The sequence below is a fragment of the Myotis myotis genome, unplaced genomic scaffold (assembly GCF_014108235.1).
Source record: "Myotis myotis isolate mMyoMyo1 unplaced genomic scaffold, mMyoMyo1.p scaffold_m19_p_1, whole genome shotgun sequence".
Taxonomy (NCBI): Eukaryota; Metazoa; Chordata; class Mammalia; order Chiroptera; family Vespertilionidae; genus Myotis; species Myotis myotis.
Window position 1 is genome coordinate 143,905 of NW_023416313.1, and position 65,304 is coordinate 209,208.

General features: G+C 62.0%; 2 protein-coding genes across 4 annotated transcripts; one reads left to right on the top strand and one right to left on the bottom strand.

Annotated features, from left to right (window-relative positions):
* The first annotated feature begins 223 nt into the window (after positions 1-223).
* On the top strand, positions 224-32,575 carry PCGF3 (polycomb group ring finger 3). 3 transcript variants are annotated; one of them, XM_036326199.1, is made up of 12 exons: positions 224-422; positions 9,748-9,786; positions 10,021-10,165; positions 11,554-11,671; positions 12,752-12,848; positions 13,801-13,856; positions 14,966-15,076; positions 19,426-19,514; positions 21,691-21,828; positions 23,736-23,891; positions 28,901-28,981; positions 29,494-32,575. In XM_036326199.1, the coding sequence occupies exons 4-12, from the start codon at positions 11,563-11,565 to the stop codon at positions 29,539-29,541; spliced, it is 885 nt and encodes a 294-aa protein (XP_036182092.1). In that variant the 5' UTR covers positions 224-422; positions 9,748-9,786; positions 10,021-10,165; positions 11,554-11,562; the 3' UTR covers positions 29,542-32,575. The 3 variants fall into 3 exon arrangements, with proteins under 3 accessions (XP_036182092.1, XP_036182081.1, XP_036182102.1); XM_036326188.1 differs by lacking the exons at positions 224-422; positions 9,748-9,786; positions 10,021-10,165 and adding an exon at positions 11,174-11,307; XM_036326209.1 differs by lacking the exons at positions 224-422; positions 9,748-9,786; positions 10,021-10,165; positions 23,736-23,891 and adding an exon at positions 11,187-11,307.
* Positions 32,576-38,493: 5,918 nt separating this feature from the next.
* On the bottom strand, positions 38,494-57,912 carry CPLX1 (complexin 1). The gene is made up of 4 exons (XM_036326224.1): positions 57,774-57,912; positions 56,466-56,572; positions 43,636-43,811; positions 38,494-40,028 (listed from the first exon to the last, which is right to left on the bottom strand). Exons 2-4 carry the CDS (start codon positions 56,494-56,496, stop codon positions 39,831-39,833), a joined length of 405 nt encoding a protein of 134 aa, XP_036182117.1. The 5' UTR covers positions 56,497-56,572; positions 57,774-57,912; the 3' UTR covers positions 38,494-39,830.
* Between the last annotated feature and the right edge of the window lie 7,392 nt (positions 57,913-65,304).

A 65,304-nucleotide genomic window follows, 5' to 3' on the forward strand; every position in this document is an offset into this window, starting at 1 on the left:
GCCCAGGGAGTCCTCCGCAGAGCCCCGCCCCGATGCTCCCTCCGGCCACGCCCCCCTCTGGCCCCCGCCCACACTCTGACCACGTCCCCGCCCACGCCCGGCCCCTAGCACCCTCCCCTCTCCTGGAGCCACCGAGCCCCGGCAGAACGCGCCTGCGCCCTTTGGCCACGCCCCTCCCGCCCCCGCTCGGCCCCGCCCCCTCCCGGCTGCCGGGTGGGAGCTGGGCCGCGCAACGCGCATGCTCCAAGCGCGGCGCCCCTGACTCGGCGCTCGGCTCCGCTCGGGCATTTCCGCCTCTTTGTTTTAAACTCCGGTCGGGTTTTTTTCTCCGGCTCTTGGGGGGGACCCGGAGGGAGCGGCGCCCCCTCCCCTCCCGGCGCTGCCCCCGCGTGCGCCCCGCTCGTCCGCAGCCGAGACGGCAGGTCAGTGAGTCCGCGCCCCGCCCGGCCTGGCCCGCGGCGGCGCCCGCCGCTCAGGCCGCGGCCTCGGCCGTGTCCGGGCCCGGGAGGCTCCGAACCCCGGTCCGGCCCGCAGGCCCCCGGAGACCGGACCCCAGGACCCGCCGCCGGGGAGGGCACCGCGGGACCAGCGAACGCTGGGCTCGGGACAGTCGCCGAGAGCGTCCCCCGCGCGATGGGCATCGAGGAGGGTCCGCGACCAGCTCGGGCCACGGGAGTGCGGGACCTGGGACCGGGCAGACCCTGGGACGCGGCCGGACCAGGGTGGGCGGACCCTGGGAGGGGTCGCCTGGGAGGTCTCCACCTCGACCGGCCGTGGGAAGGTCAGGACTCGGGGTACACCCACTCGGAGGTCTGGGACCCCAGATCCAAAAGGCCGGGTCCCGGGACAGTCCTGTGAACCTGGGACCCGAGACAGCCCCTCCCCGAGGCCGGACCCCCGGACGGTCCCAGCAGGCAGGGCTTGAGCCACGTGACAGGCTCTGGGGGTGAACGGGGCCCCACAGGCCCTGAGGAGGTGGGGGTGCCGGGGCAGGACCATGAAGGCCAGACTCTGGGGCGGCCGGGACCCTGATAACAGCTGGGCCTGGAGACAGGCCTCGGCGCGGCCAGGACCCCCGACAAGGGGTGAGAAGTGCCCAGGCCCCACTATTGGGCCATCCGGGCTGCTGGGACCCAAGCCAGGCCCCCAGGAGTTGGGGCCCTGAGACAACACCCAGGGGTGCCCCGAGTCTCCCCAGCCCACTCAACTGGACCCCCGTGCTACGAAGGCCCTGGAGCATCAGGGACCCTGGTTACCTGGGCCCCACAGGTGCACACCCCTCCCTGAGGCCCCGACGTGTGAGCACTGGGCGGCCTGCCGACCTCTGACCTTCAGCGGGTGCCGCCTGGCGGGGCCTCGGAGGCAGGGTTGGGGCCCATCCCCCTGGCACTGGGGATTCAAGAGGGGCTCCTGGTCCGTGCTGGCTCCCAGGCCATCACTGTGCCCACTCCCCAGACCCAGAAAGCTGCCAGCCCCTATTCTCCCAGCCCCTGCGCCTGGGCTGCTGGCCTTGCCTTGGCCCCGTGGTCAGTGCCTGGCACTTTCAACTACTCCTGCCCTCTTCTCCCTCTGGTGGTGTCACCAGACTCACCCCATTCTCCTGGTCGTGGGGATGCACCCGCCCCCATCCTGAGTCTGGAGGTGTTTCCTGTGTCTAGGAGGTTCCGGAGCAGTTTGGGCCTCCGACATGTGTGTATAAGAGCGGGGGAGGGCAGTGGGCAGGAAAGTTGGAGCAGGCCGGGGTGCATGTCGGGTGACTCGGGCACCTTCCCCACTTCAGGAAGGAGACATGTACAGGACCTGGGAGGGGGCCTTTGCCTCCCAAAACCTGTAACTCAGGCCGTCATCTAGAACTTGCCTCTCTGCTCCCTGAATTCGCAAGCGGTGATGAAAAAGCAGGGTGCGCCGAATGCTGCTCCTTGCCTGGGAAGGGCTCCAGAATGTGTCCAGGAGGATCCGGGGGGGCGGCGGGGGCGGGCGGGCGGGGAGCTTAAGAGAAGGGAAGGCCCCGCAGGCAGGGGCCTCGCCCAGCCCCGTGCCCAGCGCTGGCCGCCTGGCGCGAGGTCAGCAGGCGGCACTGGACTGAGGAGTGCGGGAAGGAGCAGCGAGAGCAGGAATACTTGTAGGAAGATTGGTTGCCTTGGGCGGGAGGTGAGATATAAACCTGACCCGCCCGCCTGGGCTCCCAGGAGAGGTACTGGAACTAGTCCGTTCAGTGTTTCATCTCGTGCCCAGTGTCACTTGGTTACTCAGGAGAAAGCGCGTTAGGTGGTCACTTCGGTTTCCTAGGGCCAGGAGGTCCGGGTGAGAAGCCTCTATTTCCAGCTAGAACCACACGCCTTCCTCAGTGCTGACTCTGATTTCTTTTAAACATACACTTCGCTTCATTTGCTCTGCGACGTTTTGGAAAAGGCTGCGATATTTTGTTGGGTTAGGCTCTTTACTTCCCCACTTTTGGATTTTTTCTTCTTTAATTTAAATTCTTTTTTTTTTAAAATATATTTTATTGATTTTTTACAGAGAGAAAGGGAGAGAGATAGAGAGTTAGAAACATCGATGAGAGAGAAACATCGATCAGCTGCCTCCTGCACATCTCCTACTGGGGATGTGCCCGCAACCCAGGTACATGCCCTTGACCGGAATCGAACCTGGGACCTCTCAGTCCGCAGGCCGACGCTCTATCCACTGAGCCAAACCGGTTTCGGCTTTAATTTAAATTCTTTATTGTTTAAAGTATTGCATATGTCTCCTTTTTCCCCATTGACCTTTCCCTGACTGCCCCCACCACCACCACCACACACACACACTTTTGGGTTTTTAAAGGTGTGATCGTGCCGGTGGCTGTATTATTTATATATTGCATCCAGCAAATTACCCTGAAACTTGGTGCCTTGGGAGAGCAGCAGCTACCATCTCGGGTTCTGTGGGCCAGGGGTCTGGGTGCCACTCAGCTGGGTCCCCAGCCCCGCCTCAGGCTGCAGCCAGGGTGCTGGTGGGGAGCTCCACGGGGGGCGGGGGGGGGGTCTGCTTCCAGGCTCACTCATGAGAGGCCAGCTCCCTTCCACGTGGGGCTCCTTTCACGTGGGGCTCCCCATCCGGCAGCTCAGAGGGAGCCAGCTACAGAGCAAGAGGGAGCTAGAAGGAGGCCAGTCTCCATGACCTAATCTTGGCAGTGACATCCATCCCTTTTGCCATATTCTGTCTGTTAGAGGCACAGGGCCCAGCCCACACTTGAGGGGAGGAACTCCACAGGGTGTGAGGACGAGGAGGGGCTGGGGTCACGGGGGACTGGGGGGTGGCTGGGGTCACGGGGGATGAGGAGGGGCTGGGGTCATGAGGGACTAGGAGGGGCTGGGGTCATGGGGGACTAGGGGGGCTGGGGTCACGGAGGACTAGGAGGGGCTGGGGTCACGGGGGACTAGGAGGGGCTGGGATCACGGGGGACTAGGGGGGCTGGGATCATGGGGGACTGCGGGGGCTAGGGTCACGGGGACTAGGGGGGCTGGGGTCACGGGGGACTAGGAGGGGCTGGGATCATGGGAGGCTAGGGGGTGCTGGGGTCCCTGGGGGACTAGGGGGGGCTGGGGTCATGGGGGACTGGGGAGGCTGGGATCATGGGGGACTAGGGGTTCTGGGATCATGGGGGACTGGGGAGGCTGGGGTCAAGGGGACTAGGGGGGCTGGGGTCACGGGGGACTAGGGGGGCTAGGGTCACGGGGACTAGGGGGGGCTGGGGTCACGGGGGACTAGGAGGGGCTGGGATCATGGGGGGCTAGGGGGTGCTGGGGTCCCTGGTGGACTAGGGGGGGCTGGGGTCATGGGGCACTGGGGAGGCTGGGATCATGGGGGACTAGGGGTTCTGGGATCATGGGGGACTGGGGAGGCTGGGGTCACGGGGACTAGGGGGGCTGGGGTGACGGGGGACTAAGGGGGGCTGGGGTCAGGGGGAGGAGGTGGAGCCTGCACTGGCCGGGTGTCAGCTAACACAGGGCCTGCACCTGAGAAGCACCCCAGGGAGATGGGCAGAGCTGCATGCAGAGGGTGTGCTAGGTGTGGTGTCTTCAGGACCGGACGCTGGTGTGATACGTGAGCTGCCGCGGAGGGAGGTGAACTCCAGGTGGGGAAGGAAGGTCTTTAGGGGCTTCCCTGGAGCAGAGCACAAGGCCGGCAGATTGAATCCTGGGCGTGTCAGTGGTTGGGGTCATCGATCGCGTCAGGACAGCGGTACTCGCTGTTTCCAGGTCGTTTCATTCCTGCCAGTGGTTTTGCTCCAACAGCTGTAAACTGGCCTTTGTGAGGAGTTTCTGTGGGATGTGAGATCCCGAAACGCCTTGGGGGTTTGACCCTTGTAGGAAGCAGTGGTTCCAGAGCCCTGTGCAGGCCCAGCTCAGCCGCAGGGCTCCCAGCGCCGGCTGGCCAGGCACAGGCCCATAGGGCCTCCGGAAGACCTGTCTGAGCCCCTCAGGGAGGCATCTGGGGAGGGGATGATCCGTTGGGACTGTGTGATTTCGGTCATAGAGCAAGGTTTGTTGTTGGGCTATACCTTTATTCTTCAATCTACTGAATGGCTGGGTTGGCTATTTCATTTGGAGCTTTGTGTGGCTAATGGTCGGAATAGGATTTGAAGTTGAAAATGCAGCTTCTTTTGCAGCTGAAGTACCTCCTCTCTGTGGTTTGCTGTGGGTGTTGGGGACCGGCCCTCCGGTTGCTGTGCTTCAGAAGATGGAGCCGGTCTCCTTCGGTCCAACAGCTGATAGATCGTTCGCCATGGAGTCTGCCTTTCCTGCCGGCGTGCGCTGCTCCCCACGGAGCTGACGGGGGGCCAGGTGGCAGCGCGGAGAAGGCGTCTCGCGTGGCGAGGGCTACCGCCTTAGACGCATGTTCAGGGCTGTCCGCTGAGTGAAGCGCAGCTTTCCCTGATGGGAACGAAAACTCACCAGTAAACGGGCTCTAAAAGCCGAGGGGGAGGCTGGCGGGATTGGAGGAGGGCGGGCGTCTGGTGTATAAGGTGAATCCAGGGCTGGAGGGTAAGTGGGGTTTTTTGCAAACCTATCAATATTTGTTGGACTTTGCTACATTGACAGCAGATTCCAGATGTTTACAAGAAGTGCGTGAGCAGCAGGCAGCTGCCCGAGGCCTCCCTGAGCCGCTCTGGCGGGTGTGCGGGTCCTGCCAGCTGCTCCGGGGGATTCTCAGCAGGACCTGCCCGTCCCGGTGGAGCTGTTCACTGCTCCTTGGTGACTTCCTTCCCTGCCCCGATCTGACGGCGTCCTGACTCCTGAGCCCGCGGGCTGGCCCCGGCCGCCCACCCGGCCCACGGGAGACCCTGCACAGCCGGTGCCACGTGAGGGCAAGAGGCCCAGCCTCCCTCTTCTCGGATGGCAAATCATGTACCTTACTTTTCTTTCTTCCTTTTTCTCTTTCTTTCTTTTAAATACATGTTTATTGATTTCAGAGAGAAAGAGAGGAGAGAGGGATAGAAACATCAGCGATGAGAGAGACTAATCGATCGGCTGCCTCCTGCACACCCCGCTTTAGGGATAGGCCTGCAGCCGCACGTCCCTGACATATTCGAACCGTGACCTCCTGGTTTAAGGTCGATGCGCAACCACTGAGCCACGCCAGCTGGGCTCATCTTACTCTTCTACCCGTGTTTTATTTGGGGGAACACAGTGGAGAAAAACTGCAAGGGTTATACAGGGAGCACCTCCCCTCCCCCCCCGCCCCCGTCCCCTGCCCCCCGCCAGGTCCAGTCATTGGTTGTCTTGCCACATTCGCTTCATGTCTTTCTCATACTCATTTATTGTTGGATCGTGAGAGGGGCTGCGGCTGACCGTGCATTCGCGAGGGGATTCAGGCAGCAGGGCCAGGAATGGGGTCTCCTCAGATCTGCGGGGCCGCCCTCACACGCGGGGCTAGGGGCACTTTTTCTCGAGTCAGCTAATAGCCTGCTCACCTCCAAATCTCCCGGTGTCTCGAGAGCGTCTTTGGCGGCGATTCTCTCTTCCCGGACACCGGCAGGCTCCCAGCGTGGCCCGGGCCGTGCCCCTTCCTGTCTTTCCGTGTCAGGCTCCCACTGCCCCCGTGTCATCGCTGGCAGACCGCCTGTCGGGTCTCTGGTCTTCACTGGGGTGCTGTCCCGCTGCGCTCTGCACTGGGGAGTGCGGGAGAGGCAGGTGCTTCGTGCTGTGCTGTCGGGTCATGCCGTCCGCGTGGGTATCACTTGGGTTGCACTGCTGCCACACCTGTCAGCCCCCGATTTCCAGGGCCTTGGGGCGGGAGGAGCCTGCCGGGGAGCAAAGGCTGTCAGGACAGCCCTGGAGTCCCGCATAGGAGCCCAGAGCCGGGCCTTTGTCTGGCGACCGACTTACACTGTGTCTCGCTAGAGGCTGAACCCCTGGCCCTCAGCGCAGGAGCGTCAGGGGCCACCCCATCTTTTTCAGGGGCACACCCCAGTCCCACCCGGCGGCTTCGATGCTTTCAGCTGCCTCTGTTCCCGCTGAGTGGGTAGAAAGCGTTTGAAGTTGTTCATGGGAACATGACTTTTGCTGTCGGAAAGTAACTGCCTTTCCTTGCACAGAGATGGGCCTGGCGGGAGGCAGTTACTTTTCCCGGGCTTTTCATCCAGGCGCCTGGCGAGGCCACAGCGATCAGATGGGACGTCTCAGTCCGCCCGGCTGGCCTAAGGCAGTGTCCCAGGCTTCCCGGGTCTGAGGTCCGAGATCCTGGTTCTGGGCGAGGACCCCTCTCACTGTGCTCACTGATCCCGACACGGGACCCCGCCGTGCATCTCAGCCTAATCGCCCCACATTGGGCCGGTGCAGTGCGTACGAGGGTTAGCAGCCTGTCTCTCGTCTCTCTGCCTGGGAGGCTCATCGCCAAGGGGACGTTTTGCAGAGCTGGTGGCCACTGTTTTCCGTGCTTGGGAAACTGGCTCTTCCTTTTGCTAGGAGCTGCCCTGCTTCTAGAAACTGTTGTCTTCGTTTTCTGTGGCTGCGTAACGAATTGCCACACACCGGGTGGCGTAAAACGGCCCCCACTCACTCGCCACAGGTCTGGGCAGCACAGTGGGGCCGGCTCGGGCCACAGAGGTGGAAACGGCGCGTCAGCCGGGGGTGGCTCTGGTCTCGGGCCCTGTCCCTCTCCCTGCGCACTGGCTGGAGCGGGCGCCCTCAGCTCCCAGGGCCCAGTCCTGTGCCCAGGCCGTGGCAGCTGACATGGCGCTGCTCTCTGCCCAGCCAGCAGGGCCCCTCCCTCTGACGGCCCTCTCACCAGCCAGAGAACTCTGCTCCCCAAGGCCTGCCACGGGATCAGGCCACCGGACTCTGCTTTTTTTTTTTTTTTTTTTAATGTATTTTTATTGATTTAGGAGAGGGAGATAGAAACATCATTGATCAGTTACCTCCTGCACGCCCCCTACTGGGGATCAAGCGCACAACCCAGGCACGTGCCCTGACTGGGATTTGAACCGTGACCTCCTGGTTCATAGGTCAGTGCCCAACCATTGAGCCACGCCAGCCAGGCCACTTTTTATTTTTGTTTCTGTTAATCCTCACCTGAGGATATTTTTCCATTGATTTTTAGCGAGAGTGGAAGGGACGTGGGGGAGAGAAACATTCATGTGAGAGAGACACGTTGATTGGTTGCCTCTTGCATGTGCCCCAACCCCGGCCAAGGATCAAGCCTGCCACCAAGGTGCATGCCCTCAACCGGAATTAAGCTGTGACCCTTCAGTCCATGGGCAAGTGATGTACCTACTGAGCCGCACCAGCCAGGGCTATTCTTAATTCTCTACGTTTTTTAAAAACTCAGGAATGGAGCCCTGGCCAGTGGTTCACTGGTTAGAGCACCAGCCAGTGCACCCACTTCGATTCAAGAGTGTGTACCTGGCCCCCGTTGGGGTCCCTACAGAAGGCAACCAATCAGTGTGTCTCCCTCCCATCGATGTCTCCCTCTCTCTCTCTCTCTCTCTCTGTCTCCCTCTCTCCGCCCCCCTTCTCAAAATATCGGGGAGAGATCCTTCAGTGAGGATTAACAACAACAATTGGGATGAATTTCGTCAGGTGATTTTTGTGTGCATTGGGAGAGCTTATCATTTTTCTCCGTTTGGTCACAAATTACATGTGTTTCTTATATTCACTCCTGTACTGGGATCAGCCCGGCTCGTCGGGCAGGACCTGCTGTCCCGAAGGGGCGCGGTGCTCCTCGGCTCTGTCCGCCGCGGGCTCGGTCTGCGATCCCGCCAGCCTGGCCGGTGTGTGCGCTACGGCAGCCCCCGAAGACGTGGTGGGAATTGCCGTCCTTACTGCTGCCCCCGGGAGTTGCCTGAGACGGGGGTCGGGAGAGCCGCTTCCAAGTAGCTACCGAGCTCTCTGGGTTTCTGTGTTTACAGCCTCGACCAGGAATGTATCGGTTTTATACAAATTTGCAACTTTACTGGCACAGACTTGTCCATACTATTCGGCTGTTGCTCACGTGTCACGGTTTTCAGTGAAGCCTCTCGGGCACCCCGCCCCGCCCACTCTGACTCACCTGCCGGCCACCTTCCGACCTTACCTGCCCACTGCGGTTACCGTCACTGCCTCTTCCCCGTGAAGGTGCGGCCCCAGGCACCTGTTCTTATCTGCCGCTGGCAGAGGCCGGCACTGTGACAGCGTAGGGAGCCACAGCCACGCCACCCGTGCTGGGCAGGGGGATGTGGCCGGCACAGCCTTGTGCAAGGGCCCCCAGGCCTGCATCTCCCTCCTGTCTCCCTCCCCTCTGCCTTTTTTTGTGAAACTTAATTGAGCTTCAAAGAGTAGTTAATAAAAGATGCGGTTATGGGAAAGCTTGGCGTGCAGATGATGGAGGCGGGATGTAATGTGAACAGCAGGCTGGCGTTTCTCTGGCCCGTTTCTCTGGCCCGTGGCTCCGCGGCTGGGTTTGTCCTGTTGTTAAGCCCCACGCGCTCAGTGGCGTTAGGGCTGTGACTTCTGTACCTGGTCCTCCCAGAGCCTCGGGCCACTGGCCCAGCGCTGCCTTTTCTTACCCCGCCCCACCTGGCTCCTGGCTGGCGAGGCCCTCGGCCCACTGAGCCTCCCGGGGCCTCTCCCTGGTCCCAAATACACGCTGTGCTGTGGGTGTCTCTAGTCCATCTCCCACAGAGCCCACATCCTCGTCCCTACTGTGCCCCAAACCCAGCCCGGAGCTGCGGGAGGGGCCCCTGGTGCATGTCCCTGGGCGGGTGGCCCCGAGAGACACCCTGCTCATCACACACAAGTTAAATAGCAGCCAGCCATAGTCCGTCCCTCCCGGAGGCCCAGCCTGCCACCAGGTGCCCCTGCAATGCTTCTCCTCCCCCGGAGCTTTCACACCCCCTCCTCCTGCCTCCTGGGGCCCTGCCCCGCGGCCCCCACAGTCCCCCCCCCCCCTCCCCAGCCGCACCTGGTCTCAGTGACACCACAGCCACAGAGACCTCTGTGTCCCTCTAGTCGACCCTGGCCCTTCACTGTCATTAATTCTTGCTTTCCTTTTGGTTCTAAGCAAGGAAGGGAACCGAGGTGTGGGGGCCATTGCAGTGTGGGGGGCACAGTGTGTGGGCCATTGCACAGTGTGGGGGCACATTGGGGGACAGTGTGGGGCACATTGGGGGGTATTGCACAGTGTGGGGGGGCACAGTGGGGGGCAGTGTGTGGGCCATTGCACAGTGGGGGGCACAGTGGGGGGTCAGGCCGGCAGCACCCTGACACCTGCTCTCTGTCTCCACAGGCCCCAGCATGTAGCGGAGGGTCCCGGCCGCCCATCCAGGTGAGAGCAGCGCACGCGGAGGGGCTGTGGGGACCTGGAGCCACAGAAAGGCGGCGCCTTGGGGCTCCTGAGACAGCTGAGAGCTCCGGGCGGCCGACTGTGCATGGAACCACGTGTTCCCCGGCGAGTGCGGTGGGCTCGTCCGCTGTTGGCTACGGACTCGGAACAGCCCAGCAGAACTCGGTGCAGGAGTGCGTCACCCGGGCGTGACTGAGCCGGGCTGTTTCTGTGCAGAAAATGGAAAAGGAGCAGAGGACGGAAGGAAGGCGCGGCGGTGAAGACGCGGAGTGCGGAGCGCGGCAGCCGGGGCGTCTCAGCGGCACAGCCGAGGCCTGAGCGCCCATGCAGAGGGAGCGGCGGACCCAGGCGTCTAGAGGAGGTAATCGTGGGGCGCTCACAGGGATGACGTCATGGGTGGCGCTCACAGGGATGATGGCGTCATGGGTCGGCGCTCACAGGGATGATGGCGTCATGGGGCAGCGCTCACGGGGATGGCTTCATGGGGTGGCGCTCACAGGGATGGCTTCATGGGGTGGCGCTCACGGGGGTGACGTCATGGGGTGGCGCTCACGGGGTGACGTCATGGGGCGGCGCTCACAGGGATGGCGTCATGGGGTGGCGCTCACGGGGTGACGGGGCGGCGCTCACAGGGGTGATGACGTCATGGGGCAGCGCTCACAGGGATGGCGTCATGGGGTGGCGCTCACGGGGGTGATGACGTCATGGGGCGGCGCTCACAGGGATGACGTCATGGGGCGGCACTCACAGGGGTGACGTCATGGGGCGGCGCTCAGGGGTGGCGCTCACAGGGATGACGTCATGGGGCGGCGCTCACAGGGATGGCGTCATGGGGCAGCGCTCACGGGGGTGACGTCATGGGGCGGCGCTCACAGGGGTGATGATGTCATGGGGTGGCGCTCACAGGGATGGCGTCATGGGGCAGCGCTCACAGGGGTGATGTCATGGGGCGGTGCTCACAGGGATGGCGTCATGGGGCAGCGCTCACGGGGGTGACGTCATGGGGCAGCACTCACAGGGGTGATGATGTCATGGGGCGGCGCTCCAGGACTGAGGGTTGCTCCCCACTGAGGCTTCCTGCCTCTGCACTGGACAGCACCTTTGAGAGGCACCGCGAGGTGGGCGCATGGAGTGGGCACAAAACTGCAGCCTCGAGCTGCTGCCCCTGGTCCAGGTGGACAGGCCCCTCCGGTGTCGGTGCCCAGTGCACAGGGTGCTCAGGGCCACCTCTGCCCACTGGTGGTGACAGGAGTCAGGACAGGCGGTCCTGTCTCAGATGCGGAGGTCAGTGGGCACAGGGCCTCCTCTCCAGCCGGGTGGGCGGCCCTTAGGCGGCGCTGCATCCAGGCCCCTGTCCCTCTGGCCTTTTAGGACCTGGTGGTGTAGAAAGTGACCTCCCTCCCTCGGGCTCTCAGCGGGAGTCCCGTCGCGGGCACTGTGTCCCAGGCGATGTCGGAGGCACACCCGCCATCCTCCTGGTCCCCCTGGGCCGCCTGGCACTCAGTAGGTGATGTCTGTGGGGCTCCCCGCCCTGTGCCCCCCTCTCCTTGGTGGCTGCTCGGTGGGGCAGGACTGTGCCTTTAGGCGGGAAGGGGGCCTGGCCCTGGCACAGGTGTGGTGCAGCCTCCGCCCTCTGCACGCCGAGGCTCCTGGAGGGACGTCCTCTGACTTCCTTTCTCTGGACCCTGAGCCTTGATGACATGCACTGGAACGTTTCAGATATTCATTAACGTGTCTTTTCTCTTGCAGAAGCCAAAGATGTTGACCAGAAAGATTAAACTCTGGGACATAAACGCCCACATCACATGCCGTCTGTGCAGCGGGTACCTCATCGACGCGACCACCGTGACCGAGTGTCTGCACACGTGTATGTGAGAGTGTTCTAGAGCCTGGCCTCTGACAGTGTGTGCATGTACACTGTCTGACCACGTGCACACGTGTGCGTGAAAATGTCTAGAACGTGGCCTCTGACGGTTACTAGTCAGCTGTTCTTTGATACTTTGGCTTTTTTTTTAACCAAAAGTTTTAGCTCAAGTACAAGGCAGGACACAGAAGCAGGAATAAAAACGATCTTGAGGATACATCAGAAAAAATGCTTTCAAAATAAAAATACTGTGGTGTTTCCATAGCGACACCATTTCAGGACGCTCCGTCTGGGAAATGCTGTGATTTGATTGAACAGACAACTGTCACGGGGGCTTTACTCCTGACGGGCAGAAGCGCTTGTTTTCTTAAACGTTTACACGGAGGGATCGCTGGCCCCGCCTGATGCGGTCGAATGGAGGGCTCTTGGCTGTTTTTAAGCACAGCCTCACTGGCTAGCAGACGGCATGGTTCCCTGGAGATGCAGTTTCAGGGCATGGCAGGCAGGATCTCAAACCACAACGAACCCTGTAATACCTGCACATATACTTTCTCTAACTTTTTAAATTGACTTCAGAGTGAGGAAGAGGGAGAGAGACATCGTGTGAGACAGAAACATCAATTGCTTGCCTCCCATATGCTCCCTGACCAGCACATGCCCTTGGCCAGGAATCGAACCTGCAGCCTCTTGGTGCACGGACGACGCGCCAACTGAGCCACCCAGCCAGGCCTGTAACTTTTTCATCCTGTGTTTTTCACTTGAGAAAGTAAAATATTTTCCAATCTTAAGAGTTTTTCATTTAAAGTGAGCTGTATTTGTAGATAATGGGGGTATAATTTATGTTGTTTTTACTGGATTTCTGATGCACAAAAGCAGTCCTGTGAACTCTCAGGCCAGCATAGCACTAGACCGCTAGCCCGAGTGAGACCGAGCGCGAGTGAGACCGAGCCCAGCGCTTTCCCCGCTCTGGCCTCTGCTGCTCCTCCCCTCCTCACGAGGCAGCAGGGGTGCGGCTGACAGCGCCGGGTTTGGGGGGGGGGAGCGGGGCCCGGGCGGCCCGGGTAACTCTGCCTCTGCCCGCAGTCTGCCGGAGCTGCCTGGTCAAGTACCTGGAGGAGAACAACACCTGTCCCACCTGCAGGATCGTCATCCACCAGAGCCACCCGCTGCAGTACATCGGGTGAGCGCCCCGGTGGGCCAGCTGGGGTCACGGGACTTCAGGGCTGCTGTCCACGGGACTGAGAAGTCCAGCAGGCATGAACTCGGGCCGCGGGGGGACTTGCCCAGAGGGAACTCGGGCCACGGGACGCCTTTCTGAGGGGAACTCGGGCCATAGGAGGCCTTGCCTAGAGGGAACTCGGGCCATGGGAGGGGACTCGGGCCACGGGAGGCCTTGCCTAGAGGGAACTCGGGCCACAGGAGGGGACTCGGGCCACGGGAGACCTTGCCTAGAGGGAACTTGGGCCACGGGAGGGAACTTGGGCCACGGGAGGCCTTGCTGGGAGGGAACTCAGGCCACGGGAGGGCTTGCCGGGAGGGAACTCAGGCCACGGGAGGGAACTCGGGCCACGGGAGGCCTTGCCTAGAGGGAACTCAGGCCACGGGAGGGAACTCGGGCCACGGGAGGGCTTGCCGGGAGGGAACTCAGGCCACGGGAGGGAACTCGGGCCACGGGAGGCCTTGCCTAGAGGGAACTCAGGCCACGGGAGGGAACTCGGGCCACGGGAGGGCTTGCCGGGGGGGGAACTCAGGCCACGGGAGGGAACTCAGGCCACAGGAGGCCTTGCCTAGAGGGAACTCGGGCCACGGGAGGGAACTCGGGCCACCGGAGGCCTTGCCTAGAGAGAACTCGGGCCACGGGAGGGAACTCGGGCCACGGGAGGCCTTGCCTAGAGGGAACTCAGGCCACGGGAGGCCTTGCCTAGAGGGAACTCGGGCCACGGGAGGGGACTCGGGCCACGGGAGGCCTTGCCTAGAGGGAACTCGGGCCACGGGAGGGGACTCGGGCCACGGGAGGCCTTGCCTAGAGGGAACTCAGGCCACGGGAGGGAACTCGGGCCACGGGAGGCCTTGCAGAGAAGTGTGAGAGGCGAGGCGATCCTGTTGGCTAACCCGTGCTGCTCTCCCTACAGGCATGACAGGACCATGCAGGACATCGTGTACAAGCTGGTGCCAGGCCTACAGGAAGGTGCGTGTGGGTGCCCCCTCCCGTCCCCGGGTGCCTCTCCCCACAGTGGGCGGGGCAGGGCGGGGATGGACATGAGGCCCCTCCTGGCAGAACCGCCATCTGTCCCTGCTCTGAACTCACTGGCATCTCCCGCTGGTCTCCTCCATCGTCTGTCCCTTGTCTGCACCCTCAGCCCGGAAGCCCTGGTGTGGGCGTCGTGCGGCCAGCGCTGTCTGGGCTGTGGGGGCACAGCTGGCATGGGTGCCAGTCAGTGTAACTGTACTTACAGAATTAAAAAGAAACGCCCTGTACTACACCCATCCTGAAAGTGGGAGTGGCTGTTCTTTCAAAAGTTCTGCGTAGCCCTGGCCGGTTTGGCTCAATGGATAGAGCCTCAGCCTGTGGACTGAAGGGTCCCGGGTTCGATTCCGGTCAAGGGCACAGGCCTGGGTTGTGGGCTCGATCCCGAGTGGGGGGGGTGTGTAGGAGGCAGCTGATCCATGATTCTCACTTATCATTGATGTTTCTATCTCTCCCTTTTTCTTCCTCTCTGAAATCAATAAAAATAAGTTAAAAAAAAAAGTTCTGCGCAGTGCTCAAGACTGAGACTGTCCCCACCTTTGTCGGGGTGGGGACGAGCTCCGTTCCACACGGGCAGCAGGCGGGCGCTACCTGCTGGCGAGACTTGGGTGCCCTCCACGGTGAGGCTGGTAGGGAGTCCGGAGAGGGTTATAGTTTAAGATTCAGCTCCTGCCTTAGGTCGGTAGACAGCGTCTGGGCTTTAACCTGTAACTCGGGTGTTAAAGCCCTTTCTGTCCCGCATGCAGCCGTGTAGGCGGGACTGAAACGCCTGACGCGTGTAGGCGGGAGCAGCGTTAGTCCTGGAACCGGCAAAGTCACTAGAGAGGGTTTTAGACGTGCAGCCGTGGGTGGGATCAGTCACACCTGGGACCCGTGTCCGTCCTTGCTGGGCCACTCGGGGGCCCTGGGAACCCCAGCTCAAGGTTGTTCTCCTTCATGCAGCTTCCAACTTTGTAGTCATCTGTGCTCTTTGTGTGATATTTGTGAATAGAACATTTGTATAACTCGTGGCCTGCTCAAGATTAAAGGTTGTTACTGATCTTTCATAGCGGAAATGAGAAAACAGAGGGAATTCTACCACAAACTGGGCATGGAGGTGCCTGGAGACATCAAGGGGGAGACTGGTTCTGCGAAGCAGCACTCGGACCCCCATCGGAATGGTAAGCGACGGATCGCTGACAGGCTGTTCCTGAGAGCTCCCGTCCCTGTCCCTGTCCTCATCCCCCGTCCCCCGTCCCCTATCTCCTGTCCTCTGTCCTCATCCCCTGCCCCTGTCCCCTATACCCTGTCCTCATCCCCTGCCCCCTGTCCCCTGTCCCCTATACCCTGTCCTCATTCCCTGCCCCCTGTCCCCTATACCCTGTCCTCATTCCCTGCCCCCTGTCCCCTGTCCCCTATACCCTGTCCTCATTCCCTGCCCCCTGTCCCCTGTCCCCTATACCCGTCCTCATTCCCTGCCCCCTGTCCCCTGTCCCCTATATCCTGTCCTCATTCCCTGCCCCCTGTCCCCTGTCCCCTATATCCTGTCCTCATCCCCTGCCCCCTGTCCCCTATATCCTGTCCTCATTCCCTGTCCCCTGTCCCCTATACCCTGTCCTCATCCCCTGCCCCCTGTCCCCTATACCCTGTCCTCATCCCCTGCCCCCTGTCCCCTATATCCTGTCCTCATCCCCTGCCCCCTGTCCCCTGTCCCCTATACCCTGTCCTCATCCCCTGCCCCCTGTCCCCTGTCGCCTATACCCTGTCCTCATCCCCTGCCCCTGTCCCCTGTCCCCTGTCCCCTATATCCTGTCCTCATCCCCTGCCCCCTGTCCCCTATACCCTGTCCTCATCCCCTGCCCCCTGTCCCCTATACCCTGTCCTCATCCCCTGCCCCCTGTCCCCTGTCCCCTATACCCTGTCCTCATCCCCTGCCCCTGTCCCCTGTCCCCTATATCCTGTCCTCATCCCCTGCCCCTGTCCCCTATACCCTGTCCTCATTCCCTGCCCCCTGCCCCCTGTCCCCTATATCCTGTCCTCATTCCCTGCCCCCTGTCCCCTATATCCTGTCCTCATCCCCTGCCCCCTGTCCCCTATATCCTGTCCTCATCCCCTGCCCCCTGTCCCCTGTCCCCTATACCCTGTCCTCATCCCCTGCCCCCTGTCCCCTGTCGCCTATACCCTGTCCTCATCCCCTGCCCCCTGTCCCCTGCCCCCTGTCCCCTATACCCTGTCCTCATCCCCTGCCCCCTGTCCCCTATATCCTGTCCTCATCCCCTGCCCCCTGTCCCCTGTCCCCTATACCCTGTCCTCATCCCCTGCCCCCTGTCCCCTGTCCCCTATACCCTGTCCTCATCCCCTGCCCCCTGTCCCCTGTCCCCTGTCCCCTATATCCTGTCCTCATTCCCTGCCCCCTGTCCCCTATACCCTGTCCTCATCCCCTGCCCCCTGTCCCCTATATCCTGTCCTCATCCCTGCCCCCTGTCCCCTGTCCCCTATACCCTGTCCTCATCCCCTGCCCCCTGTCCTCTGTCCCCTATACCCTGTCCTCATCCCCTGCCCCCTGTCCCCTGTCCCCTGTCCCCTATATCCTGTCCTCATTCCCTGCCCCCTGTCCCCTATACCCTGTCCTCATCCCCTGCCCCCTGTCCCCTATACCCTGTCCTCATCCCCTGCCCCCTGTCCCCTGTCCCCTATACCCTGTCCTCATCCCCTGCCCCTGTCCCCTGTCCCCTATACCCTGTCCTCATCCCCTGCCCCCTGTCCCCTGTCCCCTATACCCTGTCCTCATCCCCTGCCCCCTGTCCCCTGTCCCCTATACCCTGTCCTCATCCCCTGCCCCCTGTCTCCTGTCCCCTATATCCTGTCCTCATCCCTGCCCCCTGTCCCCTATACCCTGTCCTTATCCCCTGCCCCCTACCCCCTGTCCCCTATATCCTGTCCTCATCCCCTGCCCCCTGTCCCCTGTCCCCTATACCCTGTCCTCATCCCCTGCCCCCTGTCCCCTGTCCCCTATACCCTGTCCTCATCCCCTGCCCCCTGTCCCCTGTCCCCTATATCCTGTCCTCATCCCCTGTCCCCTTCCCCTATACCCTGTCCTCATCCCCTGCCCCCTGCCCCCTGTCCCCTATACCCTGTCCTCATCCCCTGCCCCCTGTCCCCTGTCCCCTATATCCTGTTCTCATTCCCTGCCCCCTGTCCCCTATACCCTGTCCTCATCCCCTGCCCCCTGTCCCCTGTCCCCTATACCCTGTCCTCATCCCCTGCCCCCTGTCCCCTGTCCCCTATATCCTGTCCTCATCCCCTGCCCCCTGTCCCCTATACCCTGTCCTCATCCCCTGCCCCCTGCCCCCTGTCCCCTATATCCTGTCCTCATCCCCTGCCCCCTGTCCCCTGTCCCCTATACCCTGTCCTCATCCCCTGCCCCTTGTCCCCTGTCCCCTATACCCTGTCCTCATCCCCTGCCCCCTGTCCCCTGTCCCCTATATCCTGTCCTCATCCCCTGCCCCCTGTCCCCTATACCCTGTCCTCATCCCCTGCCCCCTGTCCCCTGTCCCCTATACCCTGTCCTCATCCCCTGCCCCCTGTCCCCTGTCCCCTATATCCTGTCCTCATTCCCTGCCCCCTGTCCCCTATATCCTGTCCTCATTCCCTGCCCCCTGTCCCCTATACCCTGCCCTCATTCCCTGCCCCCTGTCCCCTATACCCTGTCCTCATTCCCTGCCCCCTGTCCCCTATACCCTGTCCTCATCCCCTGCCCCCTGTCCCCTGTCCCCTATACCCTGTCCTCATCCCCTGCCCCCTGTCCCCTGTCCCCTATATCCTGTCCTCATTCCCTGCCCCCTGTCCCCTATACCCTGTCCTCATCCCCTGCCCCCTGTCCCCTGTCCCCTATACCCTGTCCTCATCCCCTGCCCCCTGTCCCCTGTCCCCTATATCCTGTCCTCATCCCCTGCCCCCTGTCCCCTATACCCTGTCCTCATCCCCTGCCCCCTGCCCCCTGTCCCCTATGTCCTGTTCTCATCCCCTGCCCCCTGTCCCCTGTCCCCTATACCCTGTCCTCATCCCCTGCCCCCTGTCCCCTGTCCCCTATACCCTGTCCTCATCCCCTGCCCCTTGTCCCCATCCTCCGTCCCCATCCCCTGTCCTCTGTCCTTATCCCCTGTTCCAATCCCCTTGTCCCCGTCTGCCTCCTCTCAACCCCAAGCAGTTTGTAGTGCAGAGTCATAACCTTTGTGAAAGTCAGTGACATGGTTATCCCTGGGGGCTAGGCACAGAGGGCACCCGGGGGCATGGCCAGTGGCTCCCGACGCTCCCTGAGTTTGGGGAGTTTTGCTGTAGATGGCACAGTGGCATGTGGCTTCCATGTAAAGTTAACGGCATTTAAATCTGTACATCGAGTAACAAATGGAAGAAATCTCTGATGCTCTGACATTTTCCTGTGGACCACACGGTCCCTGGGAGCCTGAGGCCTCCTGTGCTTTTGTAACCGTCGGGGAGAACGGGCGGGCTGCCGTCACCACCGCCGACCCTGCTGGTGCCGCTGGGCCCTGGGAGGCGGGGGACCGTGCCGGGGCCCGGCAGTCTGTCCCGCGTGGCAGCCACGGGCGCCTTCATTTCAACGTGGCGAGGAGTCGGCCGGCGCGGCTCAGTGGTTGAGTGTTGACCTGTGAACCAGGATGTCACTGCTCAATTCCCGGTCAGGGCACAGGCCCAGGTTGCGGGCTCAACCCCCAGTGGGGGGCGTGCAGGAGGCAGCCGATCCATGATTCTCTCGCATCAGTGATGTTTCTCTCTCTCTCCCTCTCCCTCCCTCTCTGAAATCGATGGAAATCTATCTTTAACCCTGTGTGCGCCATAAGCGTCTACAGGCGCGATTAAATTCAAAACCTCGTGGCGCGGGGATGGCTTCCGTTGTGGACGCATGGCCGTCACCTGGTTAAATAAACGGTTTGAGCCATGCCCTGCAGGGCGCCGTGCAGACTGGGGGTGGAGGTGTTCAGAATGGAGCAGCAGCGGTGGCCGAGCCGCTGTGGCCCTTTCACCTCCCGTGCCGCCTGTGCCCCCCTCCGCTGCAGACCACACGCGAGCCGCCTCGCGCCCTGCCTGAGGAGCACGCGCTCACACACTTGTCCCCGCCTCTGGCGTGTGCTTTACGGTGCAAATTCTTACTACTCTGTTTTTTAGTGTGTTTTTAAAATTATATGTAATTAAAATTTTTTTTTAATATATTTTACTGATTTCAGAAAGGAAGGGAGAGAGAGAGACAGAAACATCAGTGATGAGAGAGAATTACTGATTGGCTGCCTCCTGCAGCCCTGCACTGGGGATCGAGCCCACAACCTGGGTGTGTGTCCTGACGGGGAATGGAACTGTGACCTCCTGGTTCCTAGGTTGATGGATGCTCAGTCCCCGAGCCCCACCAGCCGCACCTACACTGGTTTTTATGGCGTTTCAGGTGTACAGCAGGGTGACCGGCTCCGCATTTTGGGTTTCATAACAAACACAGTGTATTCTCTTCTGCTAAAAGGTGAAACCAAAGCAGACGAGAGCTCCCACACAGAGGCTGCGGAAGAGAAGCAGGAGGAGGACAGCGACTACCACCGGAGCGACGAGCAGGTCGGTGCCTTTGCATCCCTGTGCCCTGCATTCCCTAAGGCCCCCGCTCCCTAAGGCCCCCGCTCCCTAAGGCCCCTCCTCCCTAAGGCCCCCTTCCCTAAGGCCCCCGCTCCCTAAGGCCCCGCTCCCTAAGGCCCCCCTCCCTAAGGCCCCCGCTCCCTAAGGCCCCCGCTCCCTAAGGCCCCCGCTCCCTAAGGCCCCCCCTCCCTAAGGCCCCTCCTCCCTAAGGCCCCCTTCCCTAAGGCCCCCGCTCCCTAAGGCCCCGCTCCCTAAGGCCCCCCTCCCTAAGGCCCCCGCTCCCTAAGGCCCCCCCTCCCTAAGGCCCCCGCTCCCTAAGGCCCCCCCCTCCCTAAGGCCCCCGCTCCCTAAGGCCCCCGCTCCCTAAGGCCCCGCTCCCTAAGGCCCCCCTCCCTAAGGCCCCCGCTCCCTAAGGCCCCCGCTCCCTAAGGCCCCCGCTCCCTAAGGCTCCCCTCCCTAAGGCCCCCTTCCCTAAGGCCCCCGCTCCCTAAGGCCCCGCTCCCTAAGGCCCCCCTCCCTAAGGCCCCCGCTCCCTAAGGCCCCCCCTTCCCTAAGGCCCCGCTCCCTAAGGCCCCCGCTCCCTAAGGCCCCCGCTCCCTAAGGCCCCCCCTCCCTAAGGCCCCCCCTCCCTAAGGCCCCCCCTCCCTAAGGCCCCCCTCCCTAAGGTCCCCCCTTCCTAAGGCCCCCGCTCCCTAAAGCCACCTGCTCCCTAAGGCCCCCGCTCCCTAAGGCCCCCGCTCCCTAAGGCCCCCCCTCCCTAAGGCCACCTGCTCCCTAAGGCCACCTGCTCCCTAAGGCCCCCGCTCCCTAAGGCCACCTGCTCCCTAAGGCCACCTGCTCCCTAAGGCCACAGAGCACAGCCCGGCACTCCCGTGGGACTCGCTCTCATTTAAAACAGAGAAAGGCCATGAGGGAAAGAAAATAGAAACACTAAATGTTCATGCATTTTCTTAGTTTTTCCTGCTACCTCCTTACTTTATTTTTATTTCTTTTTTAATTGTCAAAGTAAATATTCTCGCTGTAAAACATTTTAAATATAAAAGGGTAAAGTTCACCCTCCACACCCCTTGGGCCACTTCAGCCCATCTCTGGTTGTCACTGAATAATTTGGTGCAGGCATTTTCCCTGCAAATAGTTCACAAGAGAAACCCAGTGGCAGTAAAAGGTAATTTAAAGTCACGGGGAGGCATCTGCTCGCGTCATTCACTCCGGCATTAGACTGAAAGGAAACAGTAAGCAGCACAGAGATTCTGAGGGAGAAAGCGAGGGGCCCGTGTCCTGGCGACTCGGCAGCTGACAGTCATCACACTGTCCTCAGGCAGGACGTGCCTGCTGTGAGCTGTCCCTCAGCCACAGAGACAGAAACGAGACGTGGGAGACGGACACGCACGCCTCAGACTGCTGTCCGCGCGACCTGAGCGTGTCGCATCGTCAGTCCTTTCTGTTGGGTCCCTGGTGATTCTAGGCGTGAACGTATTCCATTAGCTGGTTGGTGAATCCTTCCACCCGAGTGTGAGGGGGATGGGCCGCTTTCTCTGGCAGCTGGGGAGAATGTGGCCGAGCACTGCAGTCTCGGGCGGGCTGTCTCAGGGGCCCGCGTGGCTCCCGGGCCCCTCTCCCTCAGGGTGGTGCCTGGCTCCTCTCACCCACACGTCCTCCTGCTGATAGTCGGGAGGGACCTCGTGAACCACAGGCTGCCCCCAGCTCCTGCTCCTGAAATGGCCAACAGGACACCGCTCCCCACACGACCCGCCCTGCAGAGCGCGGGGCCTGTCTGCTGTGGGCCTGTCCCGCCAGCAGGGAGCTCGGCACAGCCTGTGGGCAGACGGGCTCGTGTGTGTCCTGCGCAGCAGCTTCCGGCGCTCCCGCCTCGGGGTCTGACTGGAGACCAGGCAGCCACAGGGAGCAGAGCGCCCGGTTCGCCTTGGAGTCTGAGCGCCAGGCAGAGCCGGCAGCGCCAGAGCATCTCTCCCACCGGCAAACGCCCCGTGGCTTTCACGAGCGTGTGTGTGTGGAGGCGGTTTTTAAAATTCCTTCCTGTGGGGTGGGGTCTGTTTGGTTTCTGATTTCGAGAAAGTCAGCCTTCTTAGCTGTGAGGGGGTTCGCAGAGCGCCGGCGCCCCGAGGCGAGCCGCCCAGCCCTGCCCTCTCTCCCGAAGGTGAGCATCTGCCTGGAGTGCAACAGCAGCAAGCTGCGCGGCCTGAAGCGCAAGTGGATCCGCTGCTCTGCCCAGGCCACCGTGCTGCACCTGAAGAAGTTCATCGCCAAGAAGCTCAACCTCTCGTCCTTCAACGAGGTAGCCCTTCCTCCTTCCGGCGTGACGCCTGAGCTTTGTGTTGGGTGGTTTTTTACCACTTTCTTTGGAGAGTTTAAATTAGAAAAAAAAATGTTTGTTTTGCCTGTGCCCAGAGTATCCCAGGAAGCAGTGAGGCGGGAAGGTCCAGAGACCGTGAATGGGGGAGGGGGGTGATGAGAGAGCTGGTTTAATTTCACCAACGGACAGACGGATGGATGGACGGGCGGTGGGTGGGATGACTTGGTGGGGAGGCAGGTAGATAAAATACTGTCCAGTCGTGATAAATGCCGAGAATAAAACAAAGGCTGGTGACTCGTGGGGATCGGTGGTGGGCTGGGAGCACACAGCTGGGGAGTCACAGGCCCTTCTGCGGGGCAGCACTAATGCCAGGATGTACCTTGTCCGCAGGAGCCAGCTGTGCGTGCAGAGGTGCAAGGAAAGGGCTTTGAGGGCCTTAAGCGCAGGATCCGTGATTTGAGCTATGGTTTTAAAATGGTCCCCAAGCTGTGAGAAAAATGGATTGTCGGGGTACAGAAATGGAAGCCAGGGAGGCCAGCTGGGGGGTCTCACAGGACGGTCAGGAGAGAGGGACCGGGTGGTGAGAAGTGACGGACTGGAGGTACGTTGTAGAGAGAGCAGTGGGGTGGCCCTGACCCAGCTGTGGCCACAGCCTAACCCCGAACCTGTGAATGGAACCTTTTTGGGGAAAAGGTCTTTTCGGATGTAAGTAAGGGTCTTGAGATGAAGTAGCCCTGGGTTATCTGATGGACCCTCACGCCAATTACACGTGTCCTCACAAGGTGAGGCAGGCGAAACCTGAGCCACAGAAGGTGGTGTGAGGACAGAGCAGGGAGGCGGACACAAGCCAGGACACCAGGGCCCCAGGAGCTGGACAGGCAGGAAGGACCCCCACCCCCTCCCGCACCCCGAGCCTGGGAGGAACTCTGCCTGCCCGCACGTCTGAGAGAGTGACCTTCAGCTGTGTAAGCCGCCAGTTGCCATAGAAAATGAAACGAGATTTTGGGACCAGAAGTGGGGTGATGCTGAACAAATCCCCAAAAATGTGGGTGTGGCTTTGGAGTTGGGTGAAAGAGACGAGAAGACGGTTGAGAAACAACTTTAGAAGCCTTGAAGGTCACCTTGAAGAGACTTGTAGGTGTGCGGCCCTTATAGGTGATTCTGATGACGGCCCAGGGAGAAGCGAGGCGGCTTCTTAGAGGTAGATGTCGCCAGAAACGGGTGTGGAAGAACTTCTGGTGCTGCCTCAGAAGGGAACGAGGAGTGTGGTGTGGAAACGGAGGATGCGGCTGGCTGTGTCCTACAGTGCGTGGGAAGCAGATTTTGGAAGTGACGAACTTGGATAGTTAGCTGAGATGTCCAAGCAAAGTACTGAACGCGTGGCCTGGTTTCTCTACGTACAATAAAGCATGCAGTCGAGACGGGTTCAGAAAGGAACGGCTAAGCAAAAGCAAGCCAGCACCTGATGCTCTTGGACGTCCATGGCCTGTCCAGACACAAGAAGATGGGTCTATCAGGAACGCAATGTTAGGACGGCATGCCCCGGGGGAGGCCAGGTGTGGCTGCACAGCCTTCCGCTGCAGAGAGGAGCCTCAGAAGGGGAGGGGGGGGGGAAGGGGAGTAGAGAGGAGCTATTCCGAGATACCTCTGGGTCCGTGACATCCATGGGAGACCCACAGGGTTGATGAGAGTGTTGTGTCAGCAGAAACACCACCAGCTTGGACAGGAAGAGAGGAGAGGCCATCACTTCCGAGCTCTTCGTGTAGCATCTAAGCGGGTAGAGCTCCTCGGTACCAGCGTGAGCTGCCCTTCAGGGAAAGGGGGAATGGCTCCAGGCAGACCTTTGGGCAGAGGGCAGACCCTCACCCCCAACGGTGACTCCTCTGCAGCCTCTGGCGTTGCCCCTGCTGGACTTCAAACTTGCTGAGACCAGACACCCCGTGTGCTTCCTCGTCCACCTCCCTGTGCCTGTTCACCCTGTGTCCCAGGCCCGTGGCCGAGAGGGCATTGCCCAGGTGGACCCTCCCCGGAGCTCACCACGCCTGGTCAGTGAGTCACGAAACAGGGCTGGGATGTTAAGCTGCTGGGATCTGGATGTGATTTTGGAGTTGATGCTGGAATCGCTTGAAACTCTTGGGGATGTGAGATGGAGTGGATGGGTGTGGGTGTGGGGACCAAAGTGTGACAGCGGGAAGCAGTGCTGGGGGAGTGTGACAGGGGGAAGCAGTGGGGGGGGAGTGTGACAGGGGGAAGCAGTGGGGGGGAGTGTTACAGAGGGAAGCAGTGGGGGGGAGTGTTACAGGGGGAAACAGTGGGGGGGAGTGTTACAGGGGGAAGCAGTGGGGGGGAGTGTTACAGGGGGAAGCAGTGGGGGGGAGTGTTACAGAGGGAAGCAGTGGTGGGGAGTGTGACAGGGGGAAACAGTGGGGGGGAGTGTGACAGGGGGAAGCAGTGGGGGGGAGTGTGACAGCGGGAAACAGTGGGGGGGAGTGTTACAGGGGGAAACAGTGGAGGGAGTGTGACAGGGGGAAGCAGTGGGGGGGAGTGTTACAGGGGAAGCAGTGGGCGGGAGTGTTACAGGGGAAGCAGTGGGCGGGAGTGTTACAGGGGAAGCAGTGGGGGGGAGTGTTACAGGGGAAGCAGTGGGGGGGAGTGTTACAGGGGGAAGCAGTGGGGGGGAGTGTTACAGGGGGAAGCAGTGGGGGGGAGTGTGACAGGGGAAGCAGTGGGGGGAGTGTGACAGGGGGAAGCAGTGGGGGGGAGTGTTACAGGGGGAAGCAGTGGGGGGGAGTGTTACAGGGGGAAACAGTGGGGGGGAGTGTTACAGGGGGAAGCAGTGGGGGGAGTGTTACAGGGGAAGCAGTTGTGGGGAGTGTTACAGGGGAAACAGTGGGGGGAGTGTTACAGGGGGAAGCAGTGGGGGGAGTGTGACAGGGGGAAGCAGTGGGGGGGAGTGTTACAGGGGAAGCAGTGGGGGGAGTGTGACAGGGGAAGCAGTGGGGGGGAGTGTTACAGGGGAAGCAGTGGGGGGGAGTGTTACAGGGGAAGCAGTGGGGGGAGTGTGACAGGGGGAAGCAGTGGGGGGAGTGTTACAGGGGGAAGCAGTGCCCGGGGAGTGTGACAGAGGGAAGCAGTGGGGGGGAGTGTTACAGGGGGAAGCAGTGGGGCGGAGTGTTACAGGGGAAGCAGTGGGGGGGAGTGTGACAGTAGGAAGCAGTGGGGGGGAGTGTGACAGGGGAAGCAGTGGGCGGAGTGTTACAGGGGGAAGCAGTGGGGGGGAGTGTTACAGGGGGAAGCAGTGCCGGTTGAGTGTGACAGAGGGAAGCATTGGGGGGGAGTGTGACAGGGGGAAGCATTGGGGGGGAGTGTGACAGGGGGAAGCAGTGGGGGGGAGTGTGACAGAGGGAAGCAGTGGGGGGAGTGTTACAGGGGGAAGCAGTGGGGGGGAGTGTTACAGGGGGAAGCAGTGCCGGTTGAGTGTGACAGAGGGAAGCATTGGGGGGGAGTGTGACAGGGGGAAGCAGTGGGGGGGAGTGTGACAGGGGGAAGCAGTGGGGGGGAGTGTGACAGGGGGAAGCAGTGGGGGGGAGTGTGACAGGGGGAAGCAGTGGGGGGGAGTGTGACAGAGGGAAGCAGTGGGGGGAGTGTGACAGGGGGAAGCAGTGGGGGGGAGTGTGACAGAGGGAAGCATGCCTGGGGGTGACTTTGGGAAACAATTAAATTTAACGCAAGAAAGATCTCAATCGACAGCCCACATTTCGAACTGAAGGACCTGGAAAAACAAGCTAAACCCACAGGCAGAGAAGGAATGAAGCAATAGAGGGTATTGCCGGTAAGCAAGTTGAGAGTAAAAAATAGCTGAGAAAAACAGTGGTCCCTCAGAAAGTCTAGCCAGAACGGACTAGGAATAAAAATGACTAACAGTGGGAATGAAAGGGGGACATCTCTTCCGATTCCCGAGCAGTAGGAAGGCTTCTCAGAGAACACCGTGAACAGCCGTGCCCAGCCAGTGGCTACCCTCGCTGAAAGGGACGAGAACCTGGAGACACAGAACTTACCAAGACTAAACCCAAACAACGAGGAAATCTGAACGGGGCGATAACCAGGAAGGAATTGGATCGTTCGTCACAGATCCTCCCACAAGGGAACCCTGGCCCTGATCCCTGGCCTTCCTCAGCCCCGGGCCTTCGGGGCGGGAGGTGTGTCTGCAGTAAACAGGGCCGGCTGAATGTGTGGGTCGGTCCCCTCCTTGGGCGCACGAGACTGCTCTGCAGAGCGTGCATGCCTGCCCCCCCACCCCTCCAGAAGCAGCTGGGCCCTGAGAACGGTAACCTGCGCTTCCGCCATCGCCTGTGGGCGGAGAAGCCGAGCCCGATGCAGGGGTCCTGGCTTCGCCGCGTGGTCAGAGGGTCGGTGGAAATCTCGCCTATTGAATCCTAACGACACCCTCACTCGGCGACCTCCCCGAGGCGGAGGTGGTGCCGTGGGAGGTGGAATTGTCACCCACGACGTGAGGAGCACCTGCTGGCGATGGGCTCTGGGTCACCGGGCAGGTCCCGGTTCCCGCCAGGAGCTCTCGCTAACAGTCCAGCCGGAGCAGAGGCACAGCCGACCAGGACTCGGTCACCTCTCCACCACGAGCCCAGGAGCGTGTGCGTTCCATTCGCCAGCCTCCCGTTCCATGAGGCTATTGGACGTGTCCCGGCGTGTGGACGGCTGGGCCTCGAGCACGGCCCTTCCGTGGGCCGTGGTCAGTGCAGTGTCGGGGGAGCCTGGGCTCTCTGCGCCTTTTCTCCATGGTCCTCCCCCTCTGGCCGGCGCCCGGGGTGACTGCGGCTGGCTCCACGCAGCACGCCCAGCAGAGCGCACAGGTGATGGCCCTGAGCTCTCGGGAGTCGGGTGAGAACATCCTGGGACCCGAGTAACAGCAGAAGGTACATTTTCTTCCAAGTCCTCACCTCAGGATGTGTTTTTATTGATTTAAGAGTGAGAGAGAGACATGGATGTGAGAGAAGCATCGGCTGCCTCCTGCACGCCCCGCACTGGAGATCGAGCCTGCACCCCAGGCATGTGCCCTGACCGGGAAGGAGCCATGGCTTCTCAGTGCACAGGACAACGCCAACCGCCGAGCCTCCGGCCAGGCTCACAGTCCCTTTTCATTTTTTTCCACTGGAAGTGAGGGGGCCACGCTGCTCCCAGCTTTCCCAGCCCCCCTCCCCCGTGGCCGGTCGCCTTCGGTGTGAGGGTGGGCGGTTGCAGTGCAGCCCAGGGAGAGTGTGGAACTCAGCCTCAGGGCTGACGTAGCCGCTGCGAGAGCACTGCCCACCGGCCGGACGCACTGCCTTCTCTCTCGAACCGTCCTGAGCCAAGAGGAGCCTGCGTGCGCACGGTTGCCAGGTGCAGGCGCTGACCCGTCGTGTTAAGCAGCTGTTCTGACAGCTACTGTGAATCCTAGGATCCCCCCCTTTTGGGAGGAACCCGCGTGATCTGTGCCTGGAGTCTCAGCCTGGCCGAAGGGTGGGAGCGAGTGGGAGAGGAGGGTGGCAGCTCTCTACGGGCCTGACCCCAGGGGCTCAGCCAGGAGCCTATGGATCCTGGAACCCACCTGCTGAACTGCCTGCAGTGAGCTTGTCCGCGGGTGACGGTTTGTCTGCGGGTGACTGTCTGTCCGCGGGTGACGGCCTGTCCGCGGGTGACGGCCTGTCCGCGGGTGACGGCCTGTCCGCGGGTGACGGTTTGTCCGCGGGTGACGGCCTATCCGCGGGTGACGGCCTGTCCGCGGGTGACGGCCTGTCCGCGGGTGACGGTCTGTCCGCGGGTGACGGCCTGTCCGCGGGTGACGGTCTGTCCGCGGGTGACGGCCTGTCCGCGGGTGACGGTTTGTCCGCGGGTGACGGCCTGTCCGCGGGTGACGGTCTGTCCGCGGGTGACGGCCTGTCCCCGGGTGACGGTTTGTCCGCGGGTGACGGCCTGTCCGCGGGTGACGGCCTGTCCGCGGGTGACGGTCTGTCCGCGGGTGACGGCCTGTCTGCGGGTGACTGTCTGTCCGCGGGTGACTGCCTTCTCAGGCTCAGGAACTCAGACTCTTGCCTAAGGAGACGTCTACGACCGTCTGCCAGACATCATATCTCGCCAGGGACATGAGGCTGAAACAGCAGTGAGGCTCAGAGCACACGTGTCGGAACGGCCTGCATCCAGGGCTCAGACCCCTCGTGCTGGGGACGAACGGTGCCGTGCAGCTTGGTCATTTCTCACAAAACCAAACGGATGCGCACCACAGAGCCCAGCAGTCAGGCTCCATAGCAAACATTCAGGGGAGTTAAAAACCCACGTCCACAGAGACCTGCGCATGGATGTTTACAGCAGCTTTACTCTAATCGCCCCAAACTGGAGGCAGCCACGGCGCCCTCACCAGGTGGGGGATAAACACACCGTGTCCATCCAGACCCCGGACACCCTTCTGCCCGAAAAGGAAATGAGCGATCGAGCCAGGGAAGCTCGGAGGAACCGTCAGTGCTGTGCCTCCGTGCAGAGGCCAGTGCGAAAGGCTGCCCACTGTGACCCCACCCCATGGCGTCCTGGTCACCAGGGGGCGGCTGAGCAGACGGAGCGAGGGTTCCAGGTTCTCTGTGAGACTGTGTGGCGGGCACTTTGTGCAAACCCACAGGGCGTCAGCACAGGGCGACCCTCGTGGACTCTGGGTGGTGGTGACGGCGTCTCCCTTCCAAGGGTGCTGGGGGGGGGGCGGTCAACGGGGCACGTAGGAAATGTCTGGACCATCTGCTCAGTTTTGCTGTGAACCTAAAAGGCTCTAAAAATCTTTTTAAACAAAGAAAGTAACAACAGGGAGCCCATTACCTTTTCCCATGAGGTGGGAGGGACAAGCTTGGCCAGGAGGTGGACGAGGGCAGGGGAGGGTGCTCCCGGGGAGGGCCGCCAGGGCTGTCCGGGGGGGGTGGCCAAGCTTCACGCTTCCTCCCGCTGGCTGGGTCGGCGAGCCAGCCCCCCCGGTGCTGAGCGCCTGGCCCCGCTGACCCGGCGTCTTTCCCTCCAGCTGGACATCCTATGCAACGAGGAGATCCTGGGCAAGGACCACACGCTCAAGTTTGTGGTCGTCACGCGGTGGAGGTTCAAGGTGAGGCCTGATGTGTTTGATTTTTAGAATCTGCTATGACGTCAGCACTTCCTGTGCACATTCTTCATCCTCACCCGAGGAGCTGTTCACCGATGTCTTTGGAGAGAGAAACACGATCAGTTGCCTCCCGTATGCACCCGACGGGACTGACCCACAGCCTTTCAGTGCACGGATGACGCTCCGGCCCGGGAGCCGCGGCAGGGCGGCACCTCTTCATCTGAGAGTTTAGAGAGAAGGGTTCAGGCGCAGGAGCTGTGAAGCGCAGCCCAACTGCCTCCCATGCCCCTCCTGGCGGCATGGGGGGGCTGCCACTGCTGGGGCGCCCCCAGCCTTCCCTGGGCTCTTTGTGAAGGTGGGAGCAGGTGGGCGGCGCCCTGTCCTCTGGGGAGGGGCCCTCAGAGGTCTGAGACGGGGCCAGGAGCCCGCACCCTCCGCTCGCCCTCCCTCCCCTGGGCGCCCGCGCGCCGCTCTGGTCCAGCTGAGTGTGCGTGGCCCCGCGGCCTGTCTTACAGAAGGCGCCCCTCCTGCTGCACTACAGACCCAAGATGGACCTGCTGTGACGTGCAGACGGCCCGGGCACGGAGCACGGGCGCGGACCCGAGGCCCGGGACCAGACTTCTGCACAGAGAGTATTTATCCCTTTTGTATGAGAGTTCACACTCGGCAAGACACTACCAGCAGCTCGGTGACAGGTGGCCACACACTTCACAGGCTCACGCGGCCGCCGGCCCTCACCACCCTCGGCCTCACGGACCCGCGGCCTCCCCGGCCTCCCAGGTCTCCAAAATCTCGGTCGTTTCCGTTTAGTTTACGAGTTAGGGTTCGTGACAAAAACACGTGTGCTCACGGGGTCCTCACTAAGCTGTTGAAAACGCGCTTTCGTGGTGGACGATGACTATGTGGCCTGTAGCTCCCGGAAGATCGACAAGAATTCACTTTAAGAGCAAAACAAAAGAGGCTGCCACGCGGTGCGGTGCCCGTGGTGTGTGATGTCCCTGTCGTGACCCGAGGGGGCCCCTGTGCGTCCACCGGCACCGGGCTGGCCGCATGCACAGCCGTCTCGGTAAAGTCGCTTTGATCATTAAATGCCGCACCATCGTCAGAGCACGCTCCCTCCTGCTGCGAGGGAGCTGGTGGCCGCAGGGAGTCCCAGGCCCATCGTCCCGCTGCAGGGGTGCCGCCCCCTCTCTGCCGGTCCCGGTGGTTCTCACCGAGCACCAGGGCCGGCGAGGGGACAGCACCCCAAACCCAGCCCCAGGGACACTCGCTTTCTCACCCAAACGTTCATATTTTTGTGGAATTAGAGAAAAAACATTCGACAGCACACAAATGTGTTCCTTTAAGATAGTCCCTTGGAAGGCGTGAAGGCGAGCTCGGGGAGAAAGGCCCGTTCCTGTGGTCACTCCTGCGTCCCCCGGCCCCTCCCACCCCTGAGGCCTGTGGTCCCGCCCTACGCCCACCCTGCCTCTGTGCTGGGTTTCCCATGAAGTCCTCACTTTAGAGACAGAACTTTCTCAGATTGGCTCCAGACCTGTGGGCTCGTGGGCTGCTTCCTGTTGCACGTACACAAGGGTCAGAGGCAGCTACTGATGAGCCATCAGCGTAGAGAAAAACCTTCAAATTAATTCAGTCCAAGCAATTTTAATGTAAGGCCTTTAAAACCACCCAAACGCGTTAGGGATTGGTCGAATCGCTCTGTTTCAGCCGTGACCCCGTCCTGTTCATCCCCACGGTTCTCCGTTGCTCTCCGAGGCCTGGCGAGTGGATGTGTGTGAGCAACTATGACCTGTCTACCTCAAAACGCACATTGCCGCTGGCGCATCTGTCGGACCCCGGACCCCAGTGCGGTCTCCGGGCCTAGGGGGTGGGGGTTCCCGTGGGGTGAAGAGGGGTGAACAGCGTGAGCGTCACCTTCGAAAACATGGTTCCCGCTCAGACCGGGCCGATGGTGCCTGCAGCCGCCCGGCGCGCATCGTGACTGTAGCTCTCGGTGCGACCACTTGAATTTGCTATGGTGCTAAGCTGATACCTGAGATACGCCGGGAGGGGCGGGGCCGGCGGGTCCACGCCGCCGGCTCGGCCGCTCTTCTGGCCGCGGGACCTGGGGAGCCCCAGCAGCAGCAGAGCCTATTTTTCTACGATTTCCTCGTGAGACTGTTCACGCAGACGGCGGACCTGCCTGGTTGGACCGCAGCCCGTGGACTCGGCTGGGGAGGCTGATGCACTTTCTCCTGCGTGAGAGGCGGGGCGGAGGGGCAGGCCGCGGGGTTTCCCAGGCGGAGTTCCCGAGCGGAGCGTCTCCCTCCCGTGGGCGCGGCTGGGACGGCCGCTCGGCGCCTGCACCCTCAGCAGCCGTGGGACTCACCGTGCGGTTTTCACGAAAACAGAAAATTCAGATAGAGTATATACCGTGGAATTTAAGATTTGGGGGGTTGGAAAAGAAAACTTAACTTTATAAGATTATTTATTCTATTTTAAGCGCTCTATCCTAGTTTCCCATCAGCCATCTGGTTCGCGCCGCTTTGTTTACAGGCATATACGGTGAAAGGGATGTTCTGCAAGCTTCTTCCTTCCTTTCGGGGCGTCGCCCTGTGTTTCCGTTTGTCGGGTGAGGAGCGTCGTTATGCGTTTATGCTTTTGTGCAATAGGCTCCACGCGTGCTGCCCGACGGCGACTGGACGGGAACGTACGTGGATTCCCAACCTGCACACGGAGCTACTTGGGTTTCCTTTTTCGTTTTTGTGGTGAGAATGCTGTTCTCTGGATGACGCACAGCCTGTCGGCAACATTACCAACAGGGGCCCGGCAGGCAGGCAGCCGCGTGCGTGGGGTCTCGCACCCGGACCCCGCGTGCTCAGGCCCTGGCACACCACCCCCACCCCCGGCGGCCCAGATGTGGGGTGCAGTCCCAGGCCCCGAGCCCTCGGGCGTCCGTTAGGCGTCCTTACCACCGGCTGGTGCCTCAGCACACGGCTGTGCCGCTGATTCGAAGTGTCGGGTTGAATGTTGTAGGAGCCAGCCGGCGGGTTTCTGTGATGTGTCACTGTTGGATGTGCCCTCAAAACCGGTAACCACGCCAGTGCAGACAACAGTCCGTTTCTCATTCCTCAGGAGCCCATGTGCACCCCCCACGTCACCTGTGCCCTTAGCCCAGAAAGTATGGGTCTGCCTCGGTTCGCAGCGCACGGGGGGGGGCACTGGGATGCGCAGATGAGAAAGGGCTCAGGCTGCACTTCCCGCGAGGCGCCTGCGGGCAGGGAGGGCCCCGCCCCCACATCAGGGGTCCCCACGGCTTGTTGGGTGTAAGAACCATGTGTTCCCAGTCGGCGCGGGTTCGGGCGGAGCCTGCCATCTGCAGCGACAAGGCTGCCATGGGTTATGGGATGGCAATGCGGATGCATATTTTTGTTTAATTTGAAAGTTTACATTTTTATGCTTTGTGTTGGTGTGTAACTTTTGTACTATTGGTGGCTAGTTTTGTCTAAAATCTTTTTTGGAATATTGCTTAAATGTTTTGATTTTATGACGGTGAAGCTTGTATTCAGTGTTTTGCCAATTAATATTATATGCTTGTAATAAAAGCAAAGGAAACAACGGTCTCTCTCAGGCTGGGAGCTTGTCATCGACAATATTTGTAAGAGCCTAAGGTTGCTGTGGGAAACCAGGCTGCACGCCCTGGTCTGGATCCCGGCTCCAGGCCTTCGCCCGAGGCTCCATGAGGCACCTAGGAGCAGAGTCCTGTAGAGGGGCCCCGGGGATGGTGCTGGTTTGGTGGGGGAAGTGGTGAGTGCTTGCTTGCGGGAGGCCAGCGGCAGGCAGGGGTGAGGACCAGACCCCACACGAGCCCAGACACACACACACATGGATCTGTGGATTTGGATTCCCTCGAGGAGTTTGTGCACAGTATGTGGAGGCCCAGAAGCCCGGGAGGGCGCAGGCCGCGCACCCAGGGGCCAGAAGACCGCCTCCAGCTCGGCCATCAGGTGGGCAGCGCCCCTCCCACTCAGCCTCTTGGCTCTGTCCGGGCCTGCGGGGGCTGAGTGGTGCCCACACATTGGGGAGGACTCAGGTGCCAAGGCTCAGCTCATCCAAAGCAGCCCCCACACCCAGAATAGTTTTAATCTGGGCCCCAGGGGCCCCTCATGTTCCCATGAAATTCCCATCCGACCATTTGGAGGGGAGAGGGCCTGTGCTCAAACACCTTAATTTTTTTTTAAACATCAATGTGAGAGAGACATACTGACTGCCTCCCATATGCACCCGACCCCAACCGAGGTCAGGGGATCCAGCCTCCAATGAGCCTGCAACTGAGGTACACGCCCTTGACTGGAATTGAACCAGGACCTTCAGTCTGCAGCTGAAGCTCCATCCACTGACCCAGCCCAGCCAGGGCAAAGAAAGCTTAATTTTTAAAATAGCTTTTCTATTACAGTTCATGTACAATATTATATTAGTTCCAAGTGTACAATCCAGTGATTAGATGTTTATATAACTTACGAAGTGATTTTCCCCAAAAAAGTCAGTGCCCAGCTGGCACCAACACAACATGAAGGGAAAGAACGAGGTCGGAGGATAGGTTGGCACTGCCCGCTCCCCGGCTGACGGTGCGGTGACAGAGCCGTGTGGCGTTGGTAGAAGAACCACACACCAAAGGGACAGAAGAGAGAGGCCAGAGAAAGACCCCCAGACTCACAGGGAGGAGAGACAGCCTTCCCCGCAAACGCCGCAGAACGGCTGCAAAGACACAGAGTAAACGGGCCTACGCCTTCCTCAGTGGTGAGCTCACAGACCTGCCCCGGCCGGTGCGGCTCAGGAGACAGAGTGTCGGCCGGCAGGCTGAAGGCTCCCCCTTCCGTTCCAGTCAAGGGCACAGGCCTGGGTTGTGGGCTTGATTCAGTGTGGGCGTTCCAGAGGCAGCGGATCCGTGATTCTCTCCCATCACTGATGTTTCTATCTCTCCCTCTCGCTGCTTCTCTGAAATCAATAAAAATATTTTTAAAATAATAAAAAAATGGATTACAGACCTAATGTAAAATACAAAATTATAAAATTCCTAAAAGTTAATGGGAAACTCTAAACGACCTTGGGCTTGGCAATGAGGTCTTTGGTAGGACACCACATGTATGAAAGAAAAAAGCAGTAAGTTGGGCTTCATTAAAAGTAAAAGGTTCTGCTCCGGGAAAGACAGTTAAGAGAATGAAAAGACAAGCCTCAGACGGGCAGAAAATATTTGCAAGTCACTGATCATATATAATAAAAGCCTAATATGCTAAGTGTCCGGTCATCCGTTCCACCAATCAAAGCGTAATATGCTAATGATATGCTAAGGCCGCTCAACCGCTCACTATGATGTGCACTGACCACCAGGGGGCAGACAACCGGTCGACCAGTCGCTATGACGTGCACTGACCATTAGGAGACAGACCCTCCAATGGGTAGGTTAGCTTGCTGCTGGGGTCTGGCCGATCGGGACTGAGCGAGACTGGCCGGACACGCCCTGGAGCCCTCCCGCAGTCCCTCCCTGGCTGGCCAACCTCCTGCATCCCTCCCTGGTTCCAATTGTACACCCCTCCCTCAGCCTGTGCCCTCTCGCAATCTTGGACCCCTCGGGGGATGTTGGAGAGCCGGTTTCGGCCCGATCCTGCAGGCCAGGCCGAGGGACCCCACTAGTATCTGATAAAAGACTGTCATCCAAAGTATACAAAGAACTCTTAAAACAAAAATAAGAAATCAACTCAATTAAATGTGTGCCAAAGACCTAACAAATACCTCGCCAGACACAGATGGCAAAGAGCCCATGAATGAATGCTCAGAATGATGTCAGAATCCTGACATTAGAATAATGAGACGCCTGTCGGAACGGCCAGGATCCAGGACACGACACCACAGTGCTGGCGGCAGGAGCGGCAGGGCCTCGCCCGTGCTGGTGGGTGTGACATGTGGCCACCTTGGCCACTTGGCTGTTTTATGACGAAACTAAACATACTCTTACCATGTGACCGAGCAGCCTTAGTATTTATCCAAATCACTTCTGTCCACACGGACTTTTCACAGATGTTCAGAACAGCATTATTCAGTCTCAAAAAACTTGGAAACGACCAAGCTGTGCCCTGCAGGTGAGTGGACTAGGTCACATCCAGACAGAAAGAAAAGACGGGCTCTCAGGCCGCGCAAACATGTGGAGGAACCTTAACCACATGTCACTGAGTGACAGGCCAAGGCGGGAGCCGCACAGGCGTGACTCCCGCTGCGACACGTCCCTCAAAGCCATGCCTCGGGCGGCGGGAGGGTCTGGAAGGAGGGACGGGCTGGTGGAGCTGATCTGTGTGACGCGATGTCCTGGACCCATATCACCCCTTTGTCCAACCCACGGAATGTACCGGAACAAGAATGAGCTCTTCACGATGGACTGTAGTTAGTAGCACCGTATCCTTGGCGCCACTAGTGCAACGTGTTCATCAGAGGGGAGACTGAAGGAAATGCTGGGTACGTTCCATCCGTTTTTCTGTGACCCTAAAACTGCTCAATATAAAGTTTATTGATTTTTTCACAAAGACAACAACCCAGCTGTTTAAAATGACAGAAGATTCCAACAAGACGTCTGGGAGGAAGATGGGCAGTGGCCACAAACACTGGAAAAAGTGTCAGGGAAACCCACAGGAGCCAAGAGGAGCTCCCATGTCGACCCCCCAGGACTGAAACGTTAAGACTTTATGGACTGGTCTTGGCCGGTGTTGCTCAGTGGATAGCGCGTCGGCCTGCGGATTCTGGTCAAGGGCACGCACCTGGGTTGCAGGCTCCTCCCCGCCCAGGCCCTGGTGCAGGAGGCAGCCCATGGATGTGTCCGTCTGTCTGTCCCTCTCTCCCACTCTCCCTGAAAGTCAATGGGAAAGAACAGTAACCCGTGTCTTTCCGAGGAATAACGGGCACGGCAGCCGGGGACGCAGTGGCAGCAACTGCACAGCCCCCTCTTCTCGCCCACCAGCGCCGGCCGGGGCTCCCCCCACGGCCCGGGGCTCCCCCAACGGCCCGGGGCTTCCCCACGGCCCGGGGGTTCCTGGAGGCCGCCCCGCCTCCGTGGGCTCCCTCGGGCGCCAGAAATGGCTCTATTCTGTTGAACGCAAACAGCCTTCGGGGCTGGGAGAATCGCCCCGGGCGCCGGGGACCCAGGCCGGAGCGGGGCCGCCCTGGAGGAGGCAGGACTCCGCGCCGGCCGCGCCCACCCGGCCTCGGCTCTGGGGCCACGTGCGTCCCCTCCCCGGGCTGTCCTCGGGCTCGGGCCAAGGGCGGCCCCTCTGCGTCCGGCCCGGGAGCCCCCTCCCGGCTCCCAGGCTCCGACCCGCCACCAGCCTCCGGGCCCGCGGCTCCGGGTTCCAATTGGCCAGGCTTTTGCCACGTGATCACGGTGGTCTATCTCACAGACGCTGATTGGCCCCGATAGGCGGGGGCGGGGCCTAGAGGGTGTGAGGCGGCGGGGACCCCCGCGCCCCCCCCCCCCCCCCCGTGCCCTCGGCTCTGACAGCGCCCCCCGCGCCCGGCTCCGAGGCCCTGGCCTGGGGTCCCGCTCTGAGCGCTTCCTCCCCGGAGCCGCGCGGACCGTCCCGGACCGACCTCGCCGAGGGGAGCCCTGCGACGGGGCGGACCCGGCTCCGGGCGGCAGGTGGCCGGACCGGGCTCACCGCGGGCCGCAGGGTCCGTCCGGCTGCGGGTGAGCAGATGGACACGCGGCGCGGCATCGCCAACCCGCACTCCGTTCCGGCCGCCGTGGGGACCCGCGGGCTCCCGGGCCGGGGAGAGGCCATCAGGGCCGCTGCCCAGGGAAGGGCGTGCCCAGCGCCACCACGGGCTCGGCTTTGTCCAGCGGTGAGACGTCCGGGAAAGAAAGAAGCTGCCAACGGGCCGCGTGGCCGGAGGCCGGGCCCGAAACGCTGTCTCCCACGGCGCCCTCTGCGGACACCGCCGTCCGGGACCCGGGCCGCCCGCTGCCCTCACCCTGCGCCGCCGAAGACGCGTCCCGGCCTTGTCCGTCTGTGTTTTTCTGCCGCCGGAACCGCCAGCTCCCGGGAGGGGCCGCTGTCCGCAGCGCCTGGAACTGCCTGGGCACGCGCTGGGCTCGGGAGGCACGAGGCCCGGCTCTCCCCGGAGCCCTCGGACCCGGCACCGGAGGGCCCGGCCGCCAGCTCTGAGGACGGGCTGGCGGGCTTGAGGGAAGGTCACAGGGTCCATCCAGGCCGGGGGGCGCTGCAGGGGGGTGCCCTTCTAAGAGCGGCTGCAGGGGCGGCCTGCAGGGGGGTGCCCTTCTAAGAGCGGCTGCAGGGGCGGCCTGCAGGGGGGTGCCCTTCTAAGAGCGGCTGCAGGGGCGGCCTGCAGGGGGGTGCCCTTCTAAGAGCGGCTGCAGGGGGCGGCCTGCCGGGCCCAACCTACCGAGCGGCTGCAGACGGAGCTTTGGATCCAGAGAAAGAGGCGAACAGCTGCTCCCTCCTCCGGTGGACGGTGCACTGGCCGGCTCAGCGCGACTCGGACTGGGAGCCCCCGACCCCCGGCAGCAGGAGGGGGATGGGAGACCCACACACACGCACGCACACGCACACGCACACACACCCCTTCCGCCCCGTGCTGGCCGAGAGCTGGGTTCCTCCCAGGCGCTTGAGGCGGAGGGAGGGGCCGTGCTGGCTCCCTGCAGGGAGGAGGGGGGCCTTCCTGCCTCGGAGATGATGGCTTTGGGGGGCGGGGGGCTCACTGTGCGGGCCCAGCAGCAGAATGAGGAAAACCGTAGGTGCCCCAGCTGGCCGCCTCCCTGGAGAGAGGCCCCAGGAGTGGAAGTCACACCGGCCCTTCTGGGACTCAGTACCTGCGGCACATTTCGGGGCGGCTTTGGGCCCGGGAGGGACATGGGTGGGTCCACAGAGGGACAGACAGCAGGGCTGTCCTCAGGGCTGGGTCGGGGGCTCAAGGTCAAGTAGGTCCCGGCAAACGGCCTCAGCCCAGAGGAGCAGCCTCCCCTGCGGGTGGGACCCCGAACTGCAGGGGGCACGGAGGCCCCGAGCTCACAGGAAAGGGGCACAGGGCACGGAGGCCCCCCAAACTCACAGGAAAGGGGCACAGGGCTCGGAGGCCCCGAGCTCACGGGAAAGGGGTGCAGGGCACGGAGCCCACCCCGGAACTCACAGGAGAGGGGCACAGGGCACGGAGGCACCTCCAGCTCACAGGAGAGGGGCGCAGGGCAGACGCTGGGCAGGACCCTTGGGTGGCGGGTGCAGGGCCCTGGGTGGGGTCAGCGCACTGGGGCCGGATCTTGCAGGTGGTGTGAGTAAGGGGGTGGCTGCAGGGGCCAGTCTGTGTGTTAGATGGTTGGTCACTCTGGCTGGTCCCCAGTAAGGTGAGTTCTTCCGCAGGCGGGTCAGGGTGGTGGGGAGACCTGCCGGGCCCCAGCGAGGGGTGCGGATCCCTGTGGGGTCGTGGGCCCCGCCCCCAGGAGGATTCAGGACTCTGGAGAGAATGTCCACGCGGCGTGAAATCACTGTGTTGTTTATTGGCTGTGATTCCATCGAGAGGACACACGCGGCGCCCGGACATGCAGGAGGAGGCGCGGCGCAAGGACAGACAGACGGACGACATCCAAGGTCTAGCTAAGCTGGCTGCTCCGGGCGCCCCATGCGCGGGAACGGGGTGCGGGTAGTCTGCTCAGAGCTGGCTTAAGTTGGACACGAGAGCCGGGAGGGGCGGGCAGGGCGCGGTGCGCTGGGGGCGGCGCGCGGTGGTATTGCAGACTGTGTATGGCTTCTCTAACAGCGGGAGGCCGCGCCCTGGCCGCAGCACGTGGACACGATGGACGGACGTGGACACAAAGGGCTGGGCCGGGCTTTCTGTCCAGATTCACCCCCAGACACATTCGACCTCATTACCTGAGATTCAACACATCGCGGTGCCGATTAAACAAGGTGGGGACGGGCTGGGGAGGCGGGCGAGGCCTGGGCGGGTCAGAGTGTCTGTCCCGCCGCCCGCTGAGCGCAAGGACGCCCGGCACCGCCCCTGGAGGGGCCGGCCTGTGGAAGGGATGGACGAGGCAGGTACCTTCCGCAGCACCTCGGAGGAGAGAGGTGGCCACCGGGGAGCTGTCAGGGGGTGTTGGGGGCCTCTGTGCGCACTCTGGGCGGGGTGTCCCCTCTGATCGTATTGCTGTGTTTCCCTTAGTCTGGGCCGTGGCGTGCGTTAGCAGCAGAGCCTTCCAGGGCAGAGGCCAAGGAAGAGGGAAGGACAGACGGACGGACAACGAACGAACCTGATGCGTTCAGACGAGAGACGTGGGCAGCCGGCGGGCAGGTGTCAGTGCCGGGGAGGGTCTGGGGTCCCGGCTGACCGACAGCGAGGGGCTGCCCCCCGCCCTAAGGGTGGGCCAGGCACCAGCTGCGCCCCCCGCCCCCCAGCACGGCCGCCCACCCCCCTATGGCTGTGCTCCTGAGTTTGGGCCGGACGAGAGCGCGCACGGACAGGGACCGGGACCGCGCGCCCAGGGTGGTGGGGGCCGGCCCTTTCTGGTCGCCTCAGGCGCTGCGGGGTGGGCGGTGCAGGGCGGGGAAGGTAGGGGTTCCGGGTCGGGGAGGGTCCAACCCACCCGCGGCCGGAGGAGCTGGGTGCGCTGTCCCGGCCTCCAGCGCGGGCCGCTGGGGCTGGGTCGGCGCCTCACGCGGCGGCGCTGGCGGCACGGGGCGGGAGGGGCGGAGGCTCCCGAGGCGCGGGGGCGGGGACCTGGGACTATGGCTTATGTGGGCGCTGGGGCTGCATCTGCTCCCGACTCCCTGCGGGGCCTCGGAAGAGGGGCGGGGCGGGGGGGGGGCGGCCGCGGGCGTTACTTCTTGAACATGTCTTGCAGCGGCCCGGGCAGGTACTTGATGACCGTGTCCAGGATGCTCTCGTCCTCCTCCTCGGGCTCGTCCCCGCAGCCCGGCGGGATGGCCTTCTTGGGCCGCGTCAGGCTGCCCTCCGCGTTGGCCTCCATGGCGGCCTGGGCCTCCGCCTCGCGCTCCTCCTTCTTCTTGATGCCGTACTGTGGGGACAGGCGTCAGGGGTCCGCCAGGCCTCCCCCGACCCAGGTCTCCCCGGGTGGTGGCTGAATGGTGTTCCTGCCAAAACCCATGTCCCGGGACCTGACTGGGACCGGACTGGGGAACGGGGCCTTTGCAGGTGCAGCTGAGGCGAAGCCAGAAACCCGGCAGCCCTGGTCCCAGTCCAGAGGCTCCTGATGAGACGAGGAAGGCACAGAGGAGAAGGCCATGAAGGCGGAGAGGCTGGGCGAGATGCTGCCACAGGCCCAGGACACCCAGGGCTGCCGCGGGCGGGGAAGGTCTCCCCCAGGAGTTCAAGGGAGCACAGCTGCCTGCAGGCTCCAGGACGAGAATGGGTTCTAGGAGAGGAAGGCACCCCGGCTGGACCCATCGCCCACCCCCCCACCCTCCCACTCCCCTCCCCCACTGGAGCACTGGCCAGGGGAGGAGCCTGTGGGCCGGCCTTAGGGCTGGTGGGAGCCGGGCAGGGCCATGCTGGTCCTCCATGGACTAAGCTCAGGACCCACCGAGGCTGGGGGCGGGGTGCCCCTCGGTCAGAGGGATGATGGGGAGAGGGTGTGGGGGTCAGTGATTGACAGGCTGCAGGGCCTGCTGAGGGGGGTTTCTGCATGGGGTGGGAGGGGGGGGGCCCTTCCCGCTTATCTCTCTTCATTAGCTCCCCTCCAAAACCTGGCTCTCCAGCCCTTCCCTCTGCTTCAGGGGGGCTGACTGGGGGCCCCTCAGCTCCCTCTTTCTTCGGCGCATGGGGTGGCTTCAGGCAGGGGAGGCAGGGCCACCCTCTGCAGGGGGCCTAGGAGAGGAAGCCACGCTCTGGCTCTGGGCTCAGCGACCAGCACAGCCAGGGCGCCTGGGACTGGAGGGGGACGAGGGCTGCCTACACCTTGGCAGGGTTCCTGTGCGGCTCTGAGCCCCGACCCCAGAGACCTCTGGGAAGGGCAGTGGGCACCCGAGAATGTCTGGAGCAGCAGGCACATTGCCCGAGCGCCCTCCCCTCTGAGCACTGACGGGGGGTCAGCAGACGGCAGAGGGGACACTGGGCAGCCCAGGCTCTCCCGCAGGACGGGTGCAGCGAGCACAGGCCCTCTCCTGGGCCTTTGCTCTGGGACGACCTCCCCAGGGAGCAGGGAGCGAGGAGAGGAGAGGCAGCCCCAGGGCCTGGGGGCGGGGGGGGGGGGCGCCCCTGGGAGCCTGTGGAGCAGAGCGTGGGGGAGGGAGACGCTGCCAGAAACTAGGTCAGACAAGCGTTTCCCTCCAGCCCAGGGCAGGGAGCCGCAGCCTCCTCCCCCCACAGGACGCTGTGCACGTGGCGGGGACATGCGTGGGCCTCGGCCACCCAGGGGCCGTGCTGCCCAAAGCCCACACCCACACGGCAAAGGTGCACGTGCCCCGGGGAGCACGGGGTGCGCGCTGAGCACGTGACGGTGGGAACACACGTGTAACGCACAGATGTGCCCCGTGGAGCAGAGGCCCCCGGACCAGGGACTGGGGAGGGAGCCTGTCTGCCAGCACCTTGGGGTCAACCCCCCTGGGTCCGAAGGACACCCAGGCCCCAGCCCATTTGCCCCAGAGGCTCAAAGGCTTTCTGAGTCCAAGGCCACTCACCCTGGACTTGATCTGAGGGTCAAGGTTACCCGGGGGGGCGGGGGGAGGGGGGGAGCCCTGAGCCTGCTCTGCCTCAGGCCTGGCCCCATGTGGCCTGGCTGGGAGCCTGTCTGAGGCGTCCGTGCCTAGAGCCCAGGTGACCATCACAGCTGTTCACCGGACACGGACCACCCAGGCGCCCAGCCATCCTCGCTCACCCCTGAGAGCCCGCTGACCCCTGACGGCCAGAGCGCTGACCCACACCCGGGGGCTGGGAGGGAGCAGGGCGCCCTGGGCATCGCCATGCTCTACGGTGAGAATCCGGAACATGGACCAACAGCAGTCACGGGCAATCGCCCCCTGTCATGGGGCTGGGTCACTCACTGGGCGGTGCCAGGAACCTGGGGACACTGGGTGGGCAAGGAGGTGCCAGGCACTACGCCCACACTGGCCACCAGGGGGCGCCCGCCCCAGCAGGTCAAGGGGCAGCCTCCCACCTCCCGGGGCCTGGGCACCTCTGCTGAGGCTGGAGCGTGAGGCGGGCAGACCTGGGCCAGCCTCCAGGCCTGCGACGCCCTCCTGCTGCCTGTGATCCGGCCTTGGGGCTCCTCGCTCTCTCTCAGTCTCTCTGTCTCTATCTGTCTCTGTCTGACTCTGTCCTCTGATGACCCCCGTCTGGTCCCCATCTCCCCACCAGCCCCCGAGCCCCAGGCACAGCCTATGTGGGGTCTGGTTCCCCCAGAGCTCCTGGCCGTCTGGGGGCGGGGCTTGCGAGCTGCTCCCTGCAGGTCCCAGGGAGGACCTTCAGGTGTGTGGCCCCCCTGCCCCATTGATGGGGGCACAGAGGCTGCGGCTTCCCTGCCCACCTGCCCCCCCGCCCCCCCACGAGGCCTGGCTCCCGTGTCAGGCCCTTCACTGGGAACACTGATGGCGGGGCCGGGCCAGGCACCACGCAGATCCCCTCGGAGGCCTCACGGCCCCCCACCCAGCCCCCACCCCAGGGGCGCCTGCCCCCCCCCCCCCATGAGGACAGGGCGGCTCCTCATCAGGAGCAGGAGGGACAGAGGGCACGGCCGTCCCCAGCGAGTCTGTGTGGCCAGTGTGGTCACCTGGGGTGCAGTGACCTCCCTGTCCTACACCCCATGGGACCAGCTCCCATTGCTCCTGAGCCAGGAGTCCAAGGCTCCATCCCCTGGAGCTTAAAGAGGAGGGGGGCCCGGCCGGCCTGGCTCAGGGGTTGAGAATCCACCTACGGACCGGGAGGTCAGGGTTCAATTCCCAGTCAGGGCACAGGCCGGGGTTGCAGGCTCGATCCCCAGTGGGAGCCGACCCATGATTCTCTCTCATCATGGACGTTTCTTCCTCTCTCCTCTCTCTCTCTCTCTCTCCCTTCCTCTCCGAAATCAATAAAAATATATATTTTTTAAAAGAGGGGGTTGGGAAGAGGCCCCCCCAGCCCACAGGTCCCCCGGGCGGCATCCCTGGGTCCAGGGCCGGTCCCCAGCCCCCAAGTTGGGTCCTGCAGCCCCAGTGGTGAGGTCCCTGGGTGAGTTCAGGGCGCCTTCTCAGGGGGCAGGGCAGGGCTCCCCTGTCCCGGGACCCAGCTGTCCCCACCCGTCCCGCAGGCCCACCTGTCCCCCCCCCCCCGCCCGTCCTGGGACCCACCTGTCCCCACCCATCCCGAGGCCCACCTGTCCCCCCCCCATCCCGAGGCCCACCTGTCCCCCTCCCCCGTCCCGAGGCCCACCTGTACCCACCCCGTCCTGGGATCCACCTGTCCCCCTCCCCCCCGTCCCGCAGGCCCACCTGTCCCCACCCCCATCCCGAGGCCCACCTGTACCCCTCCCCCGTCCCGAGGCCCACCTGTACCCCCCTGTCCTGGGACCCACCTGTCCCCCTCCCCCCCGTCCCGCAGGCCCACCTGTCCCCACCCCCATCCCGAGGCCCACCTATCCCCACCCCCGTCCTGCAGGCCCACCTGTCCCCACCCCCCGTCCCGAGGCCCACCTTGTCCCGGATGCCCTGCCGCATGGCCTCGCGCTCGGCCTCCATCTTGGCGTACTTGGCCTTGCGCTCCTCCTCCTCCTGCCGCAGGGCCTCCTGGCGCTCCTCCTCCTTCTTGGCCGCATCAGGGTCCTTCTCCTCGTCGCCACCCAGCATCTTGCCCATGTCCTTGGTGGCCCCTGAACAGGAGAGCGGGTGAGTCGGGGCAGCCCCACCACCGGACAGTCCTGCCCAGACGGGGGGCGTCCGGCACTAACCTGGGTTCGATCCACAGGGGGAAGCACAGGTTTGTGGAGTGGGAGGCAGTGTGTGTGCATGGGCACACGTAGGCAGCAGAATGCATGTGTGTGGCTGTGTGCGGTTGTACTGTGTGTGTGAGTGTGTGTGTGCGTGCGGTTGTACTGTGTGTGCAGTTGTACTGTGTGTGTGTGTGTGTGTGTGGCTGTACTGTGTGTGTGAGTGTGTGTGTGTGGCTGTACTGTGTGTGTGTGCAGTTGTACTGTGTGTGTGTGTGTGTGTGGTTGTACTGTGTGTGTGTGTGTGTGGCTGTACTGTGTGTGTGTGTGTGGTTGTACTGTGTGTGTGTGCAGTTGTACTGTGTGTGTGTGTGTGTGGCTGTACTGTGTGTGTGTGCAGTTGTAGTGTGTGTGTGTGTGTGGCTGTACTGTGTGTGTGTGCAGTTGTAGTGTGTGTGTGTGTGGTTGTACTGTGTGTGTGTGCAGTTGTAGTGTGTGTGTGTGTGTGGTTGTACTGTGTGTGTGTGCAGTTGTAGTGTGTGTGTGTGTGGTTGTACTGTGTGTGTGTGCAGTTGTAGTGTGTGTGTGTGTGGTTGTACTGTGTGTGTGTGCAGTTGTAGTGTGTGTGTGTGTGGCTGTACTGTGTGTGTGTGCAGTTGTAGTGTGTGTGTGTGGCTGTACTGTGTGTGTGTGTGCGTGTGTGTGCGGCTGTACTGTGTGTGCAGTTGTACTGTGTGTGTGTGTGGCTGTACTGTGTGGCTGTACTGTGTGTGCAGTTGTACTGTGTGTGTGTGTGGCTGTACTGTGTGTGAGTGTGTGTGTGGTTGTACTGTGTGTGTGTGCAGTTGTAGTGTGTGTGTGTGTGGCTGTACTGTGTGTGTGTGTGTGGTTGTACTGTGCGTGTGTGCAGTTGTACTGTGTGTGTGTGCAGTTGTACTGTGTGTGTGTGTGTGGCTGTACTGTGTGTGTGTGCAGTTGTAGTGTGTGTGTGTGTGTGGCTGTACTGTGTGTGAGTGTGTGGCTGTACTGTGTGTGTGTGTGCACGTGCGGTTGTACTGTGTGAGTGTGTGTGTGTGGTTGTACTGTGTGTGCAGTTGTACTGTGTGTGTGGTTGTGTGTGTGGACCTGTGAGTGTGGTTGTATATGGGTGTGGTTGTGTGTGTGGTTTGTGTGTGTGGTTGTGTGTGTGGTTGTGTGTGTGTGGTTGTGTGTGTGTGGTTGTATCTGTGTGTGGTTGTATATGTGTGGTTGTGTGTGGTTGTGTGTGTGGTTGTGTGTGTGTTTGTGTGTGGTTGTGTGTGGTTGTGTGTGTGGTTGTATCTGTGTGTGTGGTGTGTGTGGTTGTATGTGTGGTTGTGTGTGTGTGGTTGTGTGTGGTTGTGTGTGTGGTTGTGTGTGGTTGTGTGTGGTTGTGTGTGTGTGGTTGTGTGTGTGTGGTTGTGTGTGGTTTGTGTGTGTGGTTGTGTGTGTGGTTGTGTGTGTGGTTGTGTATGTGTGGTTGTGTGTGTGGTTGTGTGTGTGTGGTTGTATATGTGTGGTTGTGTGTGTGGTTGTATATGTGTGGTTGTGTGTGTGGTTGTGTGTGTGGTTGTATCTGTGTGTGGTTGTGTGTGTGTGGTTGTGTGTGGGTTGTGTGTGTGGTTGTGTGTGTGGTTGTGGTTGTATCTGTGTGTGGTTGTGTGTGTGTGGTTGTGTGTGGTTTGTGTGTGTGGTTGTGTGTGTGGTTGTGTGTGTGGTTGTGTGTGTGGTTGTATCTGTGTGTGGTTGTGTGTGGTTTGTGTGTGTGGTTTGTGTGTGTGGTTGTGTGTGTGGTTGTGTGTGTGGTGTGTGTGTGGTTGTGTGTGTGTGGTGTGTGTGTGTGGTTGTATGTGTGTGGTTTGTGTGTGTGGTTGTGTGTGTGGTTGTGTGTGGTTGTGTGTGTGGTTGTATCTGTGTGTGGTTGTATCTGTGTGTGGTTTGTGTGTGTGGTTGTGTGTGTGGTGGTGTGTGTGGTTGTGTGGTGTGGTTGTGTGTGTGGTTGTGTGTGTGGTTGTATCTGTGTGTGGTTGTGTGTGTGTGGTTGTGTGTGGTTGTGTGTGTGGTTGTGTGTGTGTGTGTGTGTGTGGTTGTGTGTGTGTGTGGTTTGTGTGTGTGGTTGTGTGTGTGGTTGTGTGTGTGTGTGTGTTGTGTGTGTGTGGTTGTCTGTGTGTGTGGTTGTGTGTGTGGTTGTGTGTGTGGTTGTGTGTGTGGTTGTGTGTGTGGTTGTGTGTGTGTGGTTGTATGTGTGTGGTTGTGTGTGGTTGTATGTGTGTGGTTGTGTGTGTGTGGTTGTATATGTGTGGTTGTGTGTGTGGTTGTGTGTGTGGTTGTATCTGTGTGTGGTTGTATCTGTGTGTGGTTGTGTGTGTGGTTGTGTGTGTGTTGTGTGTGTGGTTGTGTGTGTGGTTGTGTGTGTGTGGTTGTATGTGTGTGGTTGTGTGTGTGTGGGTTGTGTGTGTGGTTGTGTGTGTGTGTGGTTGTATATGTGTGGTTGTGTGTGTGGTTGTATATGTGTGGTTGTGTGTGTGGTTGTGTGTGTGGTTGTATCTGTGTGTGGTTGTATCTGTGTGTGGTTGTGTGTGGTTTGTTTGTGTGGTTTTGTGTGTGGTTGTGTGTGTGGTTGTATATGTGTGCGGTTGTGTGTGTGCGGTTGTGTGTGTTGTGGTGTTGTGTGTGGTGTGTGTGTGGTTGTGTGTGTGGTTGTGTGTGTGTGGTTGTGTGTGTGTGGTTGTGTGTGTGGTTGTGTGTGTGGTTGTATCTGTGTGTGTGGTTGTATCTGTGTGTGGTTGTATCTGTGGTTGTGTGTGTGGTTGTGTGTGGTTGTGTGTGTGGTTGTGTGTGTGTGGTTGTGTGTGTGGTTGTGTGTGTGTGGTTGTGTGTGTGTGTGGTTGTGTGTGGTTTGTGTGTGTGGTTGTGTGTGTGGTTGTGTGTGTGGTTGTGTATGTGTGGTTGTGTGTGTGGTTGGTGTGTGTGGTTTGTATTGTGTGTGGTTGTGTGTGTGTGGTTGCTGTGTGGTTTGTGTGTGTGGTTGTGTGTGTGGTTGTGTGTGTGGTTGTATCTGTGTGTGGTTGTGTGTGTGGTTGTGTGTGTGGTTGTGTGTGGTTGTGTGTGTGGTTGTGTGTGTTGTGGTTGTGTGTGTGTTGGTGTGGTGTGGTTGTGTGTGTGGTGTGTGTGTGGTTGTGTATGTGTGTGTGGTTGTTGTGTGTGTGTTGTGGTTGTGTGTGTGGTTGTGTGGTTGTATGTGTGTGGTTGTATTGTGTGTGGTTTGTGTGTGTGGGTTGTGTGTGTGGTTGTGTGTGTGGTTGTGTGTGTGGTGGTTGTGTGTGGTTGTGTGTGTGTGGTTGTGTGTGTGTGGGTTGTATATGTGTGGTTGTGTGTGTGGTTGTGTGTGTGGTTGTGTGTGTGGTTGTGTGTTGTGTGTGTGTGGTTGTGTGTGTGGTTGTATGTGTGTGGTTGTGTGTGTGGTTGTGTGTGTGGTTGTATCTGTGTGTGGTTTGTGTGTGTGGTTGTGTGTGTGTGGTTGTGTGTGTGGTTGTGTGTGTGGTTGTGTGTGTGTGGTTGTGTGTGGTTGTGTGTGTGTTGGTTGTGTGTGTGTGGTTGTGTATGTGTGGTTGTATGTGTGGTTGTATGTGTGGTTGTGTGTGTGTGTGTGTGTGTGTGTGTGTGTTGTTGTGTGTGTGTGGTGTGTGTGTGTGGGTGTGTGTGTGGTTGTGTGTGTGGTTGTGTGTGTGTGTTGTGTGTTGTGTGTGGTGTGTGGTTTGTGTGTGGTTGTGTGTGTGGTTGTGTGTGTGGTTGTGTGTGTGTGTGGTTGTGTGTGTGTGTGTGGTTGTGTGTGTGTGGTGTGTGTGTGGTGTGTGTGTGTTGTGTTGTGTGTGTGTGGTTGTGTGTGTGGTTGTGTGTGTGGTGTGTGTGTGGTTGTGTGTGGTTGTGTGTGTGGTGTGTGTGTGTTGTGGTGTGGTTGTGTGTGTGGTTGGTGTGTGTGGTTGGTGTGGTGTGTGTTGTGTGTGTGGTTGTGTGTGTGGTTGTGTGGTTTGTGTGGTTGTGTGTGTGGTTGTGTGTTGTGTGTGTGTGGTTGTGTGTGTGTGTTGTATGTGTGTGTGTGTGTGTGGTTGTGTGGTGTGTGTTGTGTGTGTGGTTGTGTGTGTGGTTGTGTGTGTTGTGTGGTGGTTGTGTGTGTGGTTGTGTGGTTGTGTGTGTGGTTGTGTGTGTGGTTGTGTGTGTGGTTGTGTGTGGTGGTGTGTGTGGTTGTGTGTGTGTGGTTGTGTGTGGTTGTTGTGGTTGTGTGTGTGGTTGTGTGTGTGGTTGTATGTGTGGTTGTGTGTGTGGTTGTGTGTGTGGTTGTGTGTGGTTGTGTGTGTGGTTGTGTGTGTGGTTGTGTGTGTGTGGTTGTGTGTGTGGGGTGTGTGTGTGGTTGTGTGTGTGGTTGTGTGTGTGGTTGTGTGTGTGGTTGTGTGTGTGGTTGTGTGTGTGGTTGTGTGTGTGGTTGTGTGTGTGGTTGTGTGTTGTGTGTGTGTGGTTGTGTGTGTGTGGTTGTGTGTGTGGTTGTGTGTGTGGTGTGTGTGGTTGTGTGTGTGTGTGTGTGTGGTTGTGTGTGTGGTTGTGTGTGTGTGGTTGTGTGTGTGTGGTTGTGTGTGTGTGGTTGTGTGTGTGTGGTTGTATATGTGTGGTTGTGTGTGTGGTTGTGTGTGTGTGCGTGAGCCCCCGGAGCGGGCAGGTGTGTGTCCTCTTTGGGGCCTGTGTCCAGCCGAGGCCCAGCCCCGGAAGGACTGGAGGAGGGGCCACGGAGAGGACGGTGGGCGGAGGGCCGGCCCGAAAGGCGCACCGGCCACGCTTTCCTCCCGAGTCCGGATTCACAGGCAGCAGCAGACGCCTCCCCAGACGCCCCTGGTTCCCGGCTCCAGGACGGAGCCCTGTAATTACAGCCTGATCTCCCCAGGCACCAGCGAGGCCTGGCCCTGTGGGGGCTCCAGGGAGCAGAGCGGCTGATGCGCCAGGCACCACGGGGCAGTGAGGGGGCACTGCAGTTGGCACATGGTGGCCTGGAGCAGCCACCGCAGGGCACCCTCCTCGGCCGGAGGAGCCGGCCCAGCCGCCCCTGCACGCTCCCCTGAACTCTCCTGTTCCCAAAGGACCTGCTGCTCCCGGTGCCGGCCGCCCCCACATGGATCCTCAGCTCTGAAGGCCGCCCCCTCCTCTGGCCTCTCATCGCCCCCAGGAGCACGCGCCTCGAGACTAAGCCCTGAGGCGGAGACGCAGAGGCCACGACGCCTGTGGGGGTAGGTGCTCGCACAGGTCCCCAGACGGCCGTCCCCGGCCCTCCCTCCGGGCTCAGCGGCTCCAGTCCTGGGTGCTGGTGCCGGTGCTGATCTGATGCGGCACCAGTCTGTGTGCCAAATGCCGCCTTTGCCGACTGCTCGGGCGCGACCCCCGTGTGGGCAGAGGGCAGACCGGTGGGCGGATGGTGGGAAACACAACTCTGGACGGGCTCTGGGCCGTGCCGATCCCACGGGGCCTTCCTGGCGCCACAAACTTCTGTGGGTCACGGGGTGTGAGGAGGCCCCGGTGACCTGGTCACCATGTCCCCGTGGGCACAGGTCCAGACCCACTGAGAGCCTTGGGGTCCGGTTTCAGCCACATCTGCACAATTTTGCAAAGCAGATTTGGGGCCAATGACTCAAGGGAAACTGGGTCATGGAGTCACTTATACATTCTTCCGACGTCTCCCCTGGTAACTAGGCCAGAACCCGTCTGCCTCCTTTCTGGCGGGTGTGGGACTCGGACCTGTACCTAGAAGGTGCTCAACAAATATCTGGCTGATAATGAATTTAAAACATTTGAGAGAGCCCTGACCGGTGTGGCTCAGTGGATAGAGCGTTGGCCTGCGGACCAAGGGTCCCAGGTTCGATTCCAGTCAAGGGCATGTACCTTGGTTGTGGGCACATCCCCAGTAGGGAGTGTGTGGGAGGCAGCTGATCGATGTTTCTCTCTCATCGATGTTTCTAACTCTCTACCCCTCTCCCTTCCTCCCTGTAAAAAATCAATAAAATATATTTTTTTAAAAAACCATTTCAGAGATATGCCTCATGCTCTCAGCCACAAATGAAGCCCTCACACGCCCTACAGCTAACATAGTCCACAGGGAAGTCCTGAGCGCTTTCTCGTGGCTCCGTAACAAGCAAGAGGTGCCCTCTCGCCCCCTCCCCGGAGGACCCAGCCCTTACACCACAGCAAGAAGAGAGAAGCAGCCTGGCCGGCGGGGCTCAGGGCTTGAGGGCCGACCTGGGAGCCAGGAGGTCACTGTTGATTCCGGTCGGGGCACAGGCCCGGGTTGCAGGCTCGATCCCCAGTGTGGGGTGTGCAGGAGGCAGCCGATCACCAATTCTCTCTCATCACTGATGTTTCTCTCTCTCTCCCCTCCCTTCCTCTCTCTGAAGTCAACAAAAATATATTTTCCAAAAAAATTACACACAGAAGCAGCGCATGGCCGGGCGGGGCCACCCCTCGGTGCAGAACCGTGAAGGAGGGGCTTTGTTGGAAGCAGATGTTTGCACACCTGTTCACAGCAGCCAGAGGTAGAGAGCCCCGTGCCCATGGGTGGACAGCGGGTCAGCAGGACGCGGTCCATCCACAGGGTGGATGGTGTTCAGCCTCGAACAGGAAGAAGCCGACACCGGTTGCACCGGGAGGAGCCCTGCCGCCCTCACGCTCTGTGAACAGGCCAGGCAGTGTGTGCTGAACCTACGTGATGTCCCCTCCACCGGCCCCTGGGGTGTCAGCCACACAGACGGCGAGCAGAAGGGTGGGGGCGGGCGGGGCTTCGTGTGGGATGGGCAGAGGGTCTGTCTGGGAAGCGGAGAGTCCGGGGGCGACGGTGGCGGCTGCAGGACCTGGGCCTGTGCCTCTGCCCCAGCTGGGCTGTGAGGGCAGATGTATGTTCCAGGTCTTTCATCACAATAAAGAGAGAGAGAAGCACAGTTGTCAGGCCCAGGGCAGCCTCCCCATGTGTCCCATGGGCCCGGGCCTCCGTGCGAAACCTCTCGGGGGCAAATGAGTCAGAACGTGAGTCAGACCACGCGGCCGACGTCTGGGAACCGAAATCCGAGCCTCTGCCCGTCCGGCCACACTCGGGGACTGGTGTCCCGGACACCCCCACGTCAGGAGGATACACGGGGACACGCCTGTGCTTCGGGCCGCAGAAGGAGGCCGGCGCACCGCCCCCCACACGGCTCCCGCTCTGGGGGAGAAGCCGGGCTCTGGCACACAGTTCAACCCTGAAACCGTCTGAAAACCGGCTGAGGGCGACGCTAAAGGCTTGTCAGCACCAGGACGCGCCTAGAACTCGCGGTGGGCTCTCAAACGTCGGGCATTGAGGTCGTTCTCGGGAGGGAGGGCAAGAGGGACATCCCCGCAGTTCACCAGTATTTCTGTGAAATCAGCATGAGAACGACGCCAAACTCAGCCGACAGGGAGGGAGGGGGCCAGGCTGTGACGGCCGAGGAGGGGGCTGTGCTACCTGGCACGCGTGAGGGCGGAACGGAGACACCACTGGCCTTGCATGCCCCCCCTCAGGAGGTCCCCAAGGATCCGGCAGGAGGAGAGACGGGGCCCCAGACAATGGAGTGGTGACAGCCTGGGGGAGGCGCAGGGGGAATGGGGGAGCATCTGTAAAACTGCCTACAACACATAAAGCCAGGCGTGACCAGGCGTGACCAGGCGTGACCAGGCATGACCAGGACGGCGCGTTTACACTTTCTTTAGCATTTCAATTCCCTGCAATGAACAGTTACTATTTTATTGATTGCAGAGAGGAAGGGAGAGAAACATCCACGATGAGAGAGAATCACTGGTGGGCTGCCTCCGGCGCGCCCCCCACGAGGGATGGAGCCTGCAACCGGGCATGTGCCCCGACCAGAATCAAACCGGGCCCTTCAGTTCGCAGGCTGAGGCTCTACCCACTGAGCACACCGGCCAGGGCTGAACATTCGTCATCACTATTTTAATGACGGGAAAATTCACTCTCATGTTAAAAAAATAACCGTGTGCAAATGTCTCTAATAAAACTGAATGCAAAGATCAAAACACTTTTTCTGTATTAGGAACAGTCCTCTGGATCTGAGCCGCGAGCCGGAAGGGGGGGGCGCGTGCGGGCAGAGCCCCGGGAAGGCAAGGGCCGGCCCGAATACGCGGCTGTGGCCTCAACCCTGCCGATTCGAGCTGAAGCGATGTTTCAAAGGGCACGGCTGCTCGGAAGCAGAGGTGTGAGAGAGCCCTCAGCCACGGGACAGCACAAACTCAGGGAGCATTTTAGGGACGAGGTCAGGAGGGTCAGGTGTGATCCCTGAAGCCAAGTCCCTTCACCAGACCCCCCCCTCCCACCCCCCGCAGGGCGTGCACCCAGGGCCCTGCAACAGGAGCGGCCACCCAGGGTCAGGGGACAAACCAGGTTCCCAGGAGAAGCACAGCCCAGCTTCCGACTTGCTCATCCGCCCGATTCCTGCTGGCCAAGGTCAGGCCAACCAGCAAGGGCAACCTGGTTAAATGAAAGCTGCTTTCTCCATCCTTGCCAGCACAGGTGAGCCCATCCCTCCTGCCTGTGGGGGGCCCCCAGGGCCCCGCCTCCTGAAGGTGACCTGACGAAAGGTCGGAAGGTCCAGGGTCGCTGCTCCTGGCCTGCCACAGCCCAGCCCACACCAGATGCACGTCCCTAATCTCCTGCGGTGCTTCTGCCGCCCTCACCACTGGGAAACACCCTTCTCTCCCCACCAAGCCCTTTTGTGGTCGCAAACCTTTGTGAGCTGCCTGGGATTCCCCTGTTGGGAACGGCCCCTCCCTCGGCCTCCCTGACCTCAGAGGCCCTGCCTGCCTGGCCCCTTCCGCACTCAGAGCAGAGCGTCTGGTCTTGGCTTTGAGGCGAGGACACGTGGAGACAGAGGCCAGATGAAGACGCCAATTAGTGAGCCAGACAGAGCCAAGCTCCGGCAGATGGCACGGCCGGCTTCAGGGGCAGGAATAATCCCGTCGCCTGTCCCTCCATTCAGCCTCTCTCTCTGCCACTCACTCACCACCCTTCACTGGCCGGGAGGGGGACCTGACCCTCTGACCCCCCTCCCGCACCTCCTGGCCCCCAAGACAGCCAAGCGAGCAATGGCTGGGTGGCTCCCTCCCCGAGGGTCTGGCCAACAGAAGCCCCTTCTGACCACCCCCTGCCCTTCCCCACCCAGCGCCTCCGACCTGTGGGAGCCCCTAGGTGGGCACGGCCTCCCTTCTCTAGGGCTGTCATGGTCTGGACACGGAACCCCTGGGCGACCTGGCCAAGAGCGAACGGCCCACCCCACAGAGCCCCGAGGCCCTCCCTGGCGCTGTGCCCACAAAGTGCTTCTCCTCGGCCCACGGAGGGCTGGGAGCAGTGCCCAGCGCCACAGCAGCCCCCCGGGGCGCCGCCGTCCACTCCCCCCTCAAGCCCCACAAACCCCAGTGCCTCCTCCTCCCAAAACAGAACAGCCTAAGCCTCCAGGGGGCCCACGCCCTGCAGGACCCGGTCCACACTGACCAGCCGCTGGGAGCCCCCAGACGTGCCCAGGGTCCTGCAAAGTTCCCCTTGGATCTCCAGCTACGTCGGCTCGGCCAGCCGGGGCCCCTGAGCCCAGCTCCGACGTCCCCTCCTCCATGAAGCCTGGCCTGGCCCCCGCCCCCCACAGGCCCCAAGGGCTTGGGCATGAACTGGACACAGACGTGTCGCCCTGAGGCGGGATGGCGGCACAGACGACCTGAATCGGGGCTTTGGGGCCAAATTAGCCACTTGGCCTGCTTGGGCCTGAGGAGTGTCTGCCGGCCAGCTAACCTGAAGGCCACGCTCTGCCCAGGGGTAAACGTAGTAACCCACTTCCTGCCCTTGGGGGAAACAGCTCCTCCAGCACAGCTGGAGGCCCAGGCCCGGGCCCAGGGGGCACCTGCTCCCTTCTCAGGCCTGAGCCTGGGCTGATGTGAATCTGCGTTTGTCTAAGGCGCCTTGGGGTGGCGGGAGGTTTGCCTCGAGGAGGGAGCCTTCCTTAATGATTTGGCCCCAGAGTTCTCTGTCCCCTCAAGGTGCCCTGGCCTCGGGCAGGCCCAGCGGCTGTGCCTGGGGTCACGTCTCCTGAGTTGAGGGAACCAGGGAGCCCTGGTCAGGCCCCAAGAGCAGATGCCCCCACAGGCCTGTCAGTCACCCTCTGGCTGTGCCTGGAGACACCGTGTGTGCCCCCCACATCCACTCCAGGGGCCCGAGGCTGGTGTGTCTGGGCCGACCCTGCCATCTCAGGGGAAGCAGCCCTGGGCGCCCCCTGTCCCTTCCTTCCTGGCCACAGCTGCCCCCCTATCCTTAGAGAAACAGCGCCAGGAGTCCGCACGAGGCCACGGGTCCGTGCTGCTGGCCCTGCTGGGGTGGGACAGGCCCAGACAGTGTGCTGGCATCTGGCTCCCTCTGCTCCCGCCCAGGGCCGTGCCAGAGGTGCCAGAGGTGCCAGAGGTGTGAGGCACCACAGACCAGGGCACCTGCCTCGTGCCGGGCCCAGCAGAACCGGCCATGCACTGGGGGCCGCAGTCACTCCGCCTGCCCGTCCCCTGCAGGCTCCCCACCAGGCGGTCACCTGGCAGCTCTGTCCCAGCAGAGGCTCTGCCTGAGACACGGGGTCAGGGCAGGGGAGGAGGCGCTGGGAGTGTGTCCTGAGCGGAGGACGTGGTGAGCTGGGCACAGCCTCAGGGGGCCAGCACCTAACTCGGCCGCAGGGCGTCCTGCCCCTCCTGCTGCGGGGCTGCCGGTGGGGCTGTCTGGGTCTCTGCCCGCCTCCACTCCTGTTTCAGAGACACCTGTCTGTCTGTCTCTGTCCCTCCCTGTGTCCCTCTCTCAGCCCCTCTCTGCTCTCACACCCCGGCCCCCGCCCCACCCCGTGGGTCCTCAGCCTGCGTCCAGGTGCCGTCTCTCCCTCGAGGCGCTTCTCGGCTCTTCTTGGCTCTGAGCCACCTGAGCCACCGACTGACGCTGGCGCCCCTGCCTGGCTTCCAGCAGCCTCGCTGTTGTCTCTGACTCCTGCGTCTGTCGTCTGTCTCCCTACATCTCGTCTCGCAAGTCCTGGGGCACCTCTCTCTCTCTCTCTCTCTCCCTCTCTCTCTCTCTCTCTCTCTCTCTCTCTCTCTCTCCAGTTTCTGCTCTGTATCTCCTCTCTCTGGCTCCATCCCCGTCGCTGCTTCTCTGGGTTCACCTCCTCTCGACCGTTTCCGGGTTTTTCCTGCAGGTTCCTCTGTCTGGGGCTCCGGTCTGTCCCCCTCGGAATATTCCTGGTCTCTGTCTGTCTCTGTCCCTCTGTCTGTTTCGTTGTCACCCGGGCCCCGGGACGGGAAACAGACAGAAATCCAGTCTCACCCAGAGGCCAGCGCAGCCCCACCCGCAGCGCCAGGACAGCAACTTCCGAATGTCTGGGAGCACTGGGCAGCCAGAACACCCAGCGCCACCCCCTCCACAGCTCCCACACCCTCAGGGGCACCCCGTTGCCGCCTCGAGGGAAACTCTGGGTGACACCACACAGAGGGCGTTCGGCTGGCAGGCACCCAGCTAATTGCAGCCCTGTCGACAGCCAAATCAGAGCCTTGGTTTTCCTGCGAGCCCACCTCAGGGCCTGAATTAGCGCCTAATTAATTATCTGTAACAGCCTGCGGTGCAGGGTGGAACTCGGGCCTCCCAGTGCCAGGAGGCTGCCGGCCCTGAATCCCATCCCGGTGACGTAATCATTATAATTAGACGCAACCTGAAGCCTGTCTATCCTTGACCATGGGGGCCAGGCCCGATGTCTGCTCATGTCATTTCTCTAAGAGACAAGCCACTTGTGAGCCCGTCCTGTGGGCAGGGGCACCGGCCCCTCCATGCAGTTCCCGGTCCCTGACAGTGCCCACCTCCGGCCAAGCTCCCGACCCCCTGATACAGCAGCAGCACCCAATGCCACGCAGTGGACGGCATCAGGCCAGGGTGGGGCCAAGGACGATGTCCAAGCAGCGTCTGTCACGGCCACCAGAGCTGGGCCCAGGCTCCCATCACGGGAGACGGGGCAGGAGCACGGGAAGGCCCCCGCCTGGCTGACCAGAGCACCCCTGCTCTGTGTCCGTGTGGACTGTGCCCCGCTCTTCACCCACCTCTGGGGCCGGGTCTCCGGCCATGAGGATGCCTGGAGCCCAGTAGGCACAGGATGCCCTTCACATGGGGGTCAGCAGGTTGAGGGTGTCCCCTCCCCCAAACACAGGAGGTCGCACTGCCTCATGGAGGGGCCGGCTCACCGCTGTCTGGGACACATCCCTGGTTGTGCTCAGCCAGCCCCGTCCCCTATGTCGCCTGCTGCCCCCACCCCAGGCCCAGCTGCTGTGGCCCTGCTCCCCGAGGGCCACCCACCCTGCAGGGGAATTGTCCCTTGTGCCCCTGAATCCCTCCCTGGGGTGTCCCCACGCCCAAGGGGGCGCTACTGCTTGCTCAGCCTTGACCCCTGCAGCACCCTGGCCGCCGAGTGTGAGGCCTGCCACCTGCTGGGTGCACCGTAACCCCCTCCCCCTTCCTACCTCCCAGGGCCTGTTTCATCACGAACTCCATGGCACCAGCTTTGATTCCTCAGCGGCAGCTCAGAGGGTCCCAACTCACAATCAAGTGTGGCCGCCGAGTCCTGGGCCTGGAAGAGAGGAGCCGGTCACAGGCTGCCAGCCCACCTGCGGGCTTCCTCTTCGTCCCTCCTCCCCTCCCCCCCACGCCCCCCCAGACGGCGCCTGGACGCAGGCTGAGGACCCATGGAGACGGGGCTGGGGTCTGGGAGAGCCTCGTTCCCTGGACCCTGGCCAGGTCCCTGTGGAGGGGCTCCCCCGCCCCCGACACCCTGGCCAGGGCAGCAGGTCTCAGGACCCCCGCTGGGTCTGCAAAGTGGTCTCAGGGCCCCTGAGGTTCCTGGCGAGGAATGGGGTGCTCAGTCTTGGTGAGAGGCACAGCTCAGAGGAGTCGGCCTGCAGGAAGCAGGGGCAGGCACAGGGCATTTGAAGGTGACTGGCTGCTGCGTCCCGGTGGGCCCGGCCAGGGGAGGGGGACAGGGTCCACCCAAGAATCAGGGTGGGGGGTGGGGCCCGAGTGGGTGCCCTCGGGGAGGGCCTGTGGCTACTGGTAGAGGTGTTGGGAGGCCTGGCTCCATCCAGGGGAGACCTCGTACCCACAGCCACGGGCCCACCACAAGGAGGGGGTGGGAGAGCCAGGAGGGGGCCTGCCTCTGCATGGGGGGCCCCTGGGTCCAGGCTCCCAGTGAGATCTGCCGTGAAGGGGGGTCCCTGTAGAGCCGCTGCTTCCTGCGCCCCCCCTTCCTCTGCAGGAGACCCGCCGGGCGCTGGGCAGGGGGGCGGGGTGCCCCCCCTCGCAAAGTGCTGGCGCGCAGGGCGCATTTGCCGCAAAGCAGATTCGCTTCCAAACTTCTCCCCTGGCTCCCGGGGAGCGGGGACCGCAGGGCCTGCCGCAGAGGTCGGGGCGCTGCTGGGCTCCCCCAGGGCGCGTGCCCGGCTCCCCTCGTCATCCCTCTGGGCTCTGCTGTGGGCAGCGTCCCCCTCGGCTTGGCGGACGGAGGGCGAGCTGCCCGGCTCTGCGGAGCGGCCCCGGGGCGGGGGGGCGCCAGGGGAGGGAAGGAGACAGAGGACAGGGCAGGGGGGACAGGGCAAGGGGGACAGGGCAGGGACCGAGCCGGGGAAGGAGCCGAGAGGGAGGGCGCCGCCGGGACGCGGGCCGCTTCAGCACCGCGCGGGTGGACAGCGCCCGCCCGCCGAGCGCGTGCCCAGCGGGGCCGGGGCCGGGGCCGGGGCCGGGCCGGGTCGAAGGGGGCTGCGCGCGGGGCCGTTTACCTTCCCGACCGGGGTGCGGGCGGCGGGCGTCAGCGGCGGGGCGCGCTCGGGCCGACCGGGTCCATGTGGCGCCCCAGGAACTGCGGCGGCGGCTGAAGGGCACCGCGAGGAGGCGCGTCACACGGAGGCTCCCCGCCCCCCGAGCGTGACGGGGAGGGCGGGGCGCGGGGCGCGGGGGGCGGGGCGGGGGCTGCGGAGCCGCGCCCCCATCTCCTTCCAGAGCCCGCCCCGCGCCGGGTTCGGGGTTCCAGCCCTTGGCGCCCGCCCGGCCCCCAGTCCTAGGCACCGCGCCCCCCGCGTCGCGCGGTGTGGACCCAGTGGGCCGCCCTCCCCTCGCCGGGTCCTTCGTGAGCGGTTGCGGGACCGACACCCTCAAACCTGAAGGGAAAGTCCCTCCTGGGGCTGGAGAGGGGGGGCCGGGGGTGTGGGCGCCCCCTCCCCAATCGCTCCGCCACGGGAGGGGGTTCCCGGGGGGGGGTAGGTGGTCCCGAACCCGAGTGACCCCGACCCCCGCTCTCGGGCGGCCTCTGGGCGGGAGGGGGGCCCCCAGACTTCTGACCCCTCCCCCGGCGGAGAGAGACCCGCAGACGCCCGGCCTATTTTTCCATGAAAGTGACCGAGGAGCCGGGTCCGCGGACGGTCGGGGCCCGCGGTGGGGAGCGGGGCGGGGGGAGGGGGGAGGGGGGAGGGGGCCCTGCGCCCCGGGCCCCGCCCCGCGGTCCGTGCCAGCCCCGCCCGCCGCCGCCTCCCCGCCCGGGAGCTGCCTCCGCGGAGCTGCACTGCGGGCCGCGCTTGGCGGTCGCTGCAAGGTCGCAGCTCCGCCTCCTGCCCCCGCCCGTCCCGGGTCCTGCGCGGCCTCGTGCGGGGAGAGGCCTGCGGGGTCCGCGGCTGCCTTGGCGGTGGACACCCTGGCGGCCGCAGCAGCCACTGGTCACCGGCCCCGCGGGGCTGAGTCACGGGGAGCCGCGGGTGGCGATGGAAGCGGTGGATCCTGGGGCTGCCCCTGCCCCTGCCCCTGCCCCTGCCCCTGCCCCACGGAGGGGCGGCCGCTCCTCCCGCCCTTCCAGCCGCTGCCTGGACCTCAGCCCGAGCTCGGGAGGACCGGCCTGGTCCCAGTCCACTGGCCCCTCGGCCCAGCTCCTGCCTCTCGGACCTTCCGGCCCGGGCGGCCTGGGCCAGCGAGGAGGGCGGGTGGGTAGGACAGGGGACTCCCGCGGGACCTCAGACCCCCAGGAACGGGAGGAGCACGTCTCTGCTTTTTGTTTTTCTTTTTAAATATATTGTTTATTGGTTTTGGAGAGAGAGGAGGGGGAGGAGAGAGAGAAGCATCAGCGAGGAGAATCCCTGATGGGCGGCCTCCTGCATGCCCCGCGCTGGGGCTGGAGCCGCAACCGGGACCAGGCTGTGCCCTGACCCGGAATCGAACTGTGACCTCCGGGTTCATAGATCGACGCCAACCACTGAGCCACGCTGGCCGGGCTGCTTCATCTCTTTTTTTAATTATTATTGATTTTTTTATAGAGTTAGAAACATCGGTGAGAGAGAAACATCGATCAGCCGCCTCCTGCACACCTCCCACTGGGGATGTGCCCACAACCAAGATACGTGCCCTTGACCAGAACCGAACCTGGGACCTTTCAGTCCACAGGCCGATGCTCCATCCACTGAGCCAAACCAGTTAGGGCTGCGGTTCTCAACCTGTGGGTCGTGACCCCTTTGGGGTTGAACGACCCTTTCACAGGGGTCGCCTGAGACCATCGGAAAGCACATATATAATTACATATTGTTTTTGTGATCAATCACTATGCTTTAATTATGTTCAATGTGTAACAATGAAAATACATCCTGCATATCAGATATTTACGTTACGATTCCTAACAGTAGCAAAGTTACAGTTAGGAAGTAACAACGAAAATAACTTTATGGTTGGGGATCACCACAACGTGAGGAACTGTATTAAAGGGTCGCGGCATTAGGAAGGTTGAGAACCACTGAGCTTATGAGGTGGGTCAAAGGTCAGCCTTGTGCAGGTCTGGGGACAGGAGCTGTGGAGGGGCCACCCGTTTCCAGAGTCTGAGGATCCCCAGCTCAGAGTCCTTGCCCCCCGATGGGATGACCCACAGCGGACATCCTGCGGGCAATCCCCCAGAGGATCCCACAAGCCCCTGACCTAAAGGCGCCAGGTTGGGCGGGTGCGGCCTCCAGGCCCGGGAAGTGCAGGCCGTCAGAGCAGACAGGGCAGGGCCCAGCCCCAGTGCTGGAGTCTGCACCCCAAGTGCACCCACACCCTGAGCCAGGGGCTCACTGGCCGGGACAGGCTCGGGCACGGAGGCCAGAGGCCTCTGCTGGCTCCTGGACGCTGCTGACCCTCCAGTCTGTCTCCAGCCCTCTCCCTCCCTGGGGGGTCCCTATCAGAGGTCAGCCGTGGGGTCACCACCTCCCTCTCTCTCATGGTTTCTCCCTCCCGTCTCTGTCTCTCTCTGGTTACCTGTCTTCCCCTCGCCACACACAGCGGCCCCTCAATTCATGTCTGCCGGCCGAGCAGGGGAGACAGACCAGGTTGCTGACAGGAGGGTCAGAGTGATGGGCGCTTGGGAGGAGAAAGGCGCGCGGGTGCGGGCACCGGCAGTGGGGAGCGTGAGGGCTGGAGGGCGCAGTGCAGCTTGGCAGGAGGGAGGACACAACACCTGGGTGCCCAGCGATGGCCTCAGGCCACACCCAGTAGGACTTGGCGTCCTGCAAGTGCCAGGACAAGGACCTGGTGCTGGTGACAGACCCAGGCTCACAGCCAGCCGAGCGAGACCGTGGGAGCTTAGTGGGAATTTGTACCAGCGAGAAAGGTGGGCTGAGGCGGCTGAAGCCCCAGGGGGGCTCATCAGGCACCTGGGGGTGGCCTCTGTCCTGATGGTATTGGGCCTGGAGGAGGGGGGGTCGGGGGGTGGATGGAGGTGGGGTGGGGAGGTGGACGGAGGTGGGGTGGGGAGGTGGACGGAGGTGTGGGGAGGTGGACGGAGGTGGGGTGTGGGGGTGGACGGAGGTGGGGTGTGGAGGTGGACGGAGGTGGGTGTGGAGGTGGACGGAGGTGGGTGGGGAGGTGGACGGAGGTGGTGTGGGGAGGTGGACGGAGGTGGGGTGTGGGGGTGGACGGAGGTGGGGTGTGGGGGTGGACGGAGGTGGGGTGTGGAGGTGGACGGAGGTGGGGTGTGGAGGTGGACGGAGGTGGGTGGGGAGGTGGACGGAGGTGGTGTGGGGAGGTGGACGGAGGTGGGTGGGGAGGTGGGTGGGGAGGTGGACGGAGGTGGGTGGGGAGGTGGACGGAGGTGGTGTGGGGAGGTGGACGGAGGTGGGGTGTGGGGGTGGACGGAGGTGGGGTGTGGAGGTGGACGGAGGTGGGTGTGGAGGTGGACGGAGGTGGTGTGGGGATGTGGACGGAGGTGGGTGTGGGATGTGGACGGAGGTGGGGTGTGGGGATGTGGACGGAAGTGGGTGGGGAGGTGGACGGAGGTGGGTGGGAGGTGGACGGAGGTGGGTGGGGGGGTGGACGGACGTGGGTGGGGAGGGATATGGCAGGCAGCTGGGTGAGGGGAGGTGTCCCACCAGGAGGTCTGCTCAGCGCCCCAATAGCTCTTCAGAGCACTGCCCCCCAGAAACCGGCCGGCAGCCCCGGCCCCAAGCAGGACTGAAGGAGACCTGGTGCTTGTGTGGGACCCCCACCATCCACAGGTCCCCTCTGTCCCCCCACAGTCACTCTGGAGGCAGAGGCAGCCACCGCCCTCCTGCTCCAGCTCCCACCCGCCTCTCTGGAAGCCCCTGCTGGGCACCCCTCGGCTCCCTCCATGAAGGCCATCTGGTGCCAGCTCTCTGTTCCCTGGCGTTCCTGTCCCCCAGGGCACCCTGCTGCCTGGGGGCGGGAAAGGGGTGCAGACCCTGAGGGGGGGCTAGGAGGGGCTCCTGGCACACCTGGGACTCCCCAGAAGCTTCCAATGCCAATTTAATAATTTAACAAGCTGAGTAACAGTCCTGGCACCGCCCGCTGCCTGGCCATCCTCCCGCTGGATCTGTTATTACGTAAAAGGCTGCAACAGGGAGAAGTGAGCAGCTGGCAGGACCCCACCCGCGTGCCTCCCTGATGCCTCCATGGGGCAGGCCCAGCCTACAAGGCTCAGTGCTGCCGCAGCCTCACGACCAGTTCTATCCCCAGACCCCGTCTGGTCCTGGGGTGCTGAGACCCGGGCCCAGTCGGGTATCCTCCCTGTCCGTTTCCACAGAGGCCCTGCCCCCCAGGCTGCTCCGCACCGCAGGCCACGCTTCCTGCCCTGCCCACACTCACCTGCACAGCTGGCCTCCCAGCTCTGGGCAGTTCACCCCACACCAGCCCTGCCCCACAGCACAGAGGCCACAGAGCTGGTGGGGTCAGGGTCAGGGTCAGGGAGGGTGGTGGCCCTGATCTCACAGGGGCTGGGAACGGTCCCCTCAGGGCTGCCCAGGGGGGCCCAGGGTCCGGGTGGGTTGCAGGGGCAGCCAGTCCCAGCAGAGCTCCTGGCCGGGGGAGGTGCCCAGGCCATACCACAGACAGCCTCACAGTACCCTGTGGGCACAGCGTGCGAGGCCCCTGTGAGGCCAGGAGCTCGGGGGGCGGAGGGCCAGGCCCCAGACCCAACGAGGGAGCAGAGCATCTCCAGAGCCTCAGGGGAGCCCAGGCCCCTGTACCGCCCCTCCACTCCCCCAATGCAGGTGGGTTAGGGTCAGGGCTAGGGTTAGGGTTTGGGTTTGGGTAGGGTTAGGGTTAGGGTTAGGGTTAGGGATAGGGTTAGGGTTAGGGTTAGGGTTTGGGTTTGGGTAGGGTTAGGGTTAGGGTTAGGGTTAGGGTTAGGGTTAGGGTTTGGGTTTGGGTAGGGTTAGGGTTAGGGTTAGGGTTAGGGTTAGGGATAGGGTAGGGTTAGGGTTAGGGTTAGGGTTTGGGTTTGGGTAGGGTTAGGGTTAGGGTTAGGGTTTGGGTAGGGTTAGGGTTTAGTGCTAGGGCTAGGGCTAGGGTTAGTATTAGGGTTAAAGTTAAGGTTAGGGTTAGGTTTAGGTTTAAGGTTAGAGGTAGGGCTAGTTTAGGGTTAGGGTTAAGGTTAGGGATCAGGTTAGGGTTAGGGATAGGTGTAGGTCTAGGTTTAGGGTTATAGTTAAGTTTAGGGTTAGGGTTAGGGTTAGGGGTAGAGGTAGGGTTAGGGGTAGGGGTATGTTTAGGTTTAGGTTTAGGGCTAGGGTAGGGTTAGGGTTAGGGTTATGGTTATGGTTAGGGTTTGTGTTAGGTTTATTAGTATGGTTAGGTTTAGGGTTAGGGTCGATTTACCATTAGGGTTAGGGCTAGTGTAGGGTTAGGGTTAGAGTTAAGGTTAGGGGTAGGGCTTGTTAGTGTTAGTATTAGTGTTATGGTTAGTGTTAGGGGTAGAGTTAGGTTAGGGTTAGGGTTAGCCTTATGGCCTGGATTAAGGTTAGGGTTAGGGTTGTGGCTAGGATAGGTTAGGGTTAAGGTTAGGGTAGGGTTAGTGTTAGATTTAGGGTTATTGGTAGGGTTAGGGTTTGTGTTAGGTTTAGGAGTAGGTTTAGTTCTAGGCCTATGTTTTTGTTTAAGGTTAGATTTAGGGTTAGGGCTAGGGTAGGGTTAGGATTAGGGTTAGGGTTAGTGTAGGGCTAGGGTAGGGCCAGGGCTAGGGCTAGGGTTAGCGCTAAGGTTAGGGTTAGGGCTAGGTTTAGGGTTACTGCTAGTGCTCAGATTAAGGTTAGGGCTATTGCTTAGGTTAGGGCTAGTTGTTCAGCTAAGGTTAGGGTTATGGTTAAGGTTAGGTTCAGTGTTAGGTCTAGGGCTAGGGTTAGGGCTTAGGGTAGGGTTAGGGCTAGGGCTTAGGGTAGGGTTAGGGCTAGGGTTAGGGTTAGGGCTAGGGCTTAGGGTAGGGTTAGCATTATGGTTAGAGTTAGGGTAGAGATAAGGTTAGGTTTAGGGTTTAGGGTTTAGGCTTAGGGTTAGGGTAGAGTTAAGGTTAGGTTTAGGTTTAGGTTTAGGGTTTAGGGTTAGGTTTACGGTAGGGTTAAGGTTCCCAGGTGTGTCCTGGGGGTTCTTCAGTGGCTCTGGGGATGGCAGGAGAGCTGTTTCTCCATATCTTACCTGATATGGAAGCAGATGGCGGTAAGGCCCCTAAGGTCACTACCATTTGAATGAAAGACCGGGTCTCGTTGGTGTGGGGACATCTTGGCCTCTATGGTGGGCGGCATTGGGGCCTGGCCAATGGGGGCATCGGGGCCCAGGCTGCGTGGCTCAGTGCCCCTGGACCAGCCCGGAAACCAGGAGCTACAGCAGCTCAGCAGCAGCCCAGCCAGGCCCTGGGGGATGGAGTGGGAGCCGTTACACCAACCACAGGCAGTGGAGGCCCCAGGTGTTCGCACAGCTGAGCAGGACTCAGGCCCCAGGGTGCTGCCCAGTGGGCTGGCCCCCAGCCTGTCTGGAAGGGCCTGGCTCAGGGGAGCTGTAGGGGTGGCTCCACGTCCCCCTCCCCCAGGGGAGCAGCAGGGCTTCCTTCAGCCCAGGAGGGCTCCTGGCCTGAGCGTGACCCACAGGGTGAGGGGTGCGCTAGGGTCTGTGGGAGCAGAGCAAACACCACTGTGAATTTCCCTCCCGGTGGCCAATGCCCCTCCCATCCCATCCCCAAAGCTGCCCCGTGTGGGAGGGTTCCTGTGGCACGGAGGCTCCGCCGGCCGCGGGCACTGGGGGCTCAGAGCAAAGCCCCTCAGGTCTGCCCCCAGCCACCGGACATCCAGGCGGGCTCTAAGGATGTGACAGAGGGAGGGAGGCCCCACACTGTGGTCCCAAGTGGGGGTTGGGGGGCTCCCAGCACTGCCCACAGACCTGAGCCTCCAGACCAGCCCCCACTGCAGGGTGGGACCAGCCAGCCCAGGCCACGGGGTCTGGGGTGCTAACCGGGCAGACAGCGTGGAGGCCGGTCCGCACCAGGCCACTTACCCAAGCCCACCTCCAGCCCAGAACTGTCTCTGGAGCAAGGCCCTGCAGGGCTGGGCGAGAGCCACCCGGTCCCATGATGTGGGCAGAACGTCCCTTAGAGCTGGGGCGGAGGCCAGGCCCTGTGTGCAGGCCAGCCCGTCCCTGAGTGGGCAAGCCTGGTCCTGTGGCCTGTAGTGCAGGAGCCGCTCTGGCCGGACCACCTGGGAGTCAGTCGGCACAGGCAGGTGGCGAGGGCCTCAGAGACCTAAGGGGAGACGGCTCCTGCAGGCCCAGCCCGAGACCTTCATGTGGGAGCTCGTCACCTATTGAGGCTGCTCATTCTTTCAAAGAAGCAAAAGATAAAAATAGTGGTGGGTGCATAACAAATGGAGTCCTTACTGCCAACGGCAGGGCTGCCACACGGCTGAGACACGGCTGCCACACGGCTGAGACACGGCTGCACCGTCCAGCGCAGGCTCCGCCCTGGGTCCAAGGGTCTGGGGCCTCTCCTTCCCCCCGGCACCATCCTGCCTCCTAGACAGGGGT

Excerpts from the sequence above, each read along its gene's own strand:
- PCGF3 (XM_036326188.1), top strand. The coding sequence starts at position 11,254 with ATGTCGGAGGCACACCCGCCATCCTCCTGGTCCCCCTGGGCCGCCTGG. Across the intron at positions 23,892-28,900 it reads CCCGGAGCTCACCACGCCTG|CTGGACATCCTATGCAACGA; the intron begins GTCAGTGAGTCA and ends CTTTCCCTCCAG. Across the intron at positions 28,982-29,493 it reads TCACGCGGTGGAGGTTCAAG|AAGGCGCCCCTCCTGCTGCA; the intron begins GTGAGGCCTGAT and ends CCTGTCTTACAG.
- CPLX1 (XM_036326224.1), bottom strand. The coding sequence starts at position 56,496 with ATGGAGTTCGTGATGAAACAGGCCCTGGGAG. Across the intron at positions 43,812-56,465 it reads GATGAAACAGGCCCTGGGAG|GGGCCACCAAGGACATGGGC; the intron begins GTAGGAAGGGGG and ends TCTCCTGTTCAG. Across the intron at positions 40,029-43,635 it reads GGCAGGGCATCCGGGACAAG|TACGGCATCAAGAAGAAGGA; the intron begins GTGGGCCTCGGG and ends CTGTCCCCACAG.